Source organism: Colius striatus, chromosome 10 (assembly GCF_028858725.1).
Source record: "Colius striatus isolate bColStr4 chromosome 10, bColStr4.1.hap1, whole genome shotgun sequence".
Lineage (NCBI taxonomy): Eukaryota > Metazoa > Chordata > Aves > Coliiformes > Coliidae > Colius > Colius striatus.
In genome coordinates, this window is record NC_084768.1 from 10,723 (window position 1) to 82,268 (window position 71,546).

The 71,546-nt window shown below is 58.9% G+C and overlaps 2 protein-coding genes and 1 long non-coding RNA gene across 3 annotated transcripts; 1 reads left to right on the forward strand and 2 right to left on the reverse strand.

Moving 5' to 3' along the window:
- Window positions 1–2,052: 2,052 nt before the first annotated feature.
- LOC133626199 (uncharacterized) lies at window positions 2,053–2,647 on the reverse strand. The gene is made up of 4 exons (XR_009819338.1): window positions 2,585–2,647; window positions 2,445–2,499; window positions 2,205–2,367; window positions 2,053–2,095 (listed from the first exon to the last, which is right to left on the reverse strand). It is a non-coding gene; the product is annotated as an uncharacterized LOC133626199 (long non-coding RNA).
- Window positions 2,648–17,590: 14,943 nt separating this feature from the next.
- LOC133626246 (leucine-rich repeat-containing protein 14-like) lies at window positions 17,591–34,287 on the forward strand. The gene is given in 7 exon segments (XM_062003869.1): window positions 17,591–17,612; window positions 26,998–27,077; window positions 27,161–27,297; window positions 27,768–27,852; window positions 32,291–32,584; window positions 32,586–32,689; window positions 33,649–34,287. Coding segments are annotated over 7 exon segments (1,254 nt in total). The 3' UTR covers window positions 34,181–34,287.
- An 860-nt stretch (window positions 34,288–35,147) lies between these two features.
- Window positions 35,148–41,481, reverse strand: LOC133626247 (UPF0598 protein C8orf82 homolog). The gene is made up of 4 exons (XM_062003871.1): window positions 41,410–41,481; window positions 39,198–39,258; window positions 35,573–36,020; window positions 35,148–35,214 (listed from the first exon to the last, which is right to left on the reverse strand). The coding sequence occupies exons 1-4, from the start codon at window positions 41,479–41,481 to the stop codon at window positions 35,148–35,150; spliced, it is 648 nt and encodes a 215-aa protein (XP_061859855.1).
- Between the last annotated feature and the right edge of the window lie 30,065 nt (window positions 41,482–71,546).

Below are 71,546 nucleotides of genomic sequence, written 5' to 3' on the forward strand. Positions count from 1 at the left end.
GCCTCAAGTGCAAAAAAAGACTTTGGGACTCGAGGAAATCCTGAGATGTGAAGGACAGACAACACAACAACCCACACAGACGCTGGAGCCACTCTGCCTGCCACACGCTGCCCTTGTCCTGAGAAGTAACTTCCTTTCCTTGCCTAATGGGGACTGGCTACGGAACATTCCTCTACACAACCTTTATAACTGCTCCCTGTGACTCTCGACCTTATCCCCTCCTCCCAGCCCCAACACAGAATTGTCCTTAACTGCCAAAGCCCAAAGGCAAACTGACTGAGCCAAAGCCCAAAGTCACACTCACAAAATAGAACCCCAAAAGTCCAGTCCCTACACAAAACCCTTAAGTCAAAACCACACTCGCATAACAAACCCACTAAGTCAAAAACCACACTCGCTCAACAAAATACCACAGCCAAAACCCAAAAGGCCCATTCACCAAAGAGAACCCCAAAGCCAAAAGCCGACTCGCTCAACAAAACACCAAAGGAAAAACCACATTATTTTAACAAAACCCCTAAGCCAAAACCCAAAAAATCCACTCAACTAAACACAATCCCAAAGCCCAAGGTCAAAACCACACTCACTACACAAAACCCTGGAAAGTCAAAACCCCTGACAGCCCAGGCACTACACAAAACCCCTGACAGCCAAAACGCCAAAGCCCATGAGCTACACAAAACCTCTGAAAGCCACAACTCCAAAGCCCAGTCGCTACACAAAACCCCTGAAAGCCAAAACCCAGAAGCCCAGGCACTACACAAAACCCCTCCCTGTAACTCTTAACTTTATCCCCTCCCCCCGGCCCCAGTATGGCATTATCCCAGTACTTAACTTGTGCAGAGCCGCAGGTCTGATTCCAAAAGCGGTGTCGGGTGCTGCTGCGATGCGCTGCTCCTGAGCTGCAGTACTGCACTGTGTCCACATGACGGCAGCACCGAGGCGCTTTGCTTGCCCCTCATGGTGTTGTTCTGAACACAGCTTCTGTCTTGGGAAATAGAACAGAACAAGTCACCCAGATGCAAAGCCCAGTCACACCCCAAAAAGGCCACACCCCAAAAAGGCCACACCCCAAAAAGGCCACACCCCAAAAAGGCCACACCCCAAAAAGGCCACACCCCAAAAAGGCCACACCCCAAAACCCAAAAACTCCACTCGGTAAACAAAACCCCAAAGCCCATGTGGCACAAGTAAAGTGACGTACACTCAGTGCTCCTCCATCTGCTCGACTCTACACCCCCGGGCAGAGGGGCTCTAAGGTAAACACACACACAAACACCGACACCACACAGAACACAGACAACATGACACAAAAGTGAGAAGACTCGGCGACACGATTCCTGGACCGGGGATATCCTCAAGCACAGAGACCTACGGGGCTGTGACAAAGAAGCGAGGCTCCACGGCAGCCACGCAAAGAGGCTGAGGGAACAGCCCGGGATGAGAAGTAACTGTGAAGACTGGGATGATGGATGCGCAAGAAGCCTGATTGTGAGTCCTAGAGAATGCGGCGATGAAGAGAATGAGACCAAATCTCAGAACAGGGATGCCTACTGAGAAGAGCTGCTGACGCAGCCTGGAACATCGTACCGGAGAAAACAACTGACGGAGAACTGCAAGATGTGAAGCCGATCCACAGTTTAAGTTCCTTATGCAAGAAAAGCGGCACCTGACCGGCACTGAATCATGAGGTCTGTTCTTCGAGACCTCAGGGAAGGTGCTCAAGACACGTGCCGAGGTCCTCAAGTGCAAAGAAGACTTTGAGACTCGAGGAAATCCTGAGATGGAAAGGACAGACAACACGACAACCCACACAGCAGCTGGAACCGCCCTGCCCGGCACATCCTGACTGCCTCTTAAAACCTAACCCTAACTCTTCCCTTGCCTAAAGGAGAGGGTTCCCAAACAATCTCTCTCCACTGCTACCCTTAAAACCCCATCCTGCAATTCTCAACATCACCTCCCCCTCCTTGCCCCTCCCCAACCCTTTCGCTCAACTTAACTTGCGTGATGCTCTGAAGTCCATCTCTGTGGAAATTACATCGCTCACTGAGGCCTTTCTTTGGGTGCCGTGTTCTTCCTGGGGGTCGGCAACCTGATCAAAAGAAACCCCACAAATAGGGCAAATGGTGAGCATCGCATCAGCCTACACCGACCTCCGCTCTGACAACCACTCCCTCCAAAGGCAGAGGTGTTCCGCTCACCCTGCTCCTTCCGGAGTCCGACACGGCTGTCGTCATCCCTTAGGCGCCGGAGATTCAAAGACAGAAAATAACTGTGGTGCTTCTTCGAATGCACCGGCCCTGACACCCTCGTCGCTACCAGCCAGGCTCACTGCAAATGCTCCAAAGGCTGCCCTCATGGCCCCTGAAAAACAAGAAAAACAATTCACTGCCTTGCAGCAAGACAGCTTTAAACACCATCAGGGATCACACGTGCCTCACCTTTTCAGTCTCCTCCTCAGTGTGTGGCTTCACACTTCCAGGCATCTTATGGCACCTGCGAAAAGATACAAACAAGAAACTAGAACACATGATGAGATACTGAACAAACCCACAGGGATCCCCAGCTCTGGCTCCTTTACCTTAGCCTCTAGCCCTCCACGTGGGTCATTCCATCCTGCTGCGTCACGCTGAGGGTCCTCCTGCGAGACACAAACGAGGAAATCTGGTAACTTCATCACCGATAGCCCCTAAAAACAGTTGCTTTAGCCTCTGATCTCTGCTGACCTGGCCGAGTCCTCTCCGATGCCCATGTCCTGCCTCCATCGTGCCTTCGAACCCTCAAAACAGAACGCAAAACACAGCATCATGTAGCGGTACATCTGCCCATCACGCTCTTGCCTCTCACCTCACATCATCGCTAACCTTCTCTTGGCGATCCGCTCCGTCCTCAGGTCGCTCTCTGGGATGCGGCTTGTGTCCCCTGCGTCTGCGAAGACAGATAGAAAACAAGTCACCCAGAGGCACAACCACAGACAAACACTTTCAGAGCTCAACACTCTACAAAGCTGTTCAGAATTCAACTCCAGGCTGGCATTAGAGCAAATCCCTAACGCTGGGCCTCACGTCCCCCGGGCAGAGCGGCTCCGAGCCAGACACCCACTTGCTGAGACCGACACTGCAGGGAAGATGGACACTGACATACAAATAGGAGACGAGTCCCGGTGACAGAACGCCAAACTGGAAATGCCATTGAGCAAAAAGGCTCGTGGGGCCAAGATGCTGAAGCCAGAGGATCCTGGAGCAGCCCCACACAGGGGCAAAGGTAATGGCCTGGGATGAGAAGTTCCTGTCCAGACAGATGATGGATGCATAAGAAGTCTGGCTTCAAGGCTGAGAAAGTCACAGATGAAGGGAACTAGACTCTGTGTGGAAAAGGATGACGCGAGAACGCAGCAGCTGATGTCGTGGAATGGGACCGATAGAAAACTTCAAGATGTGACACCGATCCATGGTTTCTGATGCCAGAAAAGCGGCGGCGGATCGCCACCGGAATGGTGAGAACGACGATGAGAGACGCCCGAGTCACGTGCCATGCTCCTTGAACACAAGGAGGATTTCAGGACCTGAGGAAGTTCTGAGACACAGAAAACAGACTACAGGACAACACACACACAGAGGCTGCAGCCGCCCTGCCCGGCCTATGTTAGCTGTCTCCTAAAAGCGCACCCTAGCCCTTCCCTTTCCCAAAGCAGATGGTTCCCAAAGAGCCTCTCTCCTCTGCTCCCCTAGAACCCCCACCTTACGATGCCCGACACGGTCTGCCCCTCGTCTCCCCCTCCCCGATCCCGTCCCTCAACTTAACTCTCGTATAGTCTAAAGCCCATCTCCGCTAAAACCAGGGTCTGCCTGCGGGCGCCACGCTCCTCTTGGGCATCTGCAAAGATATAAAAAGAAACCCCACAAATGGGGCAAGTGGCGAGCATTGGGGTGACAGATGTCAACCTCCGCTCTGACAGTCATCCCCGATAGCCCAAGAGGTTTGCTTACCTGTTTGTTCCACAGTCCAATGCTGCTGCTGTCATACCTTAGGCGTCTGAGACTCAAAGAAAATAACTGTGGCGCTTCTTCAAAAGCACCAGCCCCGACACCCTCCTCGCAACCGGCCTGGCTCACCTCGAAAGCTCCGGAGGCTGTCCTCACGGCCCCTGAAAAACAAGGAAAATGCTTCACTGCTTTGCAGCAGGAGAGTTTTAAACACCAAGGGGGATCACATCTGCCGCACCTTTCCAGCCTCCTCCTCAGTGTGTGGCTTCACCTCTCCGAGGCATCTTATAGCATCTGCAAGAAACACAAATAGGGAACTAAAACACATAACGAGATACTGAACCAACCCACAGGGATCCCCATCTCTGCCTCCTTTACCTTGACCTCTAGCCCTCCACGTGGGTCATTCCATCCTGCTGCATCAGGCTCGGGGACCTCCTGTGAGATACAAATGAGGAAATCTTGTAACTTCATCACCAATGGCCCCTGAAAACAGCTGCTTTAGACCCCTGGTCTCTGCTCACCTGGCCGAGTCCTCTCCGGTGCCAATTACCTGGCTGCCTCGTGCCTTCGAACCTTCAAAACAGAACACAAACACAGCATCATGTAGCGGTACATCTGCCCATCCCCATTTTCTTGCTCTCCCCACGCCATCGCCCACTTTCTCTCGGCGATCCACCCGATCCCCAGGTCACTCTCTGGAGTACAGCTTTTTTCTCTGCGTCTGCGAAAACAGATAGAAAACAAATCACCCAAGAGCCAAACCACAGACAAACAGTTCCAAAGCTCGACACTCTACAAAGCTGTTCAGAATTCAACTCCAGGCTGGCATTACAGCAAATCCCTAACGCTGGGCCTCACGTCCCCCGGGCAGAGCGGCTCCGAGCCTGACGCCCACGTGCTGAGACCGACACTGCAGGGAACGTGGATGCTGACATACAAATAGGAGACGAGTCCCGGTGACAGAACGCCGAAATGGAAATGCCATTGTCCAAAAAGGCCTGTGGGACTGCGACGGTAAAGTGAGGAGGCTCTAGGGTAGCCGCACGCAGAGGCAAAAGTAACGGCCAGGGATGACAAGTTCCTGTCCAGACAGATGATAAATGCACGAGAACTGTGGCTTCGAGACTGAAGAACGAGAAGATGAAGGGAACTAGACTGGAAAAGGATGATTCGGAAGCGCAGTGGCTGATGCTGTGGAACAGGACCAATAGAAAACTTCAAGAGACAAAAATCAATCCAAAGTTTAAGCTTCTAATGCAAGAAAAGCAGCTCCAGATCGGCACTGGAATGCTGAGAATCATTTGAGACAGTAGCGATGATATCTGAGCCTTGAGCACAAAAAGAATTAGGGGACTCGAGAAAGTCCCGAGACACAGAAGACAGACTCTGGTACATGACACACAGAGGCTGGAGCCACCCGGCCCGGTGTACACTGGCTGCCTGCTAAAAGTTGACCCTCTCCCCTTCCTTGCCCAGAGGAGATGGCTCCCAAATGGCCGCTCCCCTCTGCTCCCTTTAAACGCCAAACCTGCAATCCCCGACCCCATCTCCCCCTCCCTGTACTTTGCTTTCACAGGGCCAAAGGGTCGATTCTGACCACGTCAGCTGACGTGTTCCTGCAGTCACCGGCTCCCTCTTAGACATCTAAAAAAAGACACAAACCGCAGACAGAACCCATGGGCCGCATCTCTGGCACCGGCCCCTCCTACCGCACGTCCTCTGGGAATGGCTGTGGCTGTCCATTCACCTCCTTCCACACCCAGACCCTGTGACCTCCCTTCCCTTGCTGTGCTTGGGCCCCCACACTTGAAAAGCTTTTTTCCTCCTCTGATCTCTCAGGAAAAAAAACCCGCTCCTGCCTGACACCCCTGTCCTTGGAAGTCATGGCCCGGAACTCTGTTATTCTGACTGGAGTCTGTGGGTGCTTCTCATCTTCCATCTACCCCTGGACTCTGAGTCTTGCTCAGAAGCCACTAAGTAAATGAATTTCTGACGTCGATTCATCTCTGAGGAGTCTTCTGCAAGCTGCTGAAGAAGTTCTGAGTGTGATAGAGGGTTCTGGGCAATGTGAAAAAGACAAGAGCTGTTCTCCTATATACTGACAGGGGCCTTACATTCCCTGCTGGCTGCTTTCACAGAATCACGAGGGTCGGAAGGGACCTCAAAAAATCACGTAGTCCGGCTCCCTGACAGAGCGGGAACTCCTACAGTAGGTCACAAAAATGCAGACACGTGCATAGAAGATACATACCGTAAACCTGTTGAGATTATTTTACCTTCCGTCCCGCTAAAGAGATTGATATCAGCAACTTCTACAGCTTAAAACAAAAGGGTTGAAAAGGATAAAGTATTGCATTCAGTCACGTCAGAATCTTCGAGAAAATGGGACACGCCTGAAAAAAAAGAGAAAGCATTTTGTTAAATTTTCTCAATACCTCCAAATGGGAAATGCAAAATTACTGACCTGAAAAACATCCATTGAATTGTACATTCTAATAAACGCTTGACTTTGAGCAGTCCTGAAGGTTGGCTCTCAGCCAGTCATCTTTGCTCATTTTAAGAGCAAAATGCATCTACTCTGAATAGCTTAACATCAGTTTGGATTCTAACTGAGAAACTAGCAGATCATTTACTCTATAGCAGCCCAAGAGCTCAATGAGCTCTCTTGCCAGGGCCTGTGGCTCTTATACACCAGGTCCCTCCCACTGCTCTCAGTGCTGACACCTGGGAAAGGGGAGGGGAGACTGCAGGGAGTCATAAAAGCTTCCAGGTGAAGAAGGCCTAGGTTTCTAGTGTGTAGAGTGCTGGATAGAAGAAGCTGTTCTGCCTGAAAATTATGATAGCATTTTTATAGCACCAATATGCCTCCACTGTCAGCGCTGTGACCGGGTAAGGACTGAAACTTAGCTGTCTAGGAGTAGCTGTCAAGGTAGAAAAGAAAGAGCTGTTATACTAAACTGTAGGGAAGTAGGTTGTTTTGGTTTATTACAATTAAAAATTAACATAGAAAACTGAAGTGCTAGAGGCCACAAAAGAGGAAGGAAGCCTTACTGCACACCAGATTGCCATGATGTTCTTTCTGGGCTCTGTAGAGCCTGGTAGGATCTCTCTGCCTTTCATGGTGCCTTGTGGCTTTTTCTGAGAATACTGTGCTGCAAGCCTGATTTGAGCCACAAAGCCCCATCAGTTCCCCCAAACCTCAGTGAGGATGTTGAAAATTGAATGGAGACTGTGAGACACCAATTTGCACCACAGAAACTACAATAGGGGCAAGAAACAAATGAAATGGAGACATAAAAATCTCCACTGGAGATAGCACCGAGCTGTTACAAACATTTAAAAACAGATAGTAAAAAAAAGGGTTAGCATAAAAATTGCAAAATAACAAGACAGAGAAGTTCATGGGAAAACATAAAATAGAAGAACAGCAGCCAAATGAACAATGACATTCTAACAGAATTCTAAACTGCCCAGGCAAAGCAGCAATAGACTCTGCCCTGCAGCATGGACCTGTTCGGGCAGTGGCAGGGGCTGAGGGGGGGCTCGGGTTGGGATTTGTTTCCTTTTTCTTTTTTTTTTTTTTTTTTTTTTTAACTTTTTTGCTCCTTTTTTCCTCCTTTGGTAGGAACTGTCCTTGTAGCGCGTGTTCTGGGGGGCTGACGAGCACTAGTGGTCCTCTGGAGGACTTCCGGCGCATGGAGTGCACCTGCTGGAAAACTGATAGTCGCTTCCGGGGTCTGGAGGACTTCCGCAACGTAAACCGTCACTTCCGGAGGACGGAGGGTCGCTTCCGGGCGCTAGGAGGGTCTTTCGGCCCGTAGAGTGTGACTTCCGGAGGACTGACAGTCGCTTACACGCCCCGGAGGACTTCCGGACCATACAATGGTGGTTCGGAGGACTGAGCTATCTCTCTAAATTGTACTCAAATTCGCTCCTTTTAACCCTAAATTTACGCTCTGTCTGCTAGTGCGTATACAATTAAACCAAATACCATTGCTAATAGAGCTGTAACCCTAATAATTTACGAAACATAGCTGAAAAGATCCCCGCTGCCGGTGTTACAGGCGCCGCTGCGCATGCGCAGCAGCAGCGCTGTCACGGGCGTCACTGCGCATGCGCGTGTCTCGGGTCGCAGGACCGCAGTTTGTCCACATGGCGGCGGTACCGAGCACCAGCTATTACCGGGCGCGGCCGTTCCGGCTCTTCGCCACGGGATGGCGCTACCGGCTATCGGCCATCGACAGGGGCTGCGGTACCGGCTTTTCGCCACGGGATGGCGCTACCGGCCATCGACAGGGGCTGCGGTACCGGCTCTTCGCCATGGGGTGGTGCTACCGGCTATCGGCCATCGACAGGGGCTACGGTACCGGCTTTTCGCCACGGAGGGAAGGCACCGGGTAAATTGTCAGGGTCGACGCTGCAGCGCGCGGCTGCGGAGCTGCACTAACGGGCCATAAGGCGGGCACTCTGTCACAGCCCTGGAGGTGGTGGGGCGGTGCATCTTCGGTTACATTACCCACAATAATTGTTAGAAGGCAAGGCAATTTTGGTAGAAAATAAGTCCCCCTGTGTTCCAGCTTGTCATCGGGTGTCAGAGGGGCCGGGGGCGGCTGGGCTTAGACTCTGAGTGATATCCACATCAATCTTGACAATCGATAGTGCAGGACAACTATAATCCAGTGAACAGAACACGAGTAGTCAAAAGCCAAATTACAACTAATGTTAATATACCAAAGACAGTTCTGTATACTGCAGAACTCACCGGCTAATACTAGAGCTGCCAGAATGTTCTGAACTTAGCAGCCAGCTTATTGTAAAAGGGATTCAAATTCCTGTTGTATGGAACCAAGTATATTCCCAAATGCCAATACCAAATAAAGACTCGGTAACAACAGGGCTGTTATGAAGCAGGTATTCTTTAATGTGGCGCCGGATGCTCGGAGGATCCTTCCGCCAAACCTGCGTGCGGAAAGACTGAAGTATGCTTCTTTTATATGTCAAAACGTGAACGTTCGACAGTTTTCAAGGGGTTATTTGCTATAAACATGCCTATTTAAACATCTTTACAGTTCATCGCTTCACAGGAATTGCGTCTATTTCACATTTTTGCAGTCACTGCGGTGGTCACTTGCTTCCTCTAGGGGGTCTTTCTGATGGTCTTCCTCAGTTATCTGCTGGATGAACTCCTGGATTCTGCTCGCTTCGGCACAGGCGCTCCTTTTGTTATCATCGCCCGGTTATCTTTCTCTTCCCCTTGCTGGTGGCTGTCTCTGCAAAAATGCCTCGTGGTCCATCACTATTTACGACTTCTTAGATTAGGGAAGAAAGAGTTAGTTGGGAGAAGTATCTGAGGCTCAGTAGATGCGTTTGTTTTTCACCTTGATTCTTCTACAGACTGACCATATGGTTGCCATGAAAGTCAGTAGTTTTAAACATTTGTTCACTTGGTAACGCTCATTTAGCAGCTTCAATATAAATAATGAAAAAAATTAGGAGTGGCAAATGGAACAAAAGCAGGAACAGAAGGAACAAATAAAATCAGTGGATATTAGGCAAATAAAGGGAAAAGGTTACGAAATGGGATCAGAAACTAAAATGGATCTAGAAAGAAAAAAAAAACAAGGAAAGGCAAGGGAAAAGGAAAACAAATAGAGCAAAGACAGCAAATAGATACAGGGCAACAGACAAATTTAAAGGCAAAGATGACTAAGGAAATAATAAAAACATTGAAAATTAGAATCAGTGAACTACAATGGATACGCAGAACAGAAATCCAAGCGGCCCGGGTTCCGTTCTTTGGGAACAGAAGGCCGGGGCTTCGGCCCCGTGGCACTTCACCCTCTCGCCCGGACCCAACCGCAGGCGCTCACCCCGAGCCCGGCAGCTGGAAACGTGGCCCGAGGCACAAAGGAGATGGCGAATGGTTGTGCCTTTACGTCCGGCAGAAATGCCAGCGGTGAGTCTGCTCTGAGGCCCCGTGCCCTTTATATATAAAATAAATTGAGAGATTTGTCTATTCCAACACTTCGCACCCTTGTCTATAGTTTAAGTAATTCTTTTCAACTGCCCCTGCGTAACATGCTTTAGTTTCCGTGCTTTTAGTCTGTACCACCTGTGTTGCGGTGGAGCTATGTCCCAAAGAGGATAGAATGACAGAACAGAATTAGGCCCTGCGAGACTCCCATCTCAAAAATGTCTCTGGTCACAAAGCAAATTGTTTACTGTAAGCTCCTGAAAAGTTGGTTCGGGAGTCGAGTGCTGAATTACTTTATTTTCCCCACAACAATCAACAATAGAAAGTGGGAGAAGCAAAGAAAAGAATGAGAGGGAGACAAAGAGGGAAAAGGTACGATAGTCACCACCACGTCCTGTCCCGGTGCCACCCGCAGCTCTGGCCCCTCATTGTCCCTGTGCCCACACCGTGTACCCCCACCATCCCTGTGCCCACACCGTGTCCCTCACCATCCCTGTGCCCACACCATGTCCCCACACCGTCCCTGTGCCCACACCTTGTCCCACACCATCCCTGTGCCCACGCTGTGTCCCTCACCATCCCTGTGCCCACACCATGTCCCACACCATCCCTGTGCCCACACCGTGTCCCCTCATTGTCCCTGTGCCGACACCGTGCCCTCACCATCCCTGTGCCCACACTGTGTCCCCCTACTATCCCTGTGCCCACACCATGTGCCCTCACCATCCCTTTGCCCATACCGTGTCCCACACCATCCCTGTGCCCACACCGTGTCCCCTCACCATCCCTGTGACCACACCATGTCCCCTCATTGTCCCTGGGCCCACACCGTGCCCTCACCATCCCTGTGCCCACACTGTGTCCCCCTACTATCCCTGTGCCCACACCATGTCCCCTCACCATCCCTGTGCCCACACCATGTCCCCTCATTGTCCCTGTGCCCACACCATGTCCCACACCATCCCTGTGCCCACACTGTGTCCCCTCACCATCCCTGTGCCCACACTGTGTCCCCTCACCATCCCTGTGCCCACACACCATGTCGCCTCAACATCCCTGTGCCCACACCGTGTCCCCCCACCACCCCTGTGCCCACATCATGTCCCCTGATTGTCCCTGTGCCCACACTGTGTCCCAAACCATCCCTGTGCCCACACCATGTCCCCCAAGCATCCCTGTGCCAACACCATGTCCCACACCATCCCTGTGCCCACACTGTGTCCCCTCACCATCCCTGTGCCCACACGGTGTCCCACAACATCCTTACGCCCACAGCGTGTCCCCTCATTGTCCCTGGGCCCACACCATGTCCCCTCATCATCCCTGTGCCCACACCATGTCCCACACCATCCCTGTGCCCACTCCGTGTCCCACACCATCCCTATGCCCACACCATGTCCCCTCACGATCCCTATGCCTACACTGTGTCCCGTCACCATTCATGTGCCCACATGGTGTCCCACACTATCCTTGTGCCCACAGAGTGTCCCCTCATTGTTCCTGTACGCACACCATGTCCCCTCACCATCCCTGTGCCCACACTGTGCCCCTCACCATCCCTGTGCCCCCACACCATATCCCCTCACCATCCTTCTGCCCACACCGTGTCCCCTCATTGTCCCTGTGCCCACATCGTGTCCCACACAATCCCTGTGCCCACACCATGTCCCCCCATCATTCCTGTGCTCACATTGTGTCCCCTAATGATCCCTGTACCCACACCGTGTCCCACACCATCCGTGTGCCCACAGCGTGTGCACACATTGTCCCTGTGTCCACACCGTGCCCTCACCATCCCTGTGCCCCCACCGTGTCCCACACCATCCGTGTGCCCACAGCGTGTCCCCTCATTGTCCCTGTGCCCACACCGTGCCCTCACCATCCCTGTGCCCACACCGTGTCCCCTCACAATCCCTGTGCCCACACCGTGTCCCCCCACCATCCCTGTGCCCCCACACCAAGTCCCACACTATACCTGTACCCACACTGTGTCTCCTCACCATCCCTGTGCCCACACCATGTCCCCTCATTGTCCCTGTGCCCACACTGTGTCCCACACCATCCTTGTGCCCACACCGTGTCCCACATCATCCCTGTGCCCAAACCATGTCCCCTCACCATCCCTATACCCAGTTTCCCCTCACCATCCCTGTGCCCCCACACCATGTCCCCTCACCATTCCTGTGCCCACACCGTGTCCCACACCATCCCTGTGCCCACTCCACTCACCATCCCCGTGTCCCCTCAACATGCCCTTATCCCCTCACCACCCCCATGTCCTCTCACCATCCCCTTGTCCCCTCACCACCTCCGTTTCCCCTCACCAGCCCCATGTCCCCTCACCAACCCCTTTTCTCCTCACCACGCCATTCTCCCCTCACCATCCCCATGTCCCCTCACCATCCCTGTGTCCCCTCCTCTCCCAGGTGTCCCCTCATCACCCCCGTGTCCCCTGACCATCCCCTTTTCCCCTCACCACCCCCGTATCCCCCCACCTGCCCAATGTCCCCTCACCACCCCCTTGTCCCCTCACCCTCCCCTTCTCCACTCACCATCCCCCTTATCCCCTCAGCATCCCAGTGTCCCCTAACGATCCCTGTGCCCACACTGTGCCCCTCACCATCCCCTTCTCCCCTCACCATCCCCTTGTCCCCTCACCATCCCCTTGTCCCCTAACCTTCCCCGTGTCCACTCAACAAGCCCTTCTCCCCTCACCACCCCCATGTCCCCTCACCACCCCAATGTCCCCTCACCCCCTCCGTGTCCCCTCACCACCCCCTTCTCCCCTCACGACCCCCGTGTCCCCTCACCCTCCCCTTCTCCCATCACCATCCCCGTTTCCCCTAACCATTCCCATGTCCCCTCAACATGCCCTTCTCCCTTGACCACCCTCGTGTCCCCTCACTACCCCCGTGTCCCCTCACCATCCCCTTCTCCCCTCACCACCCCCTTCCTTGTCCCCTAACCAGCCCCTTCTCCCCTCACCCCCCCCCGTGTCCCCTCACCTCCTCCATGTCCGCTCACCCCCCCCGTGTCCGCTCATCCCCCCAGGTCCGCTCACCAGCCCCATGTCCCCTCAGCAACCTCTTCTCCCCTCACCGTCCCCTTCTCCCCTCACCGTCCCCGTGTCCCCTCACCACGCCCTTGTCCCCTCACCACCCCTGTGTCCCCTCACCATCCCTGTGCCCACACCGTGCCCCTCACCATCCCCTTGTCCCCTCACCATCCCCTTCTCCCCTCACCCTCCCCTTCTCCCCTCACCACCCCCGTGTCCCCTCACCACCCCCGTGTCCCCTCACCGTCCCCTTCTCCCCTCACCTTCCCCTCCTCCCCTCACCACCCCCGTGTCCCCTAACCCCCCGTGTCCCCTCAGCAACCATTTCTCCCCGCACCACCCCCTTCTCCGCCCACCATCCCCGTGTCCCCTGACCAGCCGCATGTCCCCTCACTTCCCCCGTGTCCCCTCACCACCCCCGTGTACCCTCAGCATCCCTGTGCTCATACTGTGCCCCTCACCACCCGCTTCTCCCCTCACCATCCCCTTGTCCCCTTACCATCCCCTTCTCCCCTCACCAGCCCATTCTCCCCTCACAACACCCGTGTCCCCTCACCACCACCGTGTCCCCTGACCTACCCAATGTCCCCTCACCACCCCCTTGTCCCCTCACCCCCCCTACTCCCCCCACCCACCCTTCTCCCCTCACCCCCCCAGTGTCCCCTCACCAGACCCTTGTCCCCTCACCACCCCCTTCTCCCCTCACCATCCCTGTGCCCACACCGTGCCCCTCACCATCCCCTTGTACCCTCACCCTCCCCTTCTCCCCTCACCATCGCCTTGTCCCCTCACACCACCCGTGTCCCCTCACCAGCCCCGTGACCCCTCACGACCCCTATGTCCCCTCACCTGCCCAATGTCCCCTCACCAACCCCTTGTACCCTGACCCCCCTGTGTCCCCTCACCCCCCCCGTGTCCCCTCACCATCCCCTTCTCCCCTCACCACCCCCGTGTCCCCTCATCATCCCTTTCTTCCCTCACCACGCCCTTGTCCCCTCACCCCCCCCGTGTCCCCTCACCATCCCCTTCTCCCCTCACCACCCCCGTGTCCCCTCATCATCCCTTTCTTCCCTCACCTGCCCAATGTCCCCTCACCCCCCCGTGTCCCCTCACCATCCCCTTGTCCCCTCACCACCCCCGTTTCCCCTCACCAGCCCCATGTCCCCTCAACCCCCACTTGTCCCCTCACCATCCCCGTGTCCCCTGACCATCCCCTTTTCCCCTCACAACCCCCATGTCCCCTCACCAGCCGCATGTCCCCTCACCCCCCCGTGTACCATCACCATCCCTGTGCTCACACTGTGCCCCTCACCACCCCCTTCTCCCGTCACCATCCCCTTCTCCCCTCACCATCCCCGTGTCCCCCCCCATCGTGTCCGCAGCCCCCCGTCGCCCTCCATCATGCCATGCCAATGCCCTCAGACAATCCTGAAGCTGCTGGTGACGGGCTGGGCGCCCTCTCGCACGCGGGTGCTGATGCCCATCCTGCAGTACCCGCTGTACTCGGCCACCATCGCCGAGCTGGGGGCCGTGCAGCTCGGCTACTACCTGGACGAGGAACGGTGCTGGGCACTGGCGCTGAGTGAGCTGCGGCGGGTGCTGGCCGAGGGTCGCCGGCACTGCTGCCCACAGGTGCTGTGCATCATCAACCCTGGCAACCCCAGCGGTACCCTGCGGCACCAAGGGCTGGGACGGGACCCCAAGGGTGGGAAGGGACCCCAGGAGTGGGATGGGACCCCAGGGTTGGGATTGCATGGAACTGGATAGGACCCCAGGGTTGGGATGGGATGGGACGAGATGGGACACCAGGGGTGGAATGAGTCCCCAGGGGTGGGATGGGATGGGACCCCAGGGGTGGGATGGGATGGTACTGGATGGGACACCAGGGTTGGGATGGGACCCCAGGGGTGGGACCTCAGGGGTGGGATGGGATAGGACTGGGATGGGACCCCAGGGGTGGGATACGACCCCAGGGGTGGGACCCCAGGGGTGGGATGGGACCCTGAGGTTGGGATGGGACCCCAGGGATGGGAATTTAGGGCTGGGATGGGACCCCAGGGTTGGGATGGGACTGGATGGGACGGGTTGGGACCCCAGGGGTGGAATGGGATGGGACCCCAGGGATGGGATTGGATGGGACTCCAGGGTTGGGATGGGACGAGATGGGAACCCAGGGTTGGGATGGGATGGGTCCCCAGGGATGGGATGGGATGGGATGGGATGGTACGGTACTGGATGGGACACCAGGGTTGGGATGGGATGGGACCTTAGGGGTGGGACCTCAGGGGTGGGATGGGATAGGACTCCAGGGGTGGGATGAGACTGGGATGGGACCCCAGGGGTGGGATGCGACCCCAGGGGTGGAACCCCAAGGGTGGGATGGGACCCTGAGGTTGGAATGGGACCCCAGGGATGGGACCCCAGGGGTGGGATGCGACCCCAGGGGTGGGACCCCAAGGGTGGGGTGGGACCCTGAGGTTGGAATGGGACCCCAGGGATGGGACCCCAGGGGTGGGATGCGACCCCAGGGGTGGGATGGGACTGGATGGGACCCCAGGGGTGGGATGGGATGGGATGAGATGGGACTCCAGGGGTGGGATGAGTCCCCAGGGGTGGGATGGGACTGGATGGGTCCCCAGGGGTGGGATGGGATGGGACCCCAGGGGTGGGATGGGATGGGATCCCAGGAGTGGGATGGGACTGGATGGGTCCCCAGGGGTGGGATGGGATGGGACCCCAGGGGTGGGATGGGATCCCAGGGTTGGGATGGGACTGGATGGGACCCCAGGGTTGGGATGGGACCCTAGGAGTGGGATGAGTCCCCAAAGGTGGGATGGGACCCCAGGGGTGGGATAGGACCCCAGGGGTGGGATGGGATGGGTTGGGATGGAACCCCATGGGTGGGATGAGTTCCCAGGGGTGGGATGGCAAGGGACCCCAGGGTTGGGATGGGATGGGACCCCAGGGATGGGACTTCAGGGGCGGAATGGGATTCCAGGGTTGGGATGGTATGGGACCCCAGGGGTGGGATGGGACTGGATGGGACCCCAGGGTTGGGATGGGATGGAACCCCAGGGCTGGGATGGGATGGAACCCCAGGGGTGGGATGGGATGGGACTGGATGGGACCCCAGGGTTGGGATGTGATGGGACCCCAGGGGTGGGATGAGTCCCCAGGGGTGGGATGGGACCCCAGGGGTGGGATGGGTCCCCAGGGGTGGGATGGGATGGGACCCCAGGGGTGGGATGGGACCTCAGGGGTGGAACCCCAGGGGTGGGATGGGACCCTGAGGTTGGGATGGGACACCAGGGATGGGACTTCAGGGGTGGGATGGGACTCCAGGGTTGGGATGGGAGCCCAGGGGTGGGATGGGATGGGACCCCAGGGGTGGGAAGGGACCTCAGGGGTGGGAAGGGACCCCAGGGGTGGGAAGGGACCCCAGGGGTGGGATGGGATGGGACTGGATGGGACCCCAGGGGTGGGATGGGATGGGACCCCAGGGGTGGGATGAGTCTTCAGGGATGGGATGGGAAGGGACCCCAGGGGTGGGATGGGACCCCAGGGGTGGGACCTCAGGAGTGGGATGGGATAGGACTGGGATGGGAATCCAGGAGTGGGATGAGACTGGGATGGGACCCCAGGGGTGGGATGGGACTGGATGGGACGGGTTGGGACCCCAGGGGTGGAATGGGATGGGACCCCAGGGATGGGATTGGATGGGACTCCAGGGTTGGGATGGGACGAGATGGGAACCCAGGGTTGGGATGGGATGGGTCCCCAGGGATGGGATGGGATGGGATGGGATGGTACGGTACTGGATGGGACACCAGGGTTGGGATGGGATGGGACCTTAGGGGTGGGACCTCAGGGGTGGGATGGGATAGGACTCCAGGGGTGGGATGAGACTGGGATGGGACCCCAGGGGTGGGATGCGACCCCAGGGGTGGAACCCCAAGGGTGGGATGGGACCCTGAGGTTGGAATGGGACCCCAGGGATGGGACCCCAGGGGTGGGATGCGACCCCAGGGGTGGGACCCCAAGGGTGGGGTGGGACCCTGAGGTTGGAATGGGACCCCAGGGATGGGACCCCAGGGGTGGGATGCGACCCCAGGGGTGGGATGGGACTGGATGGGACCCCAGGGGTGGGATGGGATGGGATGAGATGGGACTCCAGGGGTGGGATGAGTCCCCAGGGGTGGGATGGGACTGGATGGGTCCCCAGGGGTGGGATGGGATGGGACCCCAGGGGTGGGATGGGATGGGATCCCAGGAGTGGGATGGGACTGGATGGGTCCCCAGGGGTGGGATGGGATGGGACCCCAGGGGTGGGATGGGATCCCAGGGTTGGGATGGGACTGGATGGGACCCCAGGGTTGGGATGGGACCCTAGGAGTGGGATGAGTCCCCAAAGGTGGGATGGGACCCCAGGGGTGGGATAGGACCCCAGGGGTGGGATGGGATGGGTTGGGATGGAACCCCATGGGTGGGATGAGTTCCCAGGGGTGGGATGGCAAGGGACCCCAGGGTTGGGATGGGATGGGACCCCAGGGATGGGACTTCAGGGGCGGAATGGGATTCCAGGGTTGGGATGGTATGGGACCCCAGGGGTGGGATGGGACTGGATGGGACCCCAGGGTTGGGATGGGATGGAACCCCAGGGCTGGGATGGGATGGAACCCCAGGGGTGGGATGGGATGGGACTGGATGGGACCCCAGGGTTGGGATGTGATGGGACCCCAGGGGTGGGATGAGTCCCCAGGGGTGGGATGGGACCCCAGGGGTGGGATGGGTCCCCAGGGGTGGGATGGGATGGGACCCCAGGGGTGGGATGGGACCTCAGGGGTGGAACCCCAGGGGTGGGATGGGACCCTGAGGTTGGGATGGGACACCAGGGATGGGACTTCAGGGGTGGGATGGGACTCCAGGGTTGGGATGGGAGCCCAGGGGTGGGATGGGATGGGACCCCAGGGGTGGGAAGGGACCTCAGGGGTGGGAAGGGACCCCAGGGGTGGGAAGGGACCCCAGGGGTGGGATGGGATGGGACTGGATGGGACCCCAGGGGTGGGATGGGATGGGACCCCAGGGGTGGGATGAGTCTTCAGGGATGGGATGGGAAGGGACCCCAGGGGTGGGATGGGACCCCAGGGGTGGGACCTCAGGAGTGGGATGGGATAGGACTGGGATGGGAATCCAGGAGTGGGATGAGACTGGGATGGGACCCCAGGGGTGGGATGCGACTCCAGGGGTGGGATGGAATGGGATGGGACTGGATGGGACCCCAGGGTTGGGATGGGACCCCAGGTGTGGGACCTCAGGGGTGGGATGGGATAGGACTGGGATGGGACTCCAGGGGTGGGATGAGACTGGGATGGGACCCCAAGGTTGGGATGGGACCTCAGGGGAGGAACCCCAGGGGTGGGATGGGACCCTGAGGTTGGGATGGGACCCTAGGGATAGGACTTCAGGGATGGGATAGGTGTCCAGGGGTGGGATGGGATGGGACCCGAGGGGTGGGATGGGATGGGATGGGACCCCAGGGGCGGGATGTGATGGGACCCCAGGGGTGGGATGGCATGAGACTGGATGGGACCCAAGGGTTGGGAGGGGATGGGACCATAGGGGTGGGATGGGATGTGATGGGACCCCAGGGGTGGGATGGGATGAGTCCCCAGGGGTGGGATGAGACCCTAGGGTTGGGATGGGATGTGATGGGACCCCAGGTGTGGGATGGGATGAGGCCCCAGGGTTGGGATGGGACACCAGGGTTGGGATGGGATGGGACCCCAGGGGTGGGATGGGACTGGTTCGGACCCCAGGGGTGGGATGGGATGGGACCCCAGGGGTGGGATGGGATGGGACTGGATGGGACCCCAGGGTTGGGATGGGACCCCAGGGGTGGGATGGGACCCCAGGGGTGGGATGGGATGGGACCCCAGGGGTGGGATGGGATAGAACTGGGATGGGAATCGAGGGGTGGGATGAGACTGGGATGGGACCCCAGGGGTGGGACTTCAGGGGTGCAATGGGTCTCCAGGGGTGGGATGGGATGGGACCCCAGGGGTGGGATGGGATGGGACCCCAGGGGTGGGATGGGATGGGATGGGACCCCAGGGGTGGGATAAGTCCCCAGGGGTGGGATGGGATGGGACCCCAGGGGTGGGATGGGATGGGATTGGATGGGACTGGATGAGACCCCAGGGTTAGGATGGGACCCCAGGGGTGGAATGAGAGGGGATGGAATGGGACCCCAGGGGTGGGATGGGAGGGGACCCTAGGGGTGGGATGGGAGGGATGGGATGGGATCCCACGGGTGGGATGGGACCCCAGGGGTGGGGTGGGACCCCAGGGGTGGGGTGGGATGGGACTGGCTGGGACCCCAGGGTTGGGATGGGTCCCCAGGGGTGGGATGGGATGGGACCCCAGGGGTGGAACCCCAGGGGTGGGATGGGACCCTGAGATGGGATGGGACACCAGGGATGGGACTTCAGGGGTGGGATGGGACTCCAGGGTTGGGATGGGAGCCCAGGGGTGGGATGGGATGGGACCCCAGGGGTGGGATGGGACCTCAGGGGTGGGATGAGACCCCAGGGATGGGATGGGATGGGACTGGATGGGACCCCAGGGTTGGGATGGGATGGGACCCCAGGGGTGGGATGAGTCTTCAGGGATGGGATGGGAAGGGAGCCCAGGGGTGGGATGGGACCCCAGGGGTGGGACCTCAGGAGTGGGATGGGATAGGACTGGGATGGGAATCCAGGAGTGGGATGAGACTGGGATGGGACCCCAGGGGTGGGATGCGACTCCAGGGGTGGGATGGAATGGGATGGGACTGGATGGGACCCCAGGGTTGGGATGGGACCCCAGGTGTGGGACCTCAGGCCTGGGATGGGATAGGACTGGGATGGGACTCCAGGGGTGGGATGAGACTGGGATGGGACCCCAGGGTTGGGATGGGACCTCAGGGGAGGAACCCCAGGGGTGGGATGGGACCCTGAGGTTGGGATGGGACCCTAGGGATAGGACTTCAGGGATGGGATAGGTCTCCAGGGGTGGGATGGGATGGGACCCGAGGGGTGGGATGGGATGGGACCCCAGGGGCGGGATGTGATGGGACCCCAGGGGCGGAATGTCATGGGACTGGATGGGACCCAAGGGTTGGGAGGGGATGGGACCATAGGGGTGGGATGGGATGTGATGGGACCCCAGGGGTGGGATTAGTCCCCAGGGGTGGGATGGGATGGGACCCCAGGGGTGGGATGTGATGGGATTGGATGGGACTGGATGGGACCCCAGGGGTGGGATGGGACCCCAGGGGTGGGATGGGAGGGGACCCTAGGGGTGGGATGGGAGGGGACCCTAGGGGTGGGAGGGGACCCCAGGGGTGGGATGGGATGGGACCCCAGGGGTGGGATGGGACTGACTGGGACCCCAGGGTTGGGATGGGACCCCAGGGATGGGATAGGATGGGACCCCAGGGGTGGGATGGCATAGGACTAGATGGGACCCCAGGGTTGGGATGGGATGGGACCCTAGGGGTGGGATGGAATGGGATCCCAGGGGTGGGATGGGACTGGATGGGACCCCAGGGGTGGGATGGGACCTAAGGTGTGGGATGGGACCACAGGGGTGGGATGGGACTGGATGGGACACCAGGGTTGGGATGGGTCCCCAGGGGTGGGATGAGAGGGGATGGAATGGGACCCCAGGGGTGGGATGGGAGGGGACCCTAGGGGTGCGATGGGAGGGATGGGATGGGATCCCACGGGTGGGATGGGACCCCAGGGGTGTGGTGGGACCCCAGGGGTGGGATGGGATGGGACTGGCTGGGACCCCAGGGTTGGGATGGGTCCCCAGGGGTGGGATGGGATGGGACCCCAGGGTTGGGATGGGACCTCAGGGGTGGAACCCCAGGGGTGGGATGGGACCCTGAGGTTGGGATGGGACACCTGGGATGGGACTTCAGGGGTGGGATGGGACTCCAGGGTTGGGATGGGAGCCCAGGGGTGGGATGGGATGGGACCCCAGGGGTGGGAAGGGACCCTGAGGTTGGGATGGGACACCAGGGATGAGACCCCAGGGGTGGGATGGGACTCCAGGGGTGGGATGGGATGGGACTGGATGGGACCCCAGGGTTGGGATGGGATGGGACCCCAGGGGTGGGATGAGTCTTCAGGGATGGGATGGGAAGGGACCCCAGGGGTGGGATGGGACCCCAGGGATGGGACCTCAGGAGTGGGATGGGATAGGACTGGGATGGGAATCCAGGAGTGGGATGAGACTGGGATGGGACCCCAGGGGTGGGATGCGACTCCAGGGGTGGGATGGAATGGGATGGGACTGGATGGGACCCCAGGGTTGGGATGGGACCCCAGGTGTGGGACCTCAGGGGTGGGATGGGATAGGACTGGGATGGGACTCCAGGGGTGGGATGAGACTGGGATGGGACCCCAAGGTTGGGATGGGACCTCAGGGGAGGAACCCCAGGGGTGGGATGGGACCCTGAGGTTGGGATGGGACCCTAGGGATAGGACTTCAGGGATGGGATAGGTCTCCAGGGGTGGGATGGGATGGGACCCGAGGGGTGGGATGGGATGGGATGGGACCCCAGGGGCGGGATGTGATGGGACCCCAGGGGTGGGATGGCATGGGACTGGATGGGACACAAGGGTTGGGAGGGGATGGGACCATAGGGGTGGGATGGGATGTGATGGGACCCCAGGGGTGGGATGGGATGAGTCCCCAGGGGTGGGATGAGACCCTAGGGTTGGGATGGGATGTGATGGGACCCCAGGGGTGGGATGGGACTGCTTGGGACCCCAGGGGTGGGATGGGATGGGACCCCAGGGGTGGAATGGGATGGGACCCCAGGGGTGGAATGGGATGGGACCCCAGGGGTGGAATGGATCCCTAGGCGTGGGATGAGTACCCAGGGCTGGGATGGGATGGGACCCCAAGGGTGGGATGGGACCCCAGGGGTGGGATGGGATGGGACCCCCGGGGTGGGATGGGTCCCCGGGGGTGGGGTGGGACCCCAGGGGTGGGGTGGGATGGGACCTCAGGGGTGGGATGGGACCCCAGGGGTGGGATGGGATGCGACCACAGGGGTGGGATGGGATGCGACCACAGGGGTGGGATGGGTCTTCAGGGATGGGATGGGATGGGACCCCAGGGTTGGGATGGGACCCCAGGGGTGGGACCTCAGGAGTGGGATGGGATAGGACTGGGATGGGAATCCAGGGGTGGGATGAGACTGGGATGGGACCCAGGGGTGGGATGCGACCCCAGGGGTGGGACGGGACCCTGAGGTTTGATGGGACCCCAGGGATAGGACTTCAGGGGTGGGATGGGACTCCAGGGTTGGGATGGGACCCCAGGGGTGGGATGAGTCCCCAAGGGTGGGATGGGATGGGACCCCAGGGGTGGGATGGGATGGGACCCGATGGGACCCCAGGGTTGGGAGGGGATGGGACCCCAGGGGTGGGATGGGATGGGACCCGATGGGACCCCAGGGTTGGGAGGGGATGGGACCCTAGGGGTGGGATGGGATGTGATGGGACCCCAGGGGTGGGATGGGATGAGTCCCCAGGGGTGGGATGGGACCTCAGGAGTGAGATGGGATGGGACCCCAGGGGTGGGATGGGACTGGCTGGGATCCCAAGGGTGGGATGGGACCCCAGGGGTGGGATGGGATGGGACCCCAGGGGTGGGATGGGATGGGACTGGATGGGACCCCAGGGGTGGGATGGGATGGGACCCTAGGGGTGGGATGGGATGTGATGGGACCCCAGGGCTGGGAGGAGTCCCCAGGGGTGGGATGGGATGTGATGGGACCCCAGGGGTGGGATGAGTCCCCAGGGGTGGGATGGGATGGGACCCGAGGGGTGGGATGGGATGGGATTGGATGGGACTGCATGGGACCCCAGGGGTGGGATGGGACTGGATGGGACCCCAGGGTTAGGATGGGACTCCAGGGGTGGGATGGGATGTGACCCCAGGGGTGGGATGGGACCTCAGGGGTGGAACCCCAGGGGTGGGATGGGACCCTGAGGTTGGGATGGGACCCCAGGGATGGGACTTCAGGGGTGGGATGGGACTCCAGGGTTGGGATGGGACCCCAGGGGTGGGATGAGTCCCCAAGGGTGGGATGGGATGGGACCCCAGGGGTGGGATGAGTCCCCAGGGGTGGGATGAGTCCCCAGGGGTGGGATGGGATGAGTCTCCAGGGGTGGGATGGGATGGGACTGGATGGGACCCCAGGGCTGGGATGGGATGTGACCACAGGGGTGGGACCCCAGGGGTGGGATGGGACCCTGAGGTTTGTATGGGACCCCAAGGATTGGAGTTCAGGGGTGGGATGGGACCCCAGGATTGGGATGGGACTGGATGGGATCCCAGGGGTGGGATGGGATGGCATGCGACCCCAGTGGTGGGATGAGTCCCCAGAGGTGGGACGGGATGGGACCCCAGGGGTGGGACGGGATGGGATGGGACCCCAGGGGTGGGATGGGGCCCCAGGGGTGGGATGGGATGGGATGGGGCCCCAGGGGTGGGATGGGATGGGATGGGAACCCAGGAGTGGGACAGGATGGGATGGGACAGGATGGGATGGGAGCCCACAGGTGGGATGAGTCCCCAGGGGTGGGATGGGGCCCCAGGGGTGGGATGGGATGGGGCCCCAGGGGTGGGATGGGATGGGGCCCCAGGGGTGGGATGGGATGTGATGGGACCCGAGGGGTGGGATGGGATGTGATGGGACCCCAGGGGTGGGATGGGATGAGTCCCCAGGGGTGGGATGGGATGTGATGGGACCCCAGGGGTGGGATGGGATGTGATGGGACCCCAGGGGTGGGATGGGACTGGTTGGGACCCCAGGGGTGGGATGGGACCCCAGGGGTGGGATGGGATGGGATTGGATGGGACTGAATGGGACTGGATGGGACCCCAGGGTTGGGATGGGACCCCAGGGGTGGGATGGGACCCCAGGGGTGGGATGGGATGGGACCCCAGGGGTGGGATGGGATGGGACCCCAGGGGTGGGATGGGATGGGATTGGATGGGACTGGATGGGACCCCAGGGGTGGGATGGGATGGGACCCCAGGGGTGGGATGGGACTGACTGGGACCCCAGGGTTGGGATGGGACCCCAGGGATGGGATAGGATGGGACCCCAGGGGTGGGATGGCATAGGACTAGATGGGACCCCAGGGTTGGGATGGGATGGGACCCTAGGGGTGGGATGGAATGGGATCCCAGGGGTGGGATGGGACTGGATGGGACCCCAGGGGTGGGATGGGACCTAAGGTGTGGGATGGGACCCCAGGGGTGGGATGAGTCCTCGAGGGGGGGTGGGATGGGACCCCAGGGGTGGAATGGGATGGGACCCCAGGGGTGGAATGGATCCCTAGGCGTGGGATGAGTACCCAGGGGTGGGATGGGATGGGACCCCAAGGGTGGGATGGGACCCCAGGGGTGGGATGGGATGGGACCCCAGGGGTGGGGTGGGACCCCAGGGGTGGGGTGGGACGGGACCTCAGGGGTGGGATGGGACCCCAGGGGTGGGATGGGATGCGACCACAGGGGTGGGATGGGATGCCAGGAGTGGGATGGGTCTTCAGGGATGGGATGGGATGGGACCCTAGGGTTGGGATGGGACCCCAGGGGTGGGACCTCAGGAGTGGGATGGGATAGGACTGGGATGGGAATCCAGGGGTGGGATGAGACTGGGATGGGACCCAGGGGTGGGATGCGACCCCAGGGGTGGGACGGGACCCTGAGGTTTGATGGGTCCCCAGGGATAGGACTTCAGGGGTGGGATGGGACTCCAGGGTTGGGATGGGACCCCAGGGGTGGGATGAGTCCCCAAGGGTGGGATGGGATGGGACCCCAGGGGTGGGATGGGATGGGACCCGATGGGACCCCAGGGTTGGGAGGGGATGGGACCCCAGGGGTGGGATGGGATGGGACCCGATGGGACTCCAGGGTTGGGAGGGGATGGGACCCTAGGGGTGGGATGGGATGTGATGGGACCCCAGGGGTGGGATGGGATGAGTCCCCAGGGGTGGGATGGGACCTCAGGAGTGAGATGGGATGGGACCCCAGGGGTGGGATGGGATGGGACTGGCTGGGATCCCAAGGGTGGGATGGGACCCCAGGGGTGGGATGGGACCGGATGGGACCCCAGGGGTGGGATGGGATGGGACCCTAAGGGTGGGATGGGATGTGATGGGACCCCAGGGCTGGGAGGAGTCCCCAGGGGTGGGATGGGATGTGATGGGACCCCAGGGGTGGGATGGGATGTGATGGGACCCCAGGGGTGGGATGAGTCCCCAGGGGTGGGATGGGATGGGACCCGAGGGGTGGGATGGGATGGGATTGGATGGGACTGGATGGGACCCCAGGGTTAGGATGGGACTCCAGGGGTGGGATGGGATGTGACCCCAGGGGTGGGATGGGACCTCAGGGGTGGAACCCCAGGGGTGGGATGGGACTCCAGGGTTGGGATGGGACCCCCGGGGTGGGATGAGTCCCCAAGGGTGGGATGGGATGGGACCCCAGGGGTGGGATGAGTCCCCAGGGGTGGGATGGGATGAGTCTCCAGGGGTGGGATGGGATGGGACTGGATGGGACCCCAGGGCTGGGATGGGATGTGACCACAGGGGTGGGACCCCAGGGGTGGGATGGGACCCTGAGGTTTGTATGGGACCCCAAGGATTGGAGTTCAGGGGTGGGATGGGACCCCAGGATTGGGATGGGACTGGATGGGATCCCAGGGGTGGGATGGGATGGCATGCGACCCCAGTGGTGGGATGAGTCCCCAGAGGTGGGACGGGATGGGACCCCAGGGGTGGGACGGGATGGGATGGGACCCCAGGGGTGGGATGGGGCCCCAGGGGTGGGATGGGGCCCCAGGGGTGGGATGGGATGGGATGGGGCCCCAGGGGTGGGATGGGATGGGATGGGGCCCCAGGGGTGGGACAGGATGGGATGGGACAGGATGGGATGGGAGCCCACAGGTGGGATGGGGCCCCAGGGGTGGGATGGGGCCCCAGGGGTGGGATGGGATGGGACTGGTTGGGACCCCAGGGGTGGGATGGGATGGGACCCCAGGGGTGGGATGAGTCTCCAGGGGTGGGATCGGATGGGACCCCAGGTGTGGGGTGGGATGGAACCCCAGGGGTGGGGAGGGACTGGATGGGACCCCAGGGGTGGGGTGGGATGGGACCCCAAGGGTCGGATGGGGTGGGACTGGATGGGACCCCAGGGTTGGGATGGGACCCCAGGGGTGGGACCTCAGGGGTCGGATGGTATAGGACTGGGATGGGACTCCAGGGGTGGGATGAGACTGGGATGGGACCCCAGGGGTGGGATGCGTCCCCAGGGGTGGAACCCCAGGAGTGGGATGGGACCCTGAGGTTGGGATGGGACCCCAGGGATGGGACTTCAGGGGTGGGATGGGATGGGACCCCAGGGATGGGATGGGATGGGACTGGGATGGGACCTCAGGGATGGGATGGGACCCCAGGGGTGGGATGGGACCCCAGGGGTGGGATATCAGGGATGGGATGGGATCCTGGGACTGGGATGGGACCCTGGGGATAGGACCCTGGGGCTGGGATGGGACCCTGAGGTTGGGATGGGGCTAAGCCCCCCCAAACCCATCAGGAGTGGGGATGACTCTCCTCCCAAATCTATAGGGAGGCAGGTTGGGTCCCCCAAACCTATCAGGAGAGGGGGTCTAAGCCCCCCCATACCCATGGGAAACTAGACTGAGCCCCCTAAAACCCATCAGGAGTGGGGCTGAGCCCATACCCCAAACCCATAGGGAGCAAGACTGGGCCCCCAAACCTATCAGGAAAAGGGATTGAGTCCCCCAAAACCCATCAGGAGCAGGACTGGGCCCCCCAAACCCATGGTGGGAGTGGGACTGGACCCCCCCACTCCGCTATGCCAACCTCCCCCCTTCTCCCCCCTCCCAGGGCAGGTCCAGAGCCGTCAGTGCATTGAGGACGTCATCAAATTCGCCTTCGAGGAGAGGCTCTTCCTCATGGCTGACAAGGTGAGTGGGACCCTCAGACTCGGGGGGTATGTGAGGTGGACCCCAACATCTAGGTAACCCCACCAATTTCCCCCCTCCTCCAGGTGTACCAGGACAACGTGTATGCTGAGGGTTTGGCCTTCCACTCCTTCAGGAAGGTGCTGACAGAGATGGGGCCGCCCTACCTGGACTCGGTGGAACTCACCTCCTTCCACTCCATCTCCAAAGGCTTCACGGGCGAGTGAGTGACCTCCCACGGCCACCCCCACCCCGAGGTGGCCACCACAGGTCCTGGGGAGCCACAGAGTGGGGATGAGGATGGTGGAACCCCATGGGCCTCAAGGGTGGTGATGGAAAGAGGCTGGAGGTCCCGTGGGGTTGGGATGGTGATGCCATGGTCCTCTGGAGCCTATGGGATGGGGATGGTGATGCCATGGTCCTCTGGAGCCTGTGGGGTGGGGATGGTGATGCCATGGTCCTGTGGAGCCCACGGGGTGGGGATGGTGATGCCATGGTCCTGTGGAGCCCACGGGGTGGGGATGGTGATGCCATGGTCCTCTGGAGCCTATGGGATGGGGATGGTGATGCACAAAGAGGCCCCATGGGGATGTTTATTAGGGTGGTTCTGACGACAGGGAGCCTCCAGGGGCATCTGATGTCAGAGGGTCCTGGTGCCAGGGGGGAAACTCCTCACCTTGTCCCCCTTAAAAGCCCCTCATGGCTCGGGGTGGACAGTGTAGACCTCGACCTCACAGAGAGTGAACTGCTCCTCCCGGCCCGGGATGGTGACGGTGATGTAGCGGCCGCGGAGGCCGTGGCAGCAGATGGTGCTGAGCGACCCAGGACTGGCATCTGTGATGATGCCACAGCTGCAGGGAGCAAACCACAGAATCATTTGGGTTAGAAAAGCTCTTTGAGCTGCTGGAGCCCAGCCCTGAGCCCTCACCCTGCCACAGCCACCACTGACCCACAGCCCTCAGCACCTCAGCTCCAGGGCTTTGGGGTCCCTCCAGGGCTGGGCACTCCCCCAGCTCCCGGACAGCCTGGCACAGGGGCTGACACCCCTCTCAGGGAAACAGTTCTGCCTCAGCTCCAGCCTCAGCCTCCCCTGGGGCACCCTGAGCCCCTTTCCTCTTGGCCCGTCACTCACTAGCTGGGAGCAGAGACCGACCTCCAGCTCACTGCAGCCTCCTGGCAGAGATTTCACCACCAAAACCCCAATATTCTATCTTTTTGTCCAAACACCACCACAAAAACACTACTTTTTTTTCCCTCAAATCACCTCCCCAATTTTCCCCTCAGAACTCCACCAAAATCCCACTTTTTCCCCCTTAAAACTCCACCAAACCCCAACATTTCCCTTCAAAACTCACAAAAAGCTCACTTTTCCCCTCAAAACTACACCAAAGCCCAACTTTTTCGTCAGAACCCCACCAAAGCACCACTTTTCCCCTCAACACTCCACAAAAACCCATCTTCCCCTCAGAACCCCATCAAAAACCCACCTTTGCCCTCAAATATCCACCAACCCCCCACTTTTTCACTCCAAACTCCACTAAAACCACACTTGTCATCTGAAAACACCAACAAAACTCCACTTTTCCCCTCAAAGCTCCCCCAAAATCCCACTGCTGCCTCAGAACCCCACCAATCTCCATGTTTTCCAACTCAGCAGAACTCCAACGCCCCTCTTTTCTCCTTAAAACTCTACAAAAAACCCTTTCTCTCCTCAGAATCCCACAAAAAAAAACCACTTTTGCCCTCAAAAACCCACCAAATCTCCACTTTTTCACTCCAAGGTCCACTAAAAACACACTTTTCCCCTCAACACTCCACCAAATCCCCACTTTTCTTCTCTAACCTCCACTTTTCCACTTAAAACTCCACAAAAAAATCCATTTTCCCCCTCAGAATCCCATCAAAAATCCACTTTTGCCCTCAAAAACCCATTGAACCTCCAATTTTCACTCCAAGCTCCACCAAAACCCCACTTTTTCCCTCAACACTCCACCAAAACTTCACTTTCCCCCTCAAAGCTCCTCCTAATTCCCACTTGTTCCTCAGAAGTCCACAAATCCCCCACTTTTGCCCTCAAAACTCTGCCAAAACCCAGTTTTCCTCTCAAGACTACACCACAATCCCACTTTCTCCCCACAACACCATCAAAACCCAATTCTTTCCTCTCAGAATCTCACCAAAACCCCACTTTTGCCCTCAACACTCCACCAGAACCTTACTTTTCCCCTTAAAACCCCACAAAAACTCATTTTCACCTCAGATCAACACCAAAAACCTACTTTTACTCTCAAAAACTCATCAAATCCCCACTTTTTCACTTCAAACTCCACTAAAACCCCTTTTCTTCTCAACACTCCACAAAACCCCCACTTTCGCCCTCAACACTCCACAAAACCCCCACTTTTTCACTCCAAACTCCAGTAAAACCCACTGTTCTTCTCAACACTCCACAAAAAACCCCACTTTTCATCTGAAAACTCCACCAAAACTCCACTTTTCCCCTCAGAACCCCATCAAAAACCCACTTTCGCCCTCAAAACCCCACCGAACCTCCACTTTTCCACTCCAGACTCCACCAAGCCTGCACTTTTCCCCTCAGAACCCCACCAATCTCCACTGTTTCCCCTCAGCAGACCACCAATCCCGCTCTTTTCTCCTTAAAACTCTACAAAAAACCCATTTTCCCCTCAGAACCCCACCAAAACCCCACTTTTACCCTCAAAAACCCACCAACCCCCCGCTTTTTCACTCCAAGCTCTACCAAAACCCCACTTTTTCCCTCAACACTCCACCAAAACTCCACTTTTCATCTGAAAACTCCACCAAAACTTCATTTATCCCCTCAAAGCTCCTCCAAATTCCCACTTGTTCCTCAGAAGTCCACAAACCCTCCACTTTTGCCCTCAAAACTCTGCAAAACCCATTTTTCCCCTCAGAACCACACCAAAAACTTACCTTTAGACTCAAAAATCCACCAAATCGCCACTTTTTCACACCAAACTCCACTAAAACCCCTTTTCTTCTCAACACTCTACAAAACCCCCACTTTTCCCCTCAAAGCTCCTCCAAACCCCCACTTGTTCCTCAGAAGTCCACCAAACCCCTACTTTTTCCCTCAACACTCCACCAAAATGCCACTTTTCCCCCTCCAAGCTCCTCCAAATTCCCACTTGTTCCTCAGAAGTCCACAAATCCCCCACTTTTCCTCTCAAAACTCCACCAAAACTCCACTTTTCCCCTCAGAACCCCATCAAAAACCCACTTTTGCCCTCAAAACCCCACCGAACCTCCACTTTTCTACTCCAGACTCCACCAAGCCCGCACTTTTCCCCTCAGAACCCCACCAATCTCCACTGTTTCCCCTCAGCAGACAACCAACCCCACTCTTTTCTCCTTAAAGCTCTACAAAAACCTTTATTCCCCTCAGAACCCCACAAAAAAACACTTTTCCCCTCAAAACTCCACCAAACCCCCCCCTTTTCCCCTCAAAACTCCAGTAAAACCCACTGTTGCCCTCAAAATTCTGCCAAAACCCATTTTTCCCCTCAGAACCGCACCAAAAACTTACCTTTAGACTCAAAAATCCTCCAAATCGCCACTTGTTCACTCACAACTCCACTAAAACCCCTTTTCTTCTCAACACTCCACAAAACCCCCCACTTTTCCCCTCAGAGCTCCACTAAAATTCCACTTGTATCTCACAAGTCCACCAAACCCCCACTTTTCCCCTCAACACTCCACCAAAACCCCACTTTTCCCCTCCAAGCTCCTCCAAATTCCCACTTGTTCCTCAGAAATTCACAAAACCCCTCACTTTTCCTCTCAAAACTCCACCTTTCCCCTCAGAACCCCATTAAAAACCCACTTTGCCCCGCCGCCCCTCCCCATCCCCGCCCCCCGCAGCGGGCACCTGGCCGGGCTTCCTCCGCTGCTCCCGGAGAAAAGCCGCTTCCCAGCTCTTCAGCAGGGCCTTGACCTCCCGCTGCCGCTCCATGGCGTGCGGAGCGGGGCCGTTCCCCGGCCCGGGGCGATCCGAGACCTCCCGGAGCCGCGCAGGGACCGCAGCGTCTGGGGCTCAGATCGAACTTCCCGCTGCCGCCGCCCTTCAGCCAATAAGAAGGGAGGAAGCGATGACAGACACGGCGGCAGCCAATGGGCGGGCGAGGATGGCAGGCGGCACCTAGTAACGACGCCGGGCCCGCCTTCCGTGGTGAAACTCTCGCTCTGATTGGCGGAGGGGCGGTGCCGGGGTGCAGTGCGCATGCCTGGAAGCGCGGCCGTGAGGGGCCCGGCGGGAGCGGGGCGGCGGGCGGGAGGTGAGCTGAGGGGTCCCCGGGGATTGAGGGGGCATGAGGGCAGCTGAGGGGTCCCCGGGGATTGTGGGGGCATGAGGGCAGCTGAGGGGTCCCCGGGGATTGGGGGGGGGTGAGGGCAGCTGAGGGGTCCCCGGGAATTGGGGGCGTGAGGGCAGCTGAGTGGGATCCCGGGGATTGTGGGGGGTGAGGGCAGCTGAGGGGGACCCCGGGGATTGGGGGCGTGAGGGTAGCTGAAGGGGACCGCGGAGATTGGGGGAGTGTGAGGGCAGCTGAAGGGGACCTCGGGGATTGGGGGATGTGAGGGCAGCTGAGGGAGACCCCAGGGATTAGGGGGTTGAGGGCAGATGAAGGGGACCCCGGGGATTGGGGGGGGTGAGGGCAGCTGAAGGGGACCCCGGGGATCGAGGGGGGGTGAGGGCAGCTGAGGGGGGTCGAGGGGTGTGAGGGCAGCACAGGGGGGCCCAGGGAGGGAAGGGGGGTGTTGGAGATCCTGCTGTAGGCTTCCTTTATGGGGTGCTGGGGGTACCCCTCATTAAGAGGGGTGGGTCATGGGTACTGCCCTGGAGTTCCCTATTGATGGGGAGCTGGGTTAGGAGTGCTATAGGGTGCCCTATTAATGGGGGATAGGATTAGGAGTGCTATGGGAGGTCCTATTGAGAGAGGGCTGGGTTAGGGGTACCCTATTGATGAGGTGCAGATCTAGGGGTGCTGTGGGGTGCCCTATTGATGGGGGGCTGGATTAGAGGTGCTATAGGATGCCCTATAGATAAAGGGCTGGGTTAGGGGTGCTCTAAGATGCCCTATTGATGGGGTCTGGGTTAGGGGTGCTCTAAGATGCCCTATTGATGGGGGCTGGGTTAGGGGTGCTATAGGATGCCCTATTGATGGGGGCTGGCTTAGGGGTGCCCTATTGCTACGCGCCTATTGCTGCGCGCCGCCCTCCGCTCGCCCTGCGCCCCCCTGCGCCTGCTCTGCCGCGACTTCCACGCCGAGGAGCTCTCCGTCTCCACCGTCGTCTCCCTGCTGGACTCCCTGGAGCCTGCTGCCGTCCGCAGAGTTGTTTTACGCTTCAACAACCTGGGGCTGGCGGGGCTGTGCGAAGTGCTGCCTCACCTCGGCCGCTTCCCCGCGCTGCGCAGCCTCAAGCTGCCCTACAGCAACGTGGACGTGCGCCGCACGGCCCCCAGGCATGGACGCCGGCATCCGCTGCTTGGCCGCTCACCTCCGGGCCCTGCCTGCCCTCAAGGAACTCGATTTGTACTCCTCCAGGCTTTCTGGGAGACTCAGGCAGCTCCTGGGGTAAGCTGCCCGCTGGGGGAGGGACTCCAAAACCTTCACACGCTGCAGCGGGAGGGAATGTGTGTGTGTGGGGGGGGGGGTGGCATTGGGGCATCACCCACACCCTGTGGGGGCAGATTTAAGAGGGGCTGGAGTCCAACAGTAGCTCTGCACTACCTCAGGGGGTGGTCTCAGGGGGTTTTGGGGAGAGGGTTTGGAAGGTTTGGCATTTGCCCTGTGAGCAAAGATTTAAGAGGGGATGGAGTCCCACAGCAGCTCTGCCTCGGCTCAGGGGGCTGGTCTCAGGGGGTTTTGGGGGGAAGGTTTGGCATTTGCCCCGTGGGCAAAGATTTAAGAGGAGATGGGAGTCCCACAGCAGCTGTGCCTCACCTCAGGGGGCTGGTCTCAGGGTGTTTTGGGGGGGCTCAGGGTGTTTTGGGGGGAAGGTTTGGAAGGTTTGGCATTTGCCCCTTGGGCAAAGATTTAAGAGGGGATGGAGTCCCACAGCAGCTCTGCCTCGGCTCAGGGGAGGCATAAAAGAGGGGTTTGGGGTGCCTGAAGATGTTTTGGGCAGCCTCAGGGTGTTTTGGGGTTGGGGTTTGGCATTGGGGAACTGTCTACACCCTGTGGGCAAAGATTTAAGAGGGGATGGAGTCCCACAGCAGCTCTGCCTTGGCTCAGGGGGTTTTAGGGGAGTTGCCCAGTTTGGCACTGTGCAACTGTCTACACTTATGAGGAGATGGAGTCCCAGAGCAGCTCTGCCTCAGCTCAGGGGGCTGGTCTCAGGAGGTTTGGGGATACCTCACGGGGGTTGGGGGAGACTTTGAGGGAGCTGAGGGATTTTGGGGGATCCTGGGGGTGGAATTTGGGCAGCCTCAGGGTTTTAGGGGTCTGTGGCTGGTTTGGGGAGAGCCTCGTGGTGGTTTGGGGGTGCTTTGGGGGTTCCCCACTCACTCTGCCACCCCACCCTGTCCTCCCAGCGAGCTGCAGACTCCCCTGGAGAGCCTGGCGCTGGCCTTCTGCTGCCTGCTCCCCTCCGACCTCATCTTCCTGTTCTCGAGCCTCCACGCGCCCTCCCTGCTCCAGCTGGACCTGAGTGGCCACAACCTCACGTCCCCCAGCCTCCTGCAACCCTTGCGGACACTGCTGGAAGCCGCTTCGTGCTCGCTGCTGCAGCTGGAGCTGCTGGAGTGTCAGCTGGGGGACGCGGAGCTGGAGCTGCTGCTGCCGGCGCTGCGCCGCTGCCGCCGCCTGCGCTGCCTCGGTCTCCTCGGCACCCCCCTGAGCGCGGCGGCGCTGGGCGGCCTGGCCCGGCACTGCGCGGCCCTGCCCGACCTGCGCCTCGTGGGCTACTCGCAGCCGCCGCGGGGCTCCGGCCACCACACCCCCACGCAGGGGGAGGAGGGTTTCCCGGCGGAGCTGTGCCGGCTGCTGGCGAGCGCGGGTAGAGCAGACGCCGTGTGGACGACCAGCCTCCAGCGCTACAGAGCCATCGACTACTTCAGCTTGTAGCATCCCCCCCCCAGGGAAGCTTCACCTCGGGGCGCTGTGCCGGGCTCTGGGCTGTGCCACTCGGTTATGGTGAGTTCATTAAAGCCAACCCCACCTTGCCCGATTAACCCAAGTCCTCCTGGGATGCTTGGCAGGAGGAAGTGGCAGAGCTCAGCGGAGGGGATGGAGCTCTTCTGCTTTTAATGGACCAAGGAGAGAGCTGGCTGCTGTTCTGGCACACAGGGCACTGACCAGAGAATCATTACAGATGGAAAAGCCCTTTGAGCTGCTGGAGTCCAACCCTGACCCCACAGTGCCACAGCCACCACTGAGCCACGGCCCTCAAGCACCTCAGCCCCACGGCTCTGGGACCCCTCCAGGGCTGGGCACTCCCCCAGCTCCCTGGGCAGCCTGTCACAGGGGCTGACACCCCTCTCAGGGAAACAGTTCTGCCTCAGCTCCAGCCTCAACCTCCCCTGGGGCACCCTGAGCCCCTTTCCTCTTGGCCTGTAGCTTTTAACTTGGCAGCAGAGACCGACCCTCTCAGCCACAGCCAGGGAGTCAGAGTGATCAGGTCTCCTCTGAGCCTCCTTCTCTGCAGACTGAACCTTTGCCTCAGGTACCCTCATTTAGCCCAGAGCTTCCCAGTGCATCTTCTCTCCCTGCAGCCCCTCAGTGTCCCTGTGGCAGTGAGTGAGGGGGCCCAGCACTGAGCACAGCCCTAGAGCTGCAGCCCCTCAGTGTCCCTGTGGCAGTGAGTAAGGGGCCCAGCACTGAGCACAGCCCTGGAGCTGCAGCCTCCCCAGGGCCCAGCACAGGGGACAATCCCTGCCCTGGGGCTGCTGCCACCCCACTGCTCAGCCCAGCCAGGCTGCCACTGGCCTTCTTGCCCCCTTGGGCACGCTGCTGGCTCCTTGCCCTCGGGCAACCTCAGCCCATGGCCACATCCCTCTGAAGAACTTCCCTTCCCTCTACACACCAGCCAACATCACCACAGTGGCACCCACAGTGTGGCAGCAACAGTCACCGTGGCAGCACCCGTGGGGACACCCACACTGTGGCAGTAGCACCGTGTGTCACCCACCACAGCTGCACCAACCTCACCATAGCAGCACCAACCTCTCCACAGCTGCACCCACGCTGCTGCAGTGGCACCCATCACCTCTAGGCTCATTTCAATTGCCAAAGACCTTTAATATCACAGTGGGGGACCCACACACAACACCCACATCCCTGGCACCAGCAACGCCCACCTCACCACAGCATCAGCCACACGGTGTGGCTGAGCACCAGCTCTGCCTCCTCCTCCTCCTCGCCCGGGGCCATGCAATGCCCCTTCCCACCCCCTCCAAGCCTCACCCCCGCCCCGCGGCCCCGCCGCTCTCCGCCTCCCCCGCCCCTTCCCCTCCCCGCAGCAGCTCCACCAGCTCCCCCGTGAGCCGATACCTCTTCCCCTCCCACCAAAAGTGAGTCGGGGGCTGCTCCGGCCCCTGCTCGTACTCCAAGCGGGACCCCCACTCCAGAGCCAGCGCCGAGCGCACCGGCCCCGCGCCCCCCGCCCGGCCCGGCGCCGGGTGGTACAAGCGCCCGTTCTCCGGCAGCATCACCAGCGCCTCGGGCCGGAACGGCACGGCCAGCCGCTCCCCGCCGCCGCAGAACGACAGCACGGCGCGGCGGGAGCAGGAGGAGGCTGAGGAGGAGGCGTCCGGGGGCAGGAGGTGGGTGAAGACGATGGGTCTGTGCTCGCAGCGCAGGAGGTTGCGCTCCGCGCCGCAGCGGGACACGAACGGGAATTCGCGCTCGTAGCGGCCGCTGCGGTTCCGCTCCAGCCGCGTGAAGAAGAACGTGAGGAAGGTCACGTCTGCCGGGATGGACCCTCATTAACCCACGCCTCTCCTTAATTAACAGCCCCCCCTTTTAATTAAGCCGCATCGCCGCTCGTGGTTAGCCCGCTGGGAACGGCCTCTGCGGTGCTGCGAAGGGAGGGTGAGGAAGAAGAGGAGGAGGAAGGCAACGTCTGCTGGGATAAGTCATCATTAACCCCTTCCCACAATTAACCTCCAGCGCTCCTAATTAACCTAACCCTCCTAATTAACCTCCAGCCCCCCTAACTAACCCCCAGTGTCCCCATGATTAACCCACTTGGAACAACTGCGGTTCTAAGGGAGGGTGAGGAAGAAGAAAATGAGGAGGAGGAAGGCAACGTCTGCTGGGATAAACCATCATTAACCCCTTCCCTGAATTAACTCCCTGTGCTCCTAATTAACCTCCAATCCCCCTAATTAACCTCCAACGCCCCTAACTAACCCCCAGTCCCCCCATGGTTAACCCACTCAAAACAACCACTGCGATTCTAAGGGAGGGTGAGGAAGAAGAAGATGTGAAAGGCAACGTCTGCTGGGATAACCCCTTCCCACAATTAACCCCCAGTGCTCTTAATTAACCCCAACCCTCCTAATTTAACCTCCAACCCTCAGTCCTCTCATGATTAAAGCTGCTCAGAACAACCACTGCTAAGGGAGTGAGGAAGAGGAAGGTGATACCTGCCAGGATGGACCCTAAGTAACCCCACTAATTAACCCCTAAACCTCCTAATTAACCCCCACCCTCCTAATTAACCCCCAACTCTCCATAATTAACCCCAACTCTCCTAGCTAACCCCCAATTCTCCATAATGAACCCTCCCATAGAGGCTGCCGGGGTTCAGCTCCAGGTGAGTGAGGAAGGCAACGTTAATTAACCTCACACCCTCGTTAATTAACCCTCCCCTAATTAACACCGGAGAAAGGGGGTGTTCCTTAATGGGAAAGCGATTTGAAGGGGCTGAGGGAGGTTTGGGGGGGGGGGGGGGGGGGGGGTAAGTAGGGATCAGTGTTACCAAGTGCCTGGGAGCAATTAAGGGCAGGAAGTGGTTAATTAAGGCGGTGATTAATATGCAAATTAGGTTGAGAGGAGGATGTTTTGGCACCTACAAAGGCGATGAAGGGGATGAGAGTATCTTCTCCCCACCTCACAGCCCCCCCAATACAGATGAGACCCCCAAATAACGATGAGTCTCTAATTAAAGACCCTAATTAAGGCTAAAACGCTACTGAATGGTGATGGGGAGGAGGGATTTTTGGGGTGATTTGGTTTTTTGGAGGGGTTCTGAGGAGATTTGGGGGGGTTGGGAGGATTTTGATTGTTTTTGGAGAGAGTTGGAAGGGATTTGGGGTTTTTTGGGGGGGATTTGGGGGCTTTTGGGATTTTTGGGGGATTTATTTTGGGGGGACTGGAGAGGATTTGGGGGTTTCTGGGGGGCTTTTGTATTTTTTTGGGTGGATATTTTGGGGGGTTTGGGTGGATTTTGACATTTTTGGGGGGGTTGGAGAGGATTTGGAGGCTTTTTGGGGGGGATTTGGTAGGTTTTGGGATGCTCTGGGGGGATTTGAGGGGGATTGTTGGGATTTGGGGGCTTTTGAGGTCGGGGGGAGTTGGGGTTTGGTTTTTTGGGGGGATTTGGGAGGCTTATTTGTGGGGGTTTTAGGGTGGGATTTGGGTCTTTGGAAGGGGTCAGAGAGGATCTGGGGGATAATTTTGGGGGGATTTTGGTTTTTGGGGGCATTTTGAGGGGTCATTTTTGAGGGGGAGGATTTGGGGGGGTTTTGGGGGGATCCCAGTACCTTTGAAAGAAGTGATGAAGTTCTTCACTTTGGTGTCATCGAGGAAAAGCTGCAGGAAAAAAAGGGGAAAAGCCTCAAAATCCCAAAGCAGGTGCAAGGGCCAAATGGGATCTGGCTGGGATCCATCCAGGGGCCATCTGGGATCCATTCAGGGGTCATCCAGGCTCTGCCCTGGGTCCATTTAGAGTCTTTTTGTGGGGGTTTTGTCCAGGATCCGTTTTGTCTCTGGGCTGGGATCCATCCAGGTTGTGTCCTGGGTCCATTTAGAGCCTTTTGGGGAGGGGGGGGGGTTGTCTGGGATCCATCCAGGCTCTGCCCTGGGTCCATTTAGGGTCTTTTGGGGGGAGGGTTGTCCAGGATCTGTTTTGTCTCTGGGCTGGGATCCATCCAGGTTGTGTCCTGGGTCCATTCAGAGCCTTTTGGGGAGGGGGGGGGGGTTGTCTGGGATCCATCCAGGCTCTGCCCTGGGTCCATTTAGGGTCTTTTTGGGGGGGGTTATCCAGGATCTGTTTTGTCTCTGGGCTGGGATCCATCCAGGCTATATTCTGGGTCTATTCAGAGCTTTTTGGGGAGGGGGAGTTTGCCTGGGATCCATTTGGGATCCATCCAGCCTCTGCTCTGGGTCCATTTAGGTCTTTTTGGGGGAGACTGTCCAGGATCCGTTTGGGATCCATCCAGCATCCATCCAGCCTCTGTCCTGGGTCCGTTGAGGTCTTTTTTTGGGGGGTTCTGCCCAGGATCCATTGGGGATCCTCTCGGATCCTTACAGACACGCCCTTAACCCTATAGACACCCACATATATCCCTAGAGACATCCCATAACTGTACTGACACTCATACAGACACCCCCTTAACCCTATAGACACCCACATATATCCCTACAGACACCCCCATAACCCTACTGACACTCATACGTACCCCTAGAGACACCCCCTTAACCCTATAGACACCCCCATAGATCCCTATAGGCATCCCCCATAACCATATAGGCACCCACATATATCCCTATAGACACCCCCATAACCCTACTGACACACACACACGTATCCCTATAGACACACACATGACCATACAGACACCCCCATAAGTCTGTAGGCACCCACATATATCCCTATAGGCATCCCCGAAGCCTATAGACACCATATATATCCCCCCATAGCCTTCTCATAGCCCCGTATAGCCCCCCATAGCCTCCTCATAGCCCATATAGCCCCCCACTGATGGGCTCCAGAGGGAACGAGCAGCACCGGCCAGACGCTTTTTATTCACATGCCGTGGGGGAAGGGGCGGGGGGTGGTGCCTCTGGACCCCTCCCCCCAATCTGGACCCCCCCCGTCCTCCCCCCGTCCCCGGCCCACGCGCGGGGAGGGTCCCACAGCCGCGGGGGTGGGGGGGCTCGGGGAGATGCTCGGAGTCGGCTTCATAATAAATAAAAGGCTGAAACGGAAAAAAAGGGGGAAAGGGGGGGAAAGGGGGGGAAAAAGGGGGAAAAAGGGGGAAAAAGGGAGAGGGGAAATACAAAAGCTGAGGGGGGGAAAGGGTTAAATGGGAACAGAGGAAGTGGGGACCCCCCCACACACCGGTGTCACCCCCCACCCTCCCCCTGTGCCTCCTCCCCCCCACGCCTGGCAGTGAGCAGAGCTGGGAGGTAGCGCTGGGGGTCCCCCCACCCCAGGACCCCCCTCACCCTGTGACATCCACCTCGGGGACCCCCTGTGCCTTGGGGACCCCCCCACCTCGGTGACACCCACCTTGAGGACCTCCCCCTGGGGACACCCATCTTGGGGATCCCCCCTCACCCTGGGGACCCTCCCTCCCTACTTTGGGGACACCCCCACCTTAGTGACACCCACCTTGGGGACCCCTCCACCTTAAGGACTCCCACATTGGGGATGCCTCCCTTCACTTTGGGGACCCCTCACCTTAAGGACACCCTCCCATCCAGGGACCCCCCCCCCCCCCCCCCCCACCTTCCACCTTGGGGACATCCCCCTCAACTTTGGGGACCCCTCCCACCTTAAGGACTCTCACTTTGGGGACCCCTCCCCTGGGGACACCCACCACTTTGGGGACCCCCTTCCTTGTGACACCCACCTTGAAGACCCTCCACTTTCGGGACCCCCCCCCCCCTTCCCCTCCATGGCTCCCCCAACCCTGAGGAGAAATCAGCATCTGGGTTGATAATTAGGGGCTTCTAATTAATAACTCTCTTTATACATCTCTGGACTCTGATGGGTGTCCTGTCCCACCCCACCCCCTCCCCATCCATGGGTGCTCCTGGGGTGCCCCCTCCACTGTGGGTGCCCCCCACACTCACCGTCCCATGTCACCCGAAGGCACTTGGGGGTGGCTTTGGGGGGCCTGGGGGGCACCTCCCGGTGCCAGGTGGATGGGGATGGGGGAGATGAGGGCACTGGGGGGTCCAGGAGGGGGTGTTGGGTGCCACTGGGGGTGGGTGGGTGCTGGAGGAGGTGATGGGCACCAAGGTGGGTGCAAGAGGAGCAGGAGGAGATGATGGCTGCCAAGATGGGTCCAGAAAGAACAGGACAAGATGAGGGGGGCACCAAGCTGGGTTGGGCAGGGGGAGGTGATGGGCACCAGAAAGGGTCCAGGAGAAGAAAGATGGTGCCAAGATAGGATGGGCAGGAGCAGGAGGAGATGGTGGGCACCAAGATGGGTCAAGCTGGGCAAAGAGATGAGGGGCACCAGGACTGGTTGGTCAGAACCAGAAGGAGATTGAGGGTGCCAAGGTGCATCCAGGAGAAGCAAGAGGTGATGGGGGGCCAAGATGAGCTGGGCAGGAGGAGATGAGGGGCACCAAAAATAGGTCCAGGAGGACCAGAAAGTGATGGGTGCCAAGTTGGGTTGGGCAGGACCAGGAAGAGATGGTGGGCACCAAGATGGGTCAAGCTGGGCCAAGAAGAGATGAGGGACACCAGGAGTGGTTGGTCAGCACAGGAAGGAGATTGTGGGTGCCAAGGTGGGTCCAAGAGGACCAGAAGATGATGGTTGCCAAGATGGGCTGAGCAGGAGATAAGTGGCACCAAGATGGGTTGGGCAGGAGATGATGGGCACCAAAATGGGTCCAGGAGGACCAGGAGGAGATGATGGGTGCAAAGGTGGGTCAGGTAGAGCCAAGAAGAGATGAAAGGTGCCAAGGTGGGTTGGTCAGGACCAGGAGGAGATGATGGGCACCAAAGATGTGTCCAGCAGGGCCAAGCAGATGTGAGGGGCATTGAGATGGTTCCAGGAGAAGTGGAAGGCATCATGAGTGGCAAAACATTCCCAGCAGGACCAGAAGGACAGGACAGATGCCAAGATGTGTCTGGCAGGACCGAGCAGAGATGGCAGGATGCCAAGATGAGTTGGGAAGGACCAGGAGGAGACAATGGGCACCGAGTCCAGCAGGGCCAAGCAGAGATGACAGGACACCAAGATGGGTCCAGTAGGAGCAGGAGGAGGTGATGGGCACCAAGATAAGTCAGTCAGGAGGAGGTGATGGGCACCAAGATGGGTCCATCAGGAGCAGGAGGAGGTGATGGGTACGAAGATGAGTCAGTCGGGAGCAGGAGGAGCTGATGGGCAGACCTTGCCGCTGAAGAGCAAAGAGTGAAGAACGAGGAGGCCCGAGGAAGCTGACATGGGGAAGTCAGACGACATGAGACATACACAGAGGCTGGAGCAGCTCTGCCTGGGACATGCTGCCATTGACCTGAGAAGTAACTGCCTCCAAAGTCCAGGCTCTACACAAAAACCCTCTCTGTAACTCCTACCCTTGTCCCCCTCCTCCCAGCCCCAACACAGCATTATCCTGGTACTTAATTTGCAAAGAATCACAGATCCGATTCCAAAAGTTGGCGGGTGCCACTGTGATGCGCTGCTCCTGAGCTTCGGTACCCCACTGTGTCCACATGACAGCAGCACTGACACACTCTGCTTGCCCCTTGTATTCTTATTCAGAGCACAGCCTCAGTCTCTGGAAACAGAGCAAAACAAGTGACTCAGATGCAAAACCTAATCACTCGGCAGCCAAAGCCCCAACACCTCACTCGGCAGCCAAAGCCCCGACACCTCACTTGGTAGCCAAAGCCCCGACACCTCACTCGGCAGCCAAAGCCCCAGCACCTCACTCGGCAGCCAAAGCCCCAACTCCCACGTATCAAAAGCGAACTGACATACACTCAGTGCTCCTCCACCTGCCCTTGACTCTACATCCCCAGGCAGAGCACCTCTATGGTAAACACACACATATAAACACCAACACCACACAGAACACAGACAACACAACACAGAAGTGAGGAGACTCGGTCACACGCTGGGACTGGAGATGCCCTAAAGGCAAGGCCTGTGGGGCTGTGACAAAGAAGCGAGGCTCCACGGCAGCCACACAAAGAGGCTAAGGGAACAGCCCAGGATCAGGACTGGGATGATGGATGTGCAAGAAGCCTGACTGTGAGTCCCAGAGAATGTAGCAATGAAGGGAATGAGACCAAATCTCAGAACAGGGATGCCTACCGAGAAGAGCTGCTGACAGCCTGGAACGCTGCACCGTGGAAAACGACCGACAAAGAATTTCAAGATGTGAAGATGATCCACAGTTTAAGCTTCTTATGCAAGAAAAGTGGCACTGATGGGCACCAGAACAAGGAGGTTTGTTCTTTGAGACCTCAAGGAAAGTGGCTATGTGCCGTGTGCCTCAAGTGCAAAAATCCCCTCACCATTCCAGTGCCCACACTATGTCCCCTCATTGTCCCTGTGCCCACACCATGTCCCCTCACCATCCCTATGCCCACACTGTGTGCCGTCACCATCCATGTGCTCACACCTTGTCCCACACTATCCTTGTGCCCACAGCGTGTTCCCTCATTGTTCCTGTGCCCACACCATGTCCCCCCACCATCCCTGTGCCCCCACACCGTGTGCCCTCACCATCCCTGTGCCCACACCATGTCCCACACCATCCCTGTGCCCACACCGTGTCCCTCACCATCCCTGTGCCCACACCGTGTCCCCTCATTGTCCCTGTGCCGACACCGTGCCCTCACCATCCCTGTGCCCACACTGTGTCCCCCTACTATCCCTGTGCCCACACCATGTCCCCTCACCATCCCTGTGCCCACACCATGTCCCCTCATTGTCCCTGTGCCCACACCATGTCCCACACCATCCCTGTGCCCACACCGTGTCCCCCCACTATCCCTATGACCACACCGTGTCCCCCCACCATCCCTGTGCCCACATCATGTCCCCTGATTGTCCCTGTGCCCACACTGTGTCCCAAACCATCCCTGTGCCCACACCGTGTCCCCCGAGCATCCCTGTGCCAACACCATGTCCCACACCATCCCTGTGCCCACACGGTGTCCCACAACATCCTTATGCCCACAGGGTGTCCCCTCATTGTCCCTGGGGCCACACCATGTCCCCTCATCATCCCTGTGCCCACACCATGTCCCACACCATCCCTGTGCCCACTCAGTGTCCCACACCATCCCTATTCCCAGACCATGTCCCCTCATTGTCACTGTGCCCACACCATATCCCACACCATCCCTGTGCCCCCACTGTATCCCCCCACCATCCCTGTGCCCCCACACCATGTCCCCTCACCATCCCTGTGCCCACACCATGTCCAACACCACCCCTGTGCCCACACCGTGTCCCCTCATTGTCCCTGTGCCGACACCGTGCCCTCAGCATCCCTGTGCCCACACCATGTCCCCTCACCATCCCTTTGCCCATACCGTGTCCCACACCATCCCTGTGCCCACACCGTGTCCCCTCACCATCCCTGTGACCACACCATGTCCCCTCATTGTCCCTGGGCCCACACCGTGCCCTCTCCATCCCTGTGCCCACACTGTGTCCCCCTACTATCCCTGTGCCCACACCATGTCCCCTCACCATTCCTGTGCCCACACCGTGTTCCACACCATCCCTGTGCCCACTCCCCTCACCATCCCCTTCTCCCCTCACCATCCCCGTGTCCCCTCAACATGCCCTTATCCCCTCACCACCCCCATTTCCTCTCACCATCCCCTTGTCCCCTCACCACCCCCGTTTCCCCTGACCAGCCCCATGTCCCCACACCAACCCCTTTTCTCCTCACCACGCCCTTCTCCCCTCACCATCCCCATGTCCCCTCACCATCCCTGTGTCCCCTCATCACCCAGGTGTCCCCTCATCACCCCCATGTCCCCTGACGATCACCTTTCTTCCCTCACCACCCCCGTGTCCCCTCACCTGCCCAATATCCCCTCACCACCCCCTTGTCCCCTCACCACCCCCTTGTCCACTCACCATCCCCCTTATCCCCTCACCATCCCCGTGTCCCCTCACGATCCCTGTACTCACACTGTGCCCCTCACCATCCCCTTGTCCCCTCACCACCCCCGTGTCCCTTTATCTGCCCAATATCGCCTCACCACCCCCTTGTCCCCTCACCTTCCCCTTCTCCCCTCAACCTCCCCTTCTCCCACCACCATCCCCGTCTCCCCTAACCATCCCCATGTCCCCTCACCATCCCCTTCTCCCCTCACCACCCCCTTGTCCCCTCACCACCCCCGTGTCCCCTCACCATCCCCTTCTCCCCTCACCACCCCCTTCTCCCCTCACCCCCTCCGTGTCCGCTCATCCCCCCAGGTCCGCTCACCAGCCCCATGGCCCCTCAGCAACCTCTTCTCCCCTCACCGTCCCCGTGTCCCCTCACCACCCCCTTCTCCCCTCACCAGCCCCTTTTCCCCTCACCATCCCCGTGTCCCGTCACCACGCCCGTGTCCCCTTACCATTCTGTGTCCCCTCACCGTCCCCTTGTCCACACACCGTCCCCTTGTCCCCTCACCGTCCCCTTGTCCCCTGACCCCCCCCGTGTCCCCTCACCATCCCCTTCTCCCCTCACCGTCCCCGTGTCCCCTCACCATCCCCTTCTCCCCTCAACACTCCCAGGTCCCCTCATCACCACAGTGTCCTCTCGAACCCCCGTGTCCTCTCACCAGCCCCATGTCCCCTCACCAGCCCCTTTTCCCCTCACCGTCCACTTCTCCCCTCACCCCCCCCCGTGTCCGCCCACCACCCCCATGTGCCCTCACCACCCTTGTGTCCTCTCACCGTCCCTGTGTCCCCTCACCACCCCCTTCTCCCCTCACCACCCCCCTGTCCCCTCACCACCCCCTTCTCCCCTCACCCCCGCCGTGTCCCCTCAACCCCCCCATGTCCCCTCACCCGCCCCATGTCCCCTCACTACCCCCATGTCCCCTCACCCCCCCATGTCCCCTCACCCCCCCGTGTCCCCTAACCACCCCCTTGTCCCCTCACCACCCCCATGTCCCCTCACCAACCCCTTGTCCCCTCACCACCCCCTTCTCCCCTCACCATCCCCATGTCCCCTCACCTTCCCCTTCTCCCCTCACCACCCCCACGTCCCCTAACCCCGCGTGTCCCCTCAGCAACCGTTTCTCCCCTCACCACCCCCTTCTCCCCTTACCATCCCCTTCTCCCCTCACCACCCCCGTTTCCCCTCACCAGCCGCATGTCCCCTCACCCCCCCTTGTCCCATCACCTCCCCCGTGTCCCCTCACCCCCTCGTGTACCCTCACCATCCCTGTGCCCACACCATGTCCCCTCACCATCCCTCTGCCCACACTGTGCCCCTCACCATCCCTGTGCCCACACCGTGCCCCACACAATCCCTGTGCCCACACCGTTTCCCCTCATTGTCCCTGTGCCCACACCGTGCCCTCACCATCACTGTGCCCACAGCGTGTCCCACACCATCATTATGCCCACACTATGTTCCCTCACCATCCCTGTGCCCAAACTGTGTCCCCACACCGTCCCTGTTCCGACACCATGTCCCCTCATTGTCCCTGTGCCCACACTGTGCCCCTCACCATCCCTGTGCCCACACCGTGCCCCACACAATTCCTGTGCCCACACCGTTTCCCCTCATTGTCCCTGTGCCCACACCGTGCCCTCACCATCCCTGTGCTCACACCATGTCCCCTCATCATCCCCCTTCTTCCCTCACCACGCCCTTGTCCCCTCACCAGCCCCGTGTCCCCTCACCAGCCCCGTGTCCCCTCACCTGCCCAATGTCCCCTCACCATCCCCGTGTCCCCTCAACATGCCCTTATCCCCTCACCACCCCCATGTCCTCTCACCATCCCCTTCTCCCCTCACCACCCCCGTTTCCCCTCACCAGCCCCATGTCCCCTCACCAACTCCTTTTCTCCTCACCACCCCCTTCTCCCCTCACCATCCCCATGTCCCCTCACCTCCCACTTGTCCCCTCACCATCCCCGTGTCCCCTCACCATCCCCGTGTCCCCTGACCATCCCCTTTTCCCCTCACAGCCCCCGTGTCCCCTCACCTGCCCAATGTCCCCTCACCACGCCCTAGTCCCCTCACCCTCCCCTTCTCCACTCACCATCCCCCTTATCCCTTCACCATCCCCATGTCCCCTCACGATCCCTGTGCCCACACTGTGCCCCTCACCATCCCCGTGTGCCCTCTCCACCCCTGTGTCCCCTCACCATCCCCTTCTCCCCTCACCATCCCCTTGTCCCCTCTCCACCCCCGTGTCCCCTCACCTTGCCCTTTTCCCCTCACCATCCCCGTGTCCGCTCAACATGCCCTTCTCCCCTCACCACCCCCATGTCCCCTCACCCCCCTCCGTGTCCCCTGACCCCCTCGTGTCCCCTCACCAGCCGCATGTCCCCTCACCACCCCCTTCTCCCCTCACCACCCCCGTGTCCCCTCAACCTCCCCTTCTCCCATCACCATCCCCGTCTCCCCTCACAATCCCCTTCTCCCCTCACCAGCCCCTTCTCCCCTCACCCCCCCCGTGTCCACTCATCCCCCCGGGTCTGCTGACCAGCCCCATGTCCCCTCAGCAATCTCTTCTCCCCTCACTGTCCCCGTGTCCCCTCACCACCCCCTTCTCCCCTCACCACCCCCGTGTCCCCTCACCCCCACCGTGTCCCCTCACCGTCCCCGTGTCCCCTCACCACCCCCTTCTCCCCTCACCACCCCCGTGTCCCCTCACCCCCCCGTGTCCCCTCACAACGCACGTGTCCCCTCACCTGCCCAATGTCCCCTAACCATCCCCCGTGTCCCCTCACCACCCCCTTGTCCCCTTACCACCCCATTCTCCCCTCACCACCCCCGTGTCCCCTCACCGTCCCCGTGTCCCCTCACCGTCCCCTTGTCCCCTCACCACCCCTGTGTCCCCTCACCACCCCCGTGTCCCATCACCGTCCCCTTGTCCCCTCACCCCCCCGTGTCCCCTCACCGTCCCCTTCTACCCTTACCTTCCCCTTCTACCCTCACCACCCCCGTGTCCCCTAACCCCCCGTGTCCCCTCAGCAACTGTTTCTCCCCTCACCACATCATGTCCCCTCACCATCCCCGTTTCCCCTCACCCCCCCCGTGTACCCTCACCATCCCTGTGCTCACACTGTGCCCCTCACCACCCCCTTCTCCCATCACCATCCCCTTCTTCCCTTACCATCCCCTTCTCCCCTCACCAGCCCCGTGTCCCCTCACCACCCTCGTGTCCCCTGACCTACTCAATGTCCCCTTACCACCCCCTTGTCCCCTCACCCCCCCTACTCCCCTCACCCCCCCTTCTCCTCTCACCCCCCTCGTGTCCCCTCACCACCCCCTTCTCCCCTCACCACCCCCTTCTCCCCTCACCATCCCTGTGCCCACACCGTGCACCTCACCATCCCCTTGTCCTCTCACCAGCCCCATGTCCCCTCACCATCCCCTTCTCCCCTCACCATCCCGTTCTCCCCTCACCACCACCGTGTGCCCTCACGCCCCCCGCCCCTCACCTGCCCCATGTCCCCTCACCACCCCCTTGTACCCTCACCCTCCCCTTCTCCCCTCACCATCCCTGTGTCCCCTCACCCCCCCCGTGTCCCCTCACCCCCCCGTGTCCCCTCACCCCCCCGTGTCCCCTCACCATCCCCTTTTCCCGTTACCATCCCCGTGTCCCCTCAACAACCCCTTTTCCTCTCACCAACACCTTGTCCCCTCACCACCTCCGTGTCCCCTCGCCATCCCCATGCCTACACAGTGCCCCTCACCATCCCCTTGTCCCCTTACCAGCCCTGTGTCCCCTCAACAGCCCCGTGGCCCCTCACCATCCCTTAGTCCCCTCACCATTCCCTTCTCACCTCACCTTCCCCTTCTCCCCTCACCATCCCTGTGTCCCGTCACCACCCCCTTCTCCCCTCACCATCCCCGTGTCCCCCCCCCCTCGTGTCCGTAGCCCCCCGTCACCCTCCATCATGCCATGCCAATGCCCTCAGACAATCCTGAAGCTGCTGGTGACGGGCTCGGCGCCCTCTCGCACGCGGGTGCTGATGCCCATCCTGCAGTACCCGCTGTACTCGGCCACCATCGCCAAGCTGGGGGCCGTGCAGCTCGGCTACTACCTGGACGAGGAACGGTGCTGGGCACTGGCGCTGAGTGAGTTGCGGCGGGCGCTGGCCGAGGCTGCCCACAGGTGCTGTGCATCATCAACCCTGGCAACCCCAGCGGTACCCTGCGGCACCAAGGGCTGGGACGGGACCCCAAGGGTGGGAAGGGACCCCAGGGGTGGGATGGGACCCCAGGGTTGTGATGGGATGGGACTGGATGGGACCCCAGGGTTGGGATGGGATGGGACCTCAGGGGTGGGATGGGATGGGATGAGATGGGACTCCAGGGGTGGGATGAGTCCCCAGGGGTGGGATGGGACCCCAGGGGTGGAATGGGACGGGATGGGATGGGACTAGATGGGACCCCAGGTTTGGGATGGGACCCCAGGGGTGGGACCTCAGGGGTGGGATGGGATAGGAATGTGATCAGACTCCAGGGGTGGGATGAGACTGGGATGGGACCCCAGGGGTGGGATGGGATGGGATGGGACCCCAGGGGTGGGATGGGACCCAAGGGGTGGGATGGCATGGGACTGGATGGGACCCCAGGGGTGGGATGGGATGGGACCCCAGGGGTGGGATGGGACTGGATGGGATCAGAGGGTTGGGATGGGACCCCAGGGGTGGGATGGGATCCCAGGGGTTGGATGAGTCCCCAGGGGTGGGATGGGAGGGGATGGGATGGGACCCCAGGGGTGGGATGGGACCCCAGGGGTGGGATGGGATGGGGCCCCAAGGGTGGGATGGGAGCCCAGGGGTGGGATGGGATGGGAGCCCAGGGGTGGGATGGGACCTCAGCGGTGGGATGGGACCCCAGGGGTGGGATGGGATGGGACTGGATTGGACCCAAGGGTTGGGATGGGACCCCAGGGGTGGGATGGGTCCCTAGGGGTCGGATGGGATGGGTCCCTAGGGGTGGGATGAGATGGGATCCCAGGTGTGGGGTGGGATGGGACCCCAGGGGTGGGATGCGACCCCAGGGGTGGGATGGAATGGGATGGGATGGGATGGGACTGGATGGGACCCCAGGGTTGGGATGGGATGGGACCCCAGGTGTGGGACCTCAGGGGTGGGATGGGATAGGACTGGGATGGGACTCCAGGGGTGGGATGAGACTGGGATGGGACCCCAGGGGTGGGATGCGACCCCAGCGGTGAGATGGGATGGGACCCCAAGGGTGGGATGGGATGGGACTGGATGGGACCCCAGGGGTGGGATGGGATGTGATGGGAGCCCAGGGGTGTGATGGGACCTCAGCGGTGGGATGGGACCCCAGGGGTGGGATGGGACCCCAGGGGTGGGATGGGATGGGACCCCAGGGGTGGGATGGGTCCCCAGGGGTGGGATGGCATGGGACTGGATAGGACCCAAGGGGTGGGATGGGATGGGACCCCAGGGGTGGGATGGGACTGTATGGGACCCCAGGGGTGGGATGGGACTGGATGGGACGCCAGGGGTGGGATGGAATGGGATGGGACCGCAGGCGTGGGATGAGTCCCCAGGGATGGGATGGGATGGCACCTCAGGGTTCAGACGGGACGTCAGGGCTGGGATGGGAACCCAGGGGTGGGATGGAATGGGATTGGATGGGACTGGATGGGACCCCAGGGTTGGGATGGGATGGGACCCTAGGGGTGGGATGGGAACCCAGGGTTGGGATGAGTCTTCAGGGGTGGGATGGGACCCCAGGGGTGGGATGGGACCCCAGGGCTGGGATGGGATGGGACCCCAGGAGTGGGATGTGACCCCAGGGGTGGGACGGGACCCTGAGGTTGGGATGTGACCCCAGGGATAGGATTTCAGGGGTGGGATGGGTCTCCAGGGTTGGGATGGGATGGGATGGGACCCCAGGGGTGGGATGGGACCCCAGGGGTGGGATGGGACCCCAGGGGTGGGATGGGATGGGACCCCAGGGGTGGGATGGGACTGGATGGGACCCCAGGATCGAGATGGGTCCCCAGGGGTGGGATGGGATGGGACCCCAGGGGTGGGATGAGTCCCCAGGGGTGGGGTGGGTTGGGACCCCAGGGGTGGGATGGGACCCCAGGGGTGGGATGGGATGGGACTGGATTGGACCGCAGGTTTGGGATGGGACCCCCAGGGTGGGATGGGATGGGATGGGACCGCAGGGGTGGGATGGCATGGGACTGGATGGGACCCCAGGGTTGGGATGGGATCCCAGGCGTGGGATGGGATGGGATGGGATGGGATGGGATGGGATGGGATGGGATGGGATCCTAGGGGTGGGATGGGACCTCAGGGGTGAGATGGAACCCCAGGGGTGGGACTCGATGGAACCCCAGGGTTGGGATGGGATGGGATGGGACCCCAGGAGTGGGATGGGATGGGACCCCAGGGGTGGGATGGGATGGGACCCCAGGGGTGGGATGAGATGGGACCCTAGGGGTGGCATGGGACTGGATGGGACCCCAGGGGTGGGATGGGATGGAATGGGATGGGACCCCCAGGGGTGGGATGAGGCCCAAGGGGTAGGATGGGATGGCATCCCAGGGGTGGGATGGGACCCCGGGGGTGGGATGGGACCCCAGGGGTGGGATGGGATGGGGCCCGAAGTGTGGGATGGGACCCCAGGGGTGGGATGAGTCCTCAGGGGTGGAATGGGATGGGACCTCAGGTGTGGGATGGGACCCCAGGGGTGGGATTGAATGGGACCGGATGGGACCCCAGGGTTGGGATGGGACCCCAGGGGTGGGATGAGTCCCCAGGAGTGGGATGGGATGGGACCCCAGGGGTGGGATGGGATCCCAGGGGTTGGATGAGTCCCCAGGGGTGGGATGGGAGGGGATGGGATGGGACCCCAGGGGTGGGATGGGACCCCAGGGGTGGGATGGGATGGGGCCCCAAGGGTGGGATGGGAGCCCAGGGGTGGGATGGGATGGGAGCCCAGGGGTGTGATGGGACCTCAGCGGTGGGATGGGACCCCAGGGGTGGGATGGGATGGGACCCCAGGGGTGGGATGGGTCCCCAGGGGTGGGATGGGATGGGATGGGACTGGATGGGACCAAAGGGTTGAGATGGGATGGGACCCCAGGGGTGGGACCTCAGGGGTGGGATGGGATAGGACTGGGATGGGACAGGGGGTGGGATGAGACTGGGATGGGACCCTCATTGTTCCTGTGCCCACATCATGTCCCCTCACCGTCCCTGTGCCCACACTGTGTCTCACACCATCCCTGTGCCCACAGCGTGTCCCCTCATTGTGCCTGTGCCCACACCGTGTCCCACACCAATCTTGTACCCACATCATGTCCCACACCATCGCTGTGCCCACACCTTGTCCCACATCATCCTCATGCCCACACCATGTCCGACACAATCCCTGTGCCCACACCATGTCCCCTCATTGTCCCTGTGCCCAGTGTGCCCTCACCATCCCTGTACCCACACCGTGTCCCCTCATTGTCCCTGTGCCCACACCGTGTCCCCCCCACCTTAAATATGCCCACACTGTGTTCCCTCACCATCCATGTGCCCACACCATGTCCCACAACATCCCTGTGCCCACACCATGTCCCTCACCATCCCTGTGCCCACACTGTGTCCCCTCATTGTCCATGTACAAACAGTGTCCCACCTCATCCCTGTGCCCACACCGTGCTCCACACCATCCCTGTGCCCATACCATGTCCCCTCACCATCCCTGTGCCCACACTGTGCCCCTCACCATCTCTGTGCCCACACCTTTGTGTCCTCTCACCATCCCCTTCTCCCCTCACCATCCCGTTCTCCCCCTCACCACCCCCATGTGCCCTCACCCCCCCCGTCCCCTCACCTGCCCCATGTCCACTCACCTGCCCCATGTCCACTCACCACCCCCTTGTACCCTCACCCTCCCCTTCTCCCCTCACCATCCCTGTGTCCCCTCACCAGCCCGTGTCCCCTCACCCCCCCCGTGTCATCTCACCATCCCCTTTTCCCGTCACCATCCACGTGTCCCCTCACCATCCCCGTGTCCCCCCCCATCGTGTCCGCAGCCCCCCGTCGCCCTCCATCATGCCATGCCAATGCCCTCAGACAATCCTGAAGCTGCTGGTGACGGGCTCGGCGCCCTCTCGCACGCGGGTGCTGATGCCCATCCTGCAGTACCCGCTGTACTCGGCCACCATCGCCGAGCTGGGGGTCGTGCAGCTCGGCTACTACCTGGACGAGGAACGGTGCTGGGCACTGGCGCTGAGTGAGCTGCGGTGGGCGCTGGCCGAGGGTCGCCGGCACTGCTGCCCACGGGTGCTGTGCATCATCAACTCCGGCAGCCCCACCGGTACCCTGCAGCACCAAGGGCTGGGACGGGACCCCAGGGGTGGGATGGGACCTCAGGGGTGGGATGGGATGGGATCCCAGGGGTGGGATGGGACCCTGAGGTTGGGATGGGACCCCAAGGATGGGAATTCAGGGGTGGGATGGGACTGGATGGGACGGGTTGGGACCCCAGGGGTGGACTGGGATGGGACCCCAGGGGTGGGATGGGATGGGTCCCAAGGGGTGGGATGGGATGGGTCCCCAGGGGTGGGATGAGTTCCCAGGGGTGGGATGGAACTCCAGGGCTCGGATAGGATGGAACCACAGGGCTGGGATGGAACCACAGGGGTGGGATGGGACCCCAGGGGTGGGATGGGATGGGACCCCAGGGCTGGGATGGGATGGGACCCCAGGGCTGGGATGGGATGGAACCACAGGGGTGGGATGGGATGGGCCCCCAGGGGTGGGATGCGAGGGGATGGGATGGGACCCCAGGCGTGGGATGGGACCCCAGGGGTGGGATGGGACCCCAGGGGTGGGACCCTATGGTTGGGATGGGATGGGACCCAAGGGGTGGGATGGGATGGGACCCCAGGGGTGGGATGGCATCGGACTGGATAGGACCCCAGGGGTGGGATGGGATAGGACCCCAGGGGTGGGATGGGATGGAATAGGATGGGACCGCAGGGGTGGGATGAGTCCCCAGGGGTGGGATGGGATGGCACCCCAGGGTTGGGATGGGACGTCAGGGCTGGGATGGGACCCCAGGGGTGGGATCGAATGGGATTGGATGGAACTGGATGGGACCCCAGGGTTGGGATGGGACCCCAGGGTTGGGATGGGACCCCAGGGGTGAGATGGGATGGCATGGGATGGGACCCCACGGTTGGGATGGGACCCCAGGGGTGGGACCTCAAGGGTGGGATGGGATAGGACTGGGATGGGACTCCAGACTGGGATGGGATGGGACCCCAGGGGTGGGATGGCATGGGACTGGATGGGACCCTATGGTTGGGATGGGACCCAAGGGGTGGGATGGGATGGGACACCAGGGTTGGGATGGGACCCCAGGAGTGGGATGGGATGTGACTGGATAGGACCCCAGGGGTGGGATGGGATGGGACCCCGGGGGTGGGATGGGACTGGATGGGACCCCAGGGGCGGGATGGGACTGGATGGGACCCCAGGGGCGGGATGGGATGGAATGGGATGGGACCGCAGGGGTGGGATGAGTCCCCAGGGCTGGGATGGGACTGGGTGGGACCCCAGGGGTGGGATGGGATGGGACCCCAGGGGTGGGATGAGTCTTCAGGGGTGGGATGGGATGGGACTCCAGGGGTGGGATGGGTCCCCAGGGGTGGGATGGGATGGGATTAGATGGGACGGGATGGGACCCCAGGGGTGGGATGGGAGGGGATGGGATGGGACCGCAGGGGTGGGATGGGATGGCATGGGATGGGATCCCAGGGGTGGGATGGGACCTCAGGGGTGGGATGGGATGGGACCCCAGGGGTGGGATGGGATGGGATTAGATGGGACTGGATGGGACCCCAGGGTTGGGATGGGACCCCAGGGGTGGGATGAGTCCCCAGGGGTGGGATGGGAGGGGATGGGATGGGAAGGGATGGGATGGGACCGCAGGGGTGGGATGGGATGGCATGGGATGGGATCCCAGGGGTGGGATGAGACCTCAGGAGTGAGATGGGACCCCAGGGGTGGGATGACATGGGACTGGATGGAACCCCAGGGGTGGGATGGCATAGGACTCCAGGGGTGGGATGGCATGGGACCCCAGGGGTGGGATGGCATGGGACCCCAGGGGTGGGACCCCAGGAGTGGGATGGGGCCCCAGGGGTAGGATGGGATGGCACCCCAGGGGTGGAATGGGACCCCAGGGGTGGAATGGGACCCCAGGGGTGGGATAGAATGGGATTAGATGGGACCGGATGGGACCCCAGGGTTGGGATGGGACCCCAGGGGTGGGACCTCAAGGGTGGGATGGGATAGGACTGGGATGGGACTCCAGGGGTGCGATAAGACTGGGATGGGAATCCAGGAGTGGGATGGGATGGGACCCCAGGGGTGGGATGGCATCGGACTGGATAGGACCCCAGGCGTGGGATGGGATGGGACCCCAGGCGTGGGATGGGACTAGATGGGACCCCAGGGGTGGGATGGGATGGAATGGGATGGGACCGCAGGGGTGGGATGAGTCCCCAGGGTTGGGATGGGATGGCACCCCAGGGTTGGGATGGGACGTCAGGGGTGGGATGGGACCCCAGGGGTGGGATGGAATGGGATTGGATGGGACTTGATGGGACCCCAGGGTTGGGATGGGACCCCAGGGTTGGGATCGGACCCCAGGCGTGGAACCCCAGGGGTGGGATGGGACCCTGAGGTTGGGATGGGACCCCAGGGATGGGAGTTCAGGGGTGGGATGGGACTCCAGGGTTGGGATGGGATGGGACGCCAGGGTTGGGATGGGATGGGACGCCAGGAGTGGGATGGGATGGGACTGGATAGGACCCCAGGGGTGGGATGGGATGGGAACCCAGGGGTGGGATGGGACTGGATGGGACCCCAGGGGCGGGATGGGATGGAATGGGATGGGACCGCAGGGGTGGGATGAGTCCCCAGGGCTGGGATGGGATGGTGCCCAAGGGCTGGGATGGGATGGGACTGGGTGGGACCTCAGGGTTGGGATGGGACCCCAGGGGTGGGATGGGATGGGACCCCAGGGGTAGGATGGGATGGGACCCCAGGGGTGGGATGGAATGGTATTGGATGGGACTGGATGGGACTACAGGGTTGGGATGTGACCCCAGGGGTGGGATGAGTCCCCAGGAGTGGGATGGGATGGAACCCCAGGGGTGGGATGGGACCCAGGGGTGGGACGGGACCCCAGGGATAGGACCCCAGGGGTGTGATGGGATAGGAACCCAGGGGTGGGATGGAATGGGATTGGATGGGACTGGATGGGACTCCAGGGTTGGGATGGGACCCCAGGGGTGGGATGAGTCCCCAGGGGTGGGATGGGACCCCAGGGGTGGGATGGGACCCCAGGGGTGGGGTGGGATGGGATGGGACCCCAGGCGTGGGATGGGACCTCAGGGGTGAGATGGGACCCCAGGGGTGAGATGGGATGGGACCCCAGGGGTGGGATGGGATGGGACTGGATGGGACCCCAGGGTTTGGATGGGATGGGACCCTAGGGGTGGGATGGGATGTGATGGGACCCCAGGGGTGGAATGAGTCCCCAGGGGTGGGATGGGATGAGACCCCAGAGGTGGGATGGAATGGGATGGGATGGGACTGGATGGGGCCCCAGGGTTGGGATGGGACCCTAGGGGTGGGATAGGACCCCAGGGGTGGGATGAGTCTTCAGGGGTGGGATGGGATGGGACCCCAGGTGTGGGATGGGACCTCAGGGGTGGGATGGGACACCAGGGGTGGGATGGGACACCAGGGGTGGGATAGAATGGGATTGGATGGGACTGGATGAGACCTCAGGGGTGGGATGGGACCCCAGGGGTGGGATGGGATGGGATGAGTCCCCAGGGGTGGGATGAGTTCCCCAGGGGTGGGATGGGATGGGACCCCAGGGGTGGGATGGGATTGGATGGGATCCCAGGGGTGGCATGAGTCCCCAGGGGTCGGATGGGATTGAAGCCCAGGGGTGGGATGGGATGGGACTGTATGGGACCCCAGGGGTGGGATGGGATGGGACCCTAGGGGTGGGACCTCAGGGGTGGGATGGGATAGGACTGGGATGGGACTCCAGGGGTGGGATGAGACTGGGATGGGACCCCAGGGGTGGGATGCGACCCCAGGAGTGGGATGCGACCCCAGGAGTGGGATCGGATGGGACTGGGATGGGACCTCAGGGATGGGATGGGACTCCAGGGGTGGGATCTCAGGGATGGGATGGTATCCTGGGACTGGGATGGGACCCTGGGGATGGGATGGGACTGGGAAGGGATCAGACTCCAGGGATAGGACCCTGGGAATAACATGGGACTCTGAGATTGGGATGGGACTCTGGGGTGGGATGGGACTGAGAAAGGACTGGACTCCAGGGATAGGACCCTGGGAGAGTGATGGGACATCAGGGTTGGTCTGGGACCCCAGGGCTGATCTGGAGACCCCTGATTTGAGCCCCCAAATTTGGAGCTGAGACCTTGAGTTTGAAGCTGGGATCCCTGGGCTGAGACTCCACCTGAACCGGGACCCCAAAACTGTTTTTGAGGCACCATCACTGCTCTGGGACCTCAGGGCTGGGACCCCTGGACTGGGACCTCAAGTTTGAAGTTTGAGACCCCACGACTGGGACATAGGGCTGGACTGGGAGCCCCCAATACCCTTCTGGTACCAGGGCTGTGAGCTCCCAGTGCCCTCCCAGTCCCATTCTGAGACCCCCGGTGCTTTACTGGTCCTACTAGGACCTCCAAAACCTACCCAAGAACTGGGTTGAGACCCTCCAAAAGCCATAGGAAGTGGGACTGAGTCCCCTCAAATCCATCAGGAGTGGGGTGAAGGCCCCAAAACCCATCAGGAGCAGGGGCTAAGCCCCCCCAAACCCATCAGGAGTGGGGATGACTCTCCTCCCAAATCTATAGGGAGGCAGGTTGGGTCCCCCCAAACCTATCAGGAGAGGGGGTCTAAGCCCCCCCATACCCATGGGAAACTAGACTGAGCCCCCTAAAACCCATCAGGAGTGGGGCTGAGCCCATACCCCAAACCCATAGGGAGCAAGACTGGGCCCCCAAACCTATCAGGAAAAGGGATTGAGCCCCCCAAAACCCATCAGGAGCAGGACTGGGCCCCCCAAACCCATGGTGGGAGTGGGACTGGACCCCTCCACTCCGCTATGCCAACCTTCCCCCTTCTCCCCCCTCCCAGGGCAGGTCCAGAGCCGTCAGTGCATTGAGGCCGTCATCAAATTCGCCTTCGAGGAGAGGCTCTTCCTCATGGCTGACGAGGTGAGTGGGACCCTCAGACTCGGGGGGTATGTGAGGTGGACCCCAACATCTAGGTAACCCCACCAGTTTCCCCCCTCCTCCAGGTGTACCAGGACAACGTGTATGCTGAGGGTTCGGCCTTCCACTCCTTCAGGAAGGTGCTGACAGAGATGGGGCCGCCCTACCTGGACTCGGTGGAACTCGCCTCCTTCCACTCCATCTCCAAAGGCTTCACGGGCGAGTGAGTGACCTCCCACGGCCACCCCCACCCCGAGGTGGCCACCACAGGTCCTGGGGAGCCACAGAGTGGGGATGAGGATGGTGGAACCCCATGGGCCTCAAGGGTGGTGATGGAAAGAGGCTGGAGGTCCCGTGGGGTTGGGATGGTGATGCCATGGTCCTCTGGAGCCCATGGGGTGGGGATGGTGATGCCATGGTTCAATGGGTCCCATGGGGTGGGGATGGTGATGCCATGGTCCTCTGGAGCCTGTGGGGTGGGGATGGGGATGCCATGGTTCTGTGGAGCCCATGGGGTGGGGATGGTGATACCATGGTCCTCTGGAGCCCATAAGGTGGGGATGGTGATGCCATGGTCCTCTGGAGCCTATGGGATGGTGATGCCATGGTCCTCTGGAGCCTGTGGGGTGGGGATGGTGATGCCATGGTCCTGTGGAGCCCACGGGGTGGGGGATGGTGATGCCATGGTTCTGTGGAGCCCATGGGGTGGGGATGGTGATGCCATGGTCCTCTGGAGCCTATGGGATGGGGATGGTGATGCACAAAGAGGCCCCGTGGGGATGTTTATTAGGGTGGTTCTGACGACAGGGAGCCTCCAGGGGCATCTGATGTCAGAGGGTCCTGGTGCCAGGGGGGAAACTCCTCACCTTGTCCCCCTTAAAAGCCCCTCATGGCTCAGGGTGGACAGTGTAGACCTCGACCTCACAGAGAGTGAACTGCTCCTCCCGGCCCGGGATGGTGACGGTGACGTAGCGGCCGCGGAGGCCGTGGCAGCAGATGGTGCTGAGCGACCCAGGACTGGCATCTGTGATGATGCCACAGCTGCAGGGAGCAAACCACAGAATCATTTGGGTTAGAAAAGCCCTTTGAGCTGCTGGAGCCCAGCCCTGAGCCCTCACCCTGCCACAGCCACCACTGACCCACAGCCCTCAGCACCTCAGCTCCAGGGCTTTGGGGTCCCTCCAGGGCTGGGCACTCCCCCAGCTCCCTGGGCAGCCTGGCACAGCGGCTGACACCCCTCTCAGGGAAACAGTTCTGCCTCAGCTCCAGCCTCAACCTCCCCTGGGGCACCCTGAGCCCCTTTCCTCTTGGCCCGTCACTCACTAGCTGGTAGCAGAGACCGACCTCCAGCTCACTGCAGCCTCCTGGCAGAGATTTCACCACCAAAACCCCAATATTCTATCTTTTTGGGATAGACTGGCAGTTGCACACTCCCTAAAGACCCCAAGCAACGGGCCAGGTAAAGAAGACGAACCACTTCCTTAAATTACAGATTGAAAAATTGTGCCGAGAAACCGGACTAGCCTGGCCTCTGTTACGACCTCTAGCCTTGTTGCGAACAAGAACCAAACTGAGGACTAAGGAGACATTAAGTCCCTTCAAAATACTCTATGGAAGACCCTCTTCAGTTCAGTGGGGAACCTCAACAAAAGCTGCTGCCGAGATGTTAACTGACTACATAATAAGCTTAAAAAAAAAAAAAAACCAAAAGACCTCAGAAAAGTAGAAAAACTGGTTCTGTGGAACAGAGCTCCTGGCTTGGAGCAGGCTAAAGGACAGGAGCTTTTCTGTGGGATGGGAACCCAGGGTTGGGATGAGTCTTCAGGGGTGGGATGGGACCCCAGGGGTGGGATGGGACCCCAGGGCTGGGATGGGATGGGACCCCAGGAGTGGGATGTGACCCCAGGGGTGGGACGGGACCCTGAGGTTGGGATGTGACCCCAGGGATAGGATTTCAGGGGTGGGATGGGTCTCCAGGGTTGGGATGGGATGGGATGGGACCCCAGGGGTGGGATGGGACCCCAGGGGTGGGATGGGACCCCAGGGGTGGGATGGGATGGGACCCCAGGGGTGGGATGGGACTGGATGGGACCCCAGGGTCGAGATGGGTCCCCAGGGGTGGGATGGGATGGGATGAGACCTCAGGGGTGGGATGGGATGGGACCCCAGGGGTGGGATGAGTCCCCAGGGGTGGGGTGGGTTGGGACCCCAGGGGTGGGATGGGACCCCAGGGGTGGGATGGGATGGGACTGGATTGGACCGCAGGTTTGGGATGGGACCCCCAGGGTGGGATGGGATGGGATGGGACCGCAGGGGTGGGATGGCATGGGACTGGATGGGACCCCAGGGTTGGGATGGGATCCCAGGCGTGGGATGGGATGGGATGGGATGGGATGGGATCCTAGGGGTGGGATGGGACCTCAGGGGTGAGATGGAACCCCAGGGGTGGGACTCGATGGAACCCCAGGGTTGGGATGGGATGGGATGGGACCCCAGGAGTGGGATGGGATGGGACCCCAGGGGTGGGATGGGATGGGACCCCAGGGGTGGGATGAGATGGGACCCTAGGGGTGGCATGGGACTGGATGGGACCCCAGGGGTGGGATGGGATGGAATGGGATGGGACCCCAGGGGTGGGATGAGGCCCAAGGGGTAGGATGGGATGGCATCCCAGGGGTGGGATGGGACCCCAGGGGTGGGATGGGATGGGATGGGGTCCGAAGTGTGGGATGGGACCCCAGGGGTGGGATGAGTCCTCAGGGGTGGAATGGGATGGGACCTCAGGTGTGGGATGGGACCCCAGGGGTGGGATTGAATGGGACCGGATGGGACCCCAGGGTTGGGATGGGACCCCAGGGGTGGGATGAGTCCCCAGGAGTGGGATGGGATGGGACCCCAGGGGTGGGATGGGATCCCAGGGGTTGGATGAGTCCCCAGGGGTGGGATGGGAGGGGATGGGATGGGACCCCAGGGGTGGGATGGGACCCCAGGGGTGGGATGGGATGGGGCCCCAAGGGTGGGATGGGACCCCAGGGGTGGGATGGGACCCCAGGGGTGGGATGGGATGGGACCCCAGGCGTGGGATGGGACCTCAGGGGTGAGATGGGACCCCAGGGGTGAGATGGGATGGGACCCCAGGGGTGGGATGGTATGGGACTGGATGGGACCCCAGGGTTGGGATGGGATGGGACCCTAGGGGTAGGATGGGATGTGATGGGACCCCAGGGGTGGGATGAGTCCCCAGGGGTGGGATGGGATGAGACCCCAGAGGTGGGATGGAATGGGATGGGATGGGACTGGATGGGGCCCCAGGGTTGGGATGGGACCCTAGGGGTGGGATAGGACCCCAGGGGTGGGATGAGTCTTCAGGGGTGGGATGGGACCCCAGGTGTGGGATGGGACCTCAGGGGTGGGATGGGACACCAGGGGTGGGATGGGACACCAGGGGTGGGATAGAATGGGATTGGATGGGACTGGATGAGACCTCAGGGGTGGGATGGGACACCAGGGGTGGGATGGGATGGGACCCCAGGGGTGGGATGGGATGGGATGGGATGGGACTGGATGGGACCCCAGGGTTGGGATTGGATGGGACCCCAGGGGTGGGATGGGATGGGATGAGTCCCCAGGGGTGGGATGAGTCCCCAGGGGTGGGATGGGATGGGACCCCAGGGGTGGGATGGGATTGGATGGGATCCCAGGGGTGGCATGAGTCCCCAGGGGTCGGATGGGATTGAACCCCAGGGGTGGGATGGGATGGGACTGTATGGGACCCCAGGGGTGGGATGGGATGGGACCCTAGGGGTGGGACCTCAGGGGTGGGATGGGATAGGACTGGGATGGGACTCCAGGGGTGGGATGAGACTGGGATGGGACCCCAGGGGTGGGATGCGACCCCAGGAGTGGGATGCGACCCCAGGAGTGGGATCGGATGGGACTGGGATGGGACCTCAGGGATGGGATGGGACTCCAGGGGTGGGATCTCAGGGATGGGATGGTATCCTGGGACTGGGATGGGACCCTGGGGATGGGATGGGACTGGGAAGGGATCAGACTCCAGGGATAGGACCCTGGGAGTAACATGGGACTCTGAGATTGGGATGGGACTCTGGGGTGGGATGGGACTGAGAAAGGACTGGACTCCAGGGATAGGACCCTGGGAGAGTGATGGGACATCAGGGTTGGTCTGGGACCCCAGGGCTGATCTGGAGACCCCTGATTTGAGCCCCCAAATTTGGAGCTGAGACCTTGAGTTTGAAGCTGGGATCCCTGGGCTGAGACTCCACCTGAACCGGGACCCCAAAACTGTTTTTGAGGCACCATCACTTCTCTGGGACCTCAGGGCTGGGACCCCTGGACTGGGACCTCAAGTTTGAAGTTTGAGACCCCACGACTGGGACATAGGGCTGGACTGGGAGCCCCCAATACCCTTCTGGTACCAGGGCTGTGAGCTCCCAGTGCCCTCCCAGTCCCATTCTGAGACCCCCGGTGCTTTACTGGTCCTACTAGGACCTCCAAAACCTACCCAAGAACTGGGTTGAGACCCTCCAAAAGCCATAGGAAGTGGGACTGAGTCCCCTCAAATCCATCAGGAGTGGGGTGAAGGCCCCAAAACCCATCAGGAGCAGGGGCTAAGCCCCCCCAAACCCATCAGGAGTGGGGATGACTCTCCTCCCAAATCTATAGGGAGGCAGGTTGGGTCCCCCAAACCTATCAGGAGAGGGGGTCTAAGCCCCCCCATACCCATGGGAAACTAGACTGAGCCCCCTAAAACCCATCAGGAGTGGGGCTGAGCCCATACCCCAAACCCATAGGGAGCAAGACTGGGCCCCCAAACCTATCAGGAAAAGGGATTGAGCCCCCCAAAACCCATCAGGAGCAGGACTGGGCCCCCCAAACCCATGGTGGGAGTGGGACTGGACCCCTCCACTCCGCTATGCCAACCTTCCCCCTTCTCCCCCCTCCCAGGGCAGGTCCAGAGCCGTCAGTGCATTGAGGCCGTCATCAAATTCGCCTTCGAGGAGAGGCTCTTCCTCATGGCTGACGAGGTGAGTGGGACCCTCAGACTCGGGGGGTATGTGAGGTGGACCCCAACATCTAGGTAACCCCACCAGTTTCCCCCCTCCTCCAGGTGTACCAGGACAACGTGTATGCTGAGGGTTCGGCCTTCCACTCCTTCAGGAAGGTGCTGACAGAGATGGGGCCGCCCTACCTGGACTCGGTGGAACTCGCCTCCTTCCACTCCATCTCCAAAGGCTTCACGGGCGAGTGAGTGACCTCCCACGGCCACCCCCACCCCGAGGTGGCCACCACAGGTCCTGGGGAGCCACAGAGTGGGGATGAGGATGGTGGAACCCCATGGGCCTCAAGGGTGGTGATGGAAAGAGGCTGGAGGTCCCGTGGGGTTGGGATGGTGATGCCATGGTCCTCTGGAGCCCATGGGGTGGGGATGGTGATGCCATGGTTCAATGGGTCCCATGGGGTGGGGATGGTGATGCCATGGTCCTCTGGAGCCTGTGGGGTGGGGATGGGGATGCCATGGTTCTGTGGAGCCCATGGGGTGGGGATGGTGATACCATGGTCCTCTGGAGCCCATAAGGTGGGGATGGTGATGCCATGGTCCTCTGGAGCCTATGGGATGGTGATGCCATGGTCCTCTGGAGCCTGTGGGGTGGGGATGGTGATGCCATGGTCCTGTGGAGCCCACGGGGTGGGGATGGTGATGCCATGGTTCTGTGGAGCCCATGGGGTGGGGATGGTGATGCCATGGTCCTCTGGAGCCTATGGGATGGGGATGGTGATGCACAAAGAGGCCCCGTGGGGATGTTTATTAGGGTGGTTCTGACGACAGGGAGCCTCCAGGGGCATCTGATGTCAGAGGGTCCTGGTGCCAGGGGGGAAACTCCTCACCTTGTCCCCCTTAAAAGCCCCTCATGGCTCGGGGTGGACAGTGTAGACCTCGACCTCACAGAGAGTGAACTGCTCCTCCCGGCCCGGGATGGTGACGGTGACGTAGCGGCCGCGGAGGCCGTGGCAGCAGATGGTGCTGAGCGACCCAGGACTGGCATCTGTGATGATGCCACAGCTGCAGGGAGCAAACCACAGAATCATTTGGGTTAGAAAAGCCCTTTGAGCTGCTGGAGCCCAGCCCTGAGCCCTCACCCTGCCACAGCCACCACTGACCCACAGCCCTCAGCACCTCAGCTCCAGGGCTTTGGGGTCCCTCCAGGGCTGGGCACTCCCCCAGCTCCCTGGGCAGCCTGGCACAGCGGCTGACACCCCTCTCAGGGAAACAGTTCTGCCTCAGCTCCAGCCTCAACCTCCCCTGGGGCACCCTGAGCCCCTTTCCTCTTGGCCCGTCACTCACTAGCTGGTAGCAGAGACCGACCTCCAGCTCACTGCAGCCTCCTGGCAGAGATTTCACCACCAAAACCCCAATATTCTATCTTTTTGGGATAGACTGGCAGTTGCACACTCCCTAAAGACCCCAAGCAACGGGCCAGGTAAAGAAGACGAACCACTTCCTTAAATTACAGATTGAAAAATTGTGCCGAGAAACCGGACTAGCCTGGCCTATGTTACAACCTCTAGCCTTGTTGCGAACAAGAACCAAACTGAGGACTAAGGAGACATTAAGTCCCTTCAAAATACTCTATGGAAGACTGATGAGACCACTTTGCCTGAAAGGGTAGAATGGCCCTCGAAAGGATTTTCCTGGTAAGGGTTAATCTTTTCTAAGGAAGCCTGCCTGAAAGGGTTGGCTCCTTGAAACAAAGCCCCTAATTTAAGCAAAAACATCCTGTATACACAACAATGATAACGACACCAGATGTCTTGTAGCCACGGAACATATATCACAAAAATGTAGTAAACAGTACCATAAATTTTGTAGATAACATTTGATTGTTTTGTAGCATATAGAAAATATACGTACTCATATTGTTTGTTAACCTATACTGATGACCTTTGCGATATGTACTGACTATAAAAAGAGCATAAGAAGAAGCAATAAACTGTCACTTGCTCAAAGAGCAGTGGTCCGCCTGTCCTTCATCGTCCTGGAAAGAGCTGGTCTCTGACAGCTTCCCAGTCTGAAGCTATGATTTCACATCCCCAATAACCACAGTAATAATGCCCTGGGTAGTTACAATAACTTTTTCCCGGGTTTGATGCTGGGCATACGTACCATGCCTTGCATTGCGCTTGAGCTTTACTCTTGTTGGGACATGTGTTCCCGAAGCACCCTTGTGCTTCAAAGGCTATCAGTGAAAATAAATGTACAGTAAAATTCCAATTTCCTTCCGAACTGCTTCATTTTGTATAAGCTTACTTTCCTGTAAGTTATATAATTTCCAGAGCATTGGCTCATGGGGATTCCCATTTGCTTGAGTTAGTATCAATAGCAAAACCACCAGTATACCAGGAAAAACGGTATTTGTCAATTTTACCAATTTAAGTATAATTTTACCAGTCCTAGGTAAGTTCGACCATGGTTGCTTTTGCGTCCCATTGTTTTTGTTCTTTTCTCCACCGTTTGTTCCTCCTCTGCCTCGCCTGTCGACTCGGTTGCTTCGAGCCACGGGGTGTACCATCTTCTCGGCAGCAAGGGAATTCTTCAGGAGACAGCTGTTTTAGGGCCTTTTACCTATTTACATAGGCTTTAATGGGACAAAGCAAGATACAGTTAGCACTTTTCTTTATAGTCAGGATTTCAGCTACAAAGGGGATTGGTTCGTTGGAGAAGTTTCCCAACACTGTGTGCAAACTCCTATTGGAGAGTATCCACATTCACCATTTATCCTGGCATATCTTGCACCTAAAACAAGCAAATGGATACCAATTGCAATTTAAATCATTACACCTAATTCTTATCTCTAGAGTGTATATATATATATTATTTACATCAGTATATTTTCTATATTCAATATGATGTGGTTGTATGAGTTTAGCAATTTCCTTCAACACACTTTGTACGCTTCCATATAATAGATAAACAAAGAAATAATTATTGCAAATATAAATGACAATACACTTTATACCAAAAGGTAACGCAGCAAAATAATCAAATAAAGTCTCTATCATTACGTTATCTTTTCAGGGTTATCTTGGTGTCACCTGGAGTACTGATTACTTTCCAGTGGGGTCTCACGGCCTTGAGCAGGAGTCCACTATCTTATCGCTTAATGCTTACTGCCTAACCAGCTGTATTCTATCATGTCCTCTTTTCTCTAGCCAAGTCTCCACAAAACTCCCCACATAGGTGGGATCTGCCTTCCTGCTTTCTTGTAGCTCCCATATGCAGTGCTGTAACTTAACAGACACATGTATTTTTTCAATGGGAGATGAGGAGACAAAGAGTGTGGTTTGAAGATAGCTCCCACAGGAAAGCAGCTGCAAATGTGACACCGTGCTGGCTGATAGACTGCATGGGGACCTTCTTACTACTGTAGCTGGGGTCTGCCTTCCTGCTTTCTTGTAGCTCCCATACGCAGTGGTATCACTTAACCGACAACATGTATTTTTTCAATGGGAGTTGAGGTTAATTATGGACGGATAAAGTTGTTATGGACCGGCTTGCACCTCCTCGTCCACATCCATAGCAAGCTTGAGCAAGGGGAAAACCGAAACAGCAGATTGGAACAGAAACAAGGTCAAAGCAAGAAGATAGGACAGGACATTAAACCAAGCGTTGTTAGAGGACTGAATAGAGCATTCAATTTAGCATTGTATGATTGACTGTACTTGACTAATAAATGGTAACATATGTAACTAACAATAATATAAAGGTAACTAAACGTAAGGTAAGCATAAACATAGTGTGAGAGAAAACTAACTGAAGGCCGAACAGATGGGGTGATATTTTAGACACAATAAGGCTGATGTTTTAAGCACAATAAGGATGGTGTTTAAACACAGTGAGGTTGGTGTTTAAGTTGTTACCAAAATGAAACTTTGAGGCCTTATGCATAGTGCGTGATGCTTAGTATTAACTATTTGCCATGAACTGTGGCACGTACAAAGCATTTGGAAAAGGTATAGAAGTGATGATGATGTGACAATAAATTGGAGCTGATGCACATCAGATTGGTGTCTGGTCACTCCCGTTTCGCGCAACAAAGAAGAAGAAGAACCCCTGCACAAAGAAAAAGAAACCCTGCAGAACAGGCTGCCCAGAGGGCTTGTGGAGTCTCCTTCCTTGGAGGATTTCAGCACAAGCCTGGACACTTTCTTGTGCGACCTGATCTAGGTGACCTGAATTCTGGGGGAGGGGGTTGCTCTAGATGATCTCTAATGGTCCCTTCCAACCCCTACCACTCTAGGATTCTATGATGTCACACAGTCTAGATGCAGTACCCAGATGTGCTGTGATGTCACAGAGCACTGTTGCAGCATCCAGAGGTGATGTGATGTAATAGAAACTGTTGCCATGCCCACGTCTGCTGTGATGTCACAGAGTCTCATTTCAGTGCCCAGATCCTATGTGAAATCTCAGAGCACTGTGCGTCCAGTGTCCAGACGTCCTGTGATGTCACAGAGCACTATTGCAGTGCCCAGATGTGCTGTCATATCACACAGCCCTGCTGCAAAGCCCAGATGTGCTGTTGCGTTATATAGTCCTATTGCAGTGCACACGTCTTATGATGTCACAGAGTACTGTTGCCTTTCCCAGATGTGCTGTGATGTCACAGAGCACTGTTGCACTGCCTAGTACTAGGACGTCGCAGAACCCCACAACAGTGTCTGGATGTGATGTGATGTTAAACACTCTTGTTGCAGTGCCCAGATTTTCTGTGATGTCCTACAGCCACGTTCCAGTGCCTAGATATGCTATGATGTCATGGAGCAGTGTAGCACTGCCCAGATGTGCTGTGATGTCACACGGCCCTGTTGCAGGGCCCAGATGTGCTATGATGTCACAGAGCAGTGTAGTGGTGCCCAGATGTGCTGTGATGCAATACACACAGCACAACCTCTGCAATGCCCACATCTCCTGCAGTGTCACACAGCCATGTTGCAGTACCTAGTTGTGCTGTGATGTCACAGAGCACTGTTGCAGTGACAACGTCTGCTGTGATGCCACAGAAACCCGTTTCAGTGCCTAGATATGATGTGAAGTCTTAGAGCACTGCTACAGTGCCCAAAAGTGCTGTCATGTCACACAGCGCCGCTGCAAAGCCCAGATGGGCTGTTGTATTACACACTCCTGTTGCAGTGCGCACCTGTGCTGTGATGTCACAGAGCACTCTTGCAGTGTTCAGTTGCGCTGTGATGTCAAACGTCCGCGGAAGAGGAAGACGGAGCACTGGAACAGGTTGCCCACAGGGCTTGTGGAGTCTCCTTCCTTGGAGGATTTCAGCATAAGCCTGGACACGTTCCTGTGCGACCTGATCTATGTGAACTTGATTCTGGAGGAGGGGGTTGGTCTAGATGATATCTAATGGTCCATTCCAACCCCTACCATTCTAGGATTCTATGATGTCACACAGCCTGGATGCAGTACCCACATGTGCTGTGATGGCACAGAGCACTGTTAGAGTGTCCAGAGGTGATGTGATGTTATAGAGCACTTTTGCCATGCCCACGTCTGCTGTGATGTCACAGAGTCTCTCTGCAATTGCCACATGTGCGGCAATGTCACTGAACCCCATTGCAGTGCCCACGTGTGCTGTGATGTCCCCATGTAGTCTATCAGCCAGCACTGTGTCACATTTGCAGCTGCTTTCCTGAGGGAACTATCTCCATTCCCACTCACTGGGACTCCTCAGCTCCCATTGAAATACCACATGTTGTCGGTTAAGCTCTACCACTGAGTATGGGAGCTACAAGAAAGCAGGAAGGCAGACTCCACCTATAGTGGTAAGTAGGTGTGGTAGTTTGAGCCTGGCTGGATGCTGTTCCTCTCCACTTCCCATCAGCCGCGATGTCCGGCCACCTCCCGAGAAGCATGGCTGCGGTACGCGTAGCGGTTGCTTTGGGAAGGCCAGAAATGAATCTCGCCTCCCCTTCCTGCTCCTCTCCCCCAGTTTATATTACTGAGCTGACGTCATAGGGTATGGAATATCTCCTTGGTCAGCCTGGGTCAGCTGTCCTGGCCATAGTCCCTCCCAAGATCATGCCCACCCACAGCTATTGGTGAAGGTGGGGGAGGGAGTGCTGGAGGGACAGCCCTGATGCTGTGCGAGCGGTAGTCATAATAGTGATATCAACAGTAAGCACAGCACTGCAGGAGCTGCTGTGGAAAATCACTACCATCCCAGACCCACTACAGACAGTCACAGGAATGCAGACATATTACAAACACTATTGTTTCTGTGTTCAAACGAAACACACAGTCAGTAATATCAATCATGAAAACATCTCCTTAATTGTAGCATTCTTTTTTCATAAAGTGTATGCTCAAAAAACCTTGTAAACTCTTACAAGGGCTCCAAGTTTGCTGCATGTCCAATATGTTCATGTGGCTGCACAGCTTCTGAAGTTGTGTTCTATGTTCTGCATTGTCAGTTCCCAGACCTCTAGGCAAAACCTCAGATTGAACGTCGTATTCGTTAACTGACATCTTCAAGTCTGGAAGCCTGGTAACCCGGACCTTGGATGACAAAACACACCAAGTTGAAACCATAACTCATCAGTAGTCTAACTCTAAGCTACTCTAAGTGAAGCTTTAAACATGTACCCATTTATTGATACCTGTAAGTAATTGGTTTTCTCCCAATGTCCCAACAGGCACGTTCCCATGTTTAATTCTTCTCTAGATATTGCCATCTTTTTCATCATAATAGTGTCGTAAGGAACTCGTAGTCAACTCCATGTAACACAACCAAGAGAGCAACCAAGTAAACAATCCGAGCCCTGATTACACAAGTTACAGCTGAAATACACACCACACAGAATAACTTCCTAGACCAAAATAGAAGAAGAAAACTGCTGGGGGGACATAGATAAATTCTAAACAAGAACAAAAACATGGCAATCCGAAAAAGGCTGAGATGTGCCATATAGAAAAGGAAGCTGCTAAGGAGAATTACTTCCAGTAATTCCCCGTTTCCACTTTATTTTTCATCTGAAATTGACTGAATGGTCAGATGGAAAACAGCATCACACATTCCAAAACACTAACTAACTGTACTCTTGGACAGGACCAAGCAGCCACAAGAGGCACGTCACGATCCAGAGATGGAGGGGTGGCCTTTCTGATGAACTTGTCCAGACAATTAAAAAATAACCAACTCTTTAAGCAAAACTCATCTCTAAGTCAATCTCCTACCAACAAGGTTTTGGGAGAATAGGAGAATGCTGAGAGGAAACACTCATTGCATGGAGGGCTGTTACCTTCTAGTCAGTCTTACCCAGAAGAATATTTGCCAGTGCCTTTATTACAGGCCAGGGAACTGACAGAACAATACAAACATGGCACTGACTAATATTTTCTTTTCAGGAAAACCTGAAGAGTTGACTCTGAGAAAACCAATAATTAAAACAATTTCATCTCATGCCTGAGATTATTGCCATGAGAAGTTATCTCAGTTTACCACAGAATGGCTGTGGCTGGAATGGCCCTCTGGAGATAATTTCATCCAAACTCCCTGCTCAAGCAGGGACACCTAGAATCATGTGCCCAGGACCACATCCTGGTTGCTTCTGCTTATTTCCAAGGACAGAGACTCTCCAGTCTCTGAGAAACCTGTTCCAGGGGTCAGACGCCACCACACTAAATTATCCAACAGTATTACCTGAATACCGTGTGGAATCAAATTGAACTTGGAACGGACAGAAGCAAAGAAAAGAACAGGTGCTCTTGGTAAAGGAGTTTAGATACAAATATTTTGTAATGCTGCAATTCTATACCTCCCATTGGGTCAATCCCAGTTGTGTTTCCCAAGGTCAGTACTACTTTTGCTTTGTGTAGTTCTCCTTTAACTGTTTGATGAATAGAATTAGTTACCTAAGGAAAAAAAGTCACTGCACTTGAGGTGAATTCCAACTTAACTTTACAATAACTGCAATGGAACAAATCGTCCAAGCTTAAAAATGACACGAGTATTAAACAAATAAAACTAGATTTTGTTACTCATTAAGGAAGGAGCTTCCTGAATGGGACACTACTCAAACACAGTTTCATTTACAGAGGCTACCCTTCCCCCGTTGAATCCCCACAGATGCAAAAGCAGCAATAACGTTTTCTGGAAGAAGATACTGAATTCAGAAGAATTGAAGAAAAAAAAATCCCATAAATCTCACTTGATTTTGCAGGAAAACAAACCAAGAAAGCTGACTTCTCAGAATCTGGCCAATAGTAGATATTTCTTGTCAATACTAATGAGGAGTTAAATTTGAAAACTAACTTTGCAGTTCATTACTGCTTTCTTACAGAAAATAACACACAAAGAGAAATAAAAGAACATACCATTGAAAATCTGATAAATATTACCTTTGGGTTCCACTCAAGTTCATTACCAATGGGTGTCACTCTACAAAGTCCCCAGCCTGAGGTGGCAGACACTGAAACTTGGCAGGTGAGTGAAGCAGCTGGTAACTTTGGACTTGACATGTTCTGCCTTCATCTATATAGTTAATTTTGACACTACAGAACATATTTTCCTTCTCTTTTGGGGAAATATCTAGCACCTGAGACCTTCAGAGTTGGAGAGGAAACAAAGAAGTATTATAGTTGTAAAGTTTCTTCACCTACTTGTGTCTAAAAGAGATTAAACTTTCACAGCACAATGTTCAGTGGTGTGTATGTGGAGCCATTCTGGCTTCCCTTCAGCACAGGCAGCATGGGAGAGCTTTTTAAAGAACAATTTGTACAGCAGAGATTTTTTTGCTAGTTTTGATGGTGGGTTAACTTTAACTTAGCAGTAAAAGTTCTAAACTACTTTGTATTAAAAAGTGCACATGAATAATTTAAACCAAAACAAATCCACATTTTTACCTGTGAACAACTGTTTTCTGACACAAACCATGAAATGCCAGCTTCTCCACATTTTTAACAGCAATCTTATTACCAGGTTGCTTAAAATACCCATTAATTCCTTCAGCAAGAATTCTCTACTGGTCCTTCTGC

Excerpts from the sequence above, each read along its gene's own strand:
- LOC133626247 (XM_062003871.1), bottom strand. The coding sequence starts at position 41,481 with ATGTCGTCTGACTTCCCCATGTCAGCTTCCTCGGGCCTCCTCGTTCTT. Across the intron at positions 36,021-39,197 it reads GCCCCCCCACCCCCGCGGCT|ACGTGACCTTCCTCACGTTC; the intron begins GTGGGACCCTCC and ends CCATCCCGGCAG. Across the intron at positions 35,215-35,572 it reads GGGGAGCTGGTGGAGCTGCT|TGTGGGTGTCCCCACGGGTG; the intron begins GCGGGGAGGGGA and ends CTACTGCCACAG.